Below are 59,329 nucleotides of genomic sequence, written 5' to 3'. Positions count from 1 at the left end.
GATTACAAATATTAGAGTGCCATCTTTTTTGTATCGGAATTCGATTAGGCTTTTAGTACGGAACAAATGCGTTTGTTTAGCTATAAGGTAATGGGGCAAAATTATCATCCCTGGAGATCCCTGAGTAATTCTCATCAGTTCTGGCATCGCCATTATATTGGAGACCGTACCGTATGCCGTAGGCGTATTTCGAATGCATTGTATAGGCCCGATATCGACACGCCTGACTTGTATTTTTAAGCTGTCCCTAAAATCCTGCTGCGGCCTGGCGTAAAGGAATGCTGATAAACAAGTATTGTTCGTGGCCGTCCGTGACCGTGTGTCGGGCGATTATACAGTAGTAGATTTGCGGAGTAAATGTTGCAAACCCTGTAACGTCTGACGCAACTCGCACTTTCTACCTTGCCTTATCCAGGGGCGTAGCTGGGGGGGGGGGGTTACGATTAAAGTGGCAGATTGTAGTGGAATGGAGATTTAAAAGCGACATTAAAACGCTGATAGAAGCAAATTGGGACGGTAGCAATGGGTTGAAATTGACGAAAATTCTATTTAACAACGGACAAACACGACCCTATGCGCCTGGCCCTGTCGTATTTCAGGTAGTATCTAACGGCAAGGATTTAATCAAATCGAAAGCTATCATCTAAATCAGACTGAGGCTGCACTTTACACAGGGTGAGTCAAAAAAGCAAAATGTCGGGACTATTGTTTAAGTAGAGTTCGGCATGTAGTAATTGAAAATATAGGATATGAAAACCCAATCATACGCAATTATTTTAGTACAAGAATCGTTCAAATCAGTCATGCACTTTTGAAGTTAAAGAATTTTAAACACAACCACCGTTTTAATGTTCTGTCCACGGATCACAAAAAAAAATGTATGCGTTCTTTAAGCAAAACGAAAACAAATCCCGTAGGGATGTGTGTGAGTTCTTTTGTTTTGCTGAAAGAACGCCACATTTTTGTGATCCGTGGACAGAACTATAAAACAGTGGTTGTGTTTAAAACTTGACACATACATAAGTAATTTGAATGATTTTTGTACTAAAAGAAAGCCTATGAATTGGGCTTTCGTATCCTAGTTTTTGTAAGGACTACATGCAGAACTTCACTACAACAATGTCCCGACATTTGGGTTTCGCTTTTTTGGACTCACCCTGTACATACTGCGAAACAGCATCGTCGGTTGTAAAACAGGTTCAGTCAAAAAAAAGTGACCCGCATTAATTATTTTTTTAATTCATAAAACGCAATTGAATTTAAAATACGGATGAGATGCATCGTACAGTAACATGTTCTCCATTAAATGAGCCTTACATACAAAGGTTTGTTAATATCGTAGCAGAACAAACGAATTATATATTTTAGGGATGCCTTTAGGTAAATACATACAGACACATCATACCCTAAATTTTGAAAATGCTACATGCAGAACTCCACTGAAAGATTCACTGAGATTTGCTTAATGGCATTTAGATAATATCAATATATAGAAACTGTAAATTTAATTCATTCATTTGATCACGAACTTTCTGAATTTTTTCTCCCCTTTTCTTAATTGAAGGAATTCGATAATAGATGATCCCTTTTATGAACGTATAGGATCTTACGATTTTTTTTTCATTACGCACGATGAAAAGAGCTTATGCTGCTATACAAGGACAGATTTTGAGGGATCTTTGAATTTCGAATAACTTTTGGAAAACACAGCAGGACATTTTAAAGAAAATACAACAAACATATGTACTATTCTTTGCTGGAGTAATGGATTTTTCCATTCATAATTGAGAAGGTAAAAGTACGATGTGGTTTTAAAAATGTAGCCTGTGCTTTCCGACTTGAAACAACGAATGCCATGAAAGAAAGCAGCCTTGCAACAATAATATTTACATGCGATGTCATGCGTAATGATACAATTCTTTTTTCCAGAATTAAATGGAACCAAAAAATGGAGATAAAAATACAGGGTTCGCCCACTTTTCAGTACAGTTAAACGCTTAAAGAGCAACAGTATATTTTACAAAAAATAATAAAATAAATTGTCTTTATAATCTCAAAAAACTTTTGCTAAAAAAGCCAAATGAAGGTGGCCAGGAATCGCCTCAGATTGCACCACCGAACATCCATATTCCAATTGAGCCACTACGTAAGGGCTTTGTCCGTCCTTTTTAAATTCCACTGACAAAAGTTTGTTCAGCCAGGCATTAGAAGTTCACGGTACACACGCAGTATTGTTTGTGACCACGATCGTAAAATGTAACTTTTTTCCGTTTCTAAAATGAGTGTTTTGAGATCTGGAATCCTGAGTTTTTACCATTAAAAGAGCCTTACATACAAAGGTTTGTTAATATCGTAGCAGAACAAACGAATGATATATTTTTAGGGATGCCTTCAAGTAAATACAAACAGACACATCTTATTTCCTTCATTGCTCTGGGTCCAAGTGGCCCCCAAAATACTTGCCAATATTTCTTGGATTTTTCATTTTCCTCAATTACACTCCTGTAAGGACATTAGTGTTAGGACACAATGTCCCAACTTCTACGCCGGCCCTGTTAAATTTCAAAAGAAGCCGCTGTTTTCAATGGCTGTAATTTCATATTGTTGAAATCAAATTGAGTAATGGTAGCATGCAGTGTTGTAGGACTCGAGTCCAGGACTCGGACTCGAGTCGGACTCGAGTCACATTTTTCGTGACTCAGACTCGACTCGAATCACATTGGAAAGTGACTCGGACTCGGACTCGACAATGATGACTCGGACTCGAGTCACGTATTTTCATCAACAGAAAAAAAAACATAATGTAGGGATGGGAAAGCATCATTGAGGAATACTGTTTGGATGATAAAACATGGAGGGAAGTGATGGAGGAGGGATTTTTAGGGATGGGAATTAAAAAGAAAACACATTTTGGTCTAAACAACAACGCACACACAAAGTATTAAAACAACCGGATATATACACTGAGATTTACTTAAAGACAGAATGGATGATTGAAAAATAATTTTAAAAAAATGTTGATTACTTTGGTGAACAACTAAGAACAAATCACTTGTAACTCGGACTCGGACCTGAGGCTTGTGACTCGAGACTCGGACTCGGACTCAAGGCTTGTGACTCGGGACTCGGACTCGGACTCGACGTTGGTGACTCGACTACAACACTGGTAGCATGTGACCTGGAAGTGCGATTCGGTTCAAGAGATCGAGATGAACTTGACCTCAAAATTGCTGTAGTGAAATTCCAAGATGGCTCACAATCAGGGACATTTGTTTATCTAAATCCTCATTTTACAAATGATCCCTTAGATGCATAAATCATTGCACCCAGTCATGGCTCTAAAGCTTAGTCTCGACATCACTAGTTATTATCAATATGAAGGAATTAATAATAGACAGACAAATATAGATAATTATAAGCTACTAAAACGTACCTGTGTTTAAATATCAATCGCCGTGTTGGATCCTTCACTGTTGCAGCTGACTTGAAATGAATTCCCGCTGAGTAGGCTAGGCGTGCATACAAATGTTCAAAAATGGCGGAGTGAAACACAGATGCGGCACCAGTGACATAGTTTACACATATGACATGGCTCGTGGGTTGGTATTAACTAAAATGCAATGGGGCTACTTCGAACAAGTGATTTGTGCTCTGTCAAAGGTATTGGGTGATTTTCAGAGTTCAATCGTTTTGCTTGGCTGCCATTTGTACGTTTGACAATACTGCACCCGATACACAAGGCCACTGCCACACAAGCATTCCATTTTTTTTTTGAAGAGTGAACCCGAACAAAAATAACTTGCCAATGCCGTCCACTATCAGGTTGCAATTTAGTGAACACATGGTGTTGCAAAAAAAAAAAATATTTCCTTGACCCTTTAGAGCGGAGACGGGATAGCCATGCAAACTGTGTTGTCTGGATTGGTTTACTTTGATTAGTTAATTAATGCATGTACATCATCTGGTATTTTTTTATGATAGGAAATTGGTCCTTTCTTAGTTTGGAACAACATAAAGTTGATTGCATTGCTATTTCACTCCACTGTTAATGGTTGATTTAAAAGTAGAACAAGAAGTGAGAATAGATCCTTGCGAGTCTACAATTTGTGTTCCTGTGATAATATATACCAATCAGTTGGCCTACATTCCCTGCAAAAGTGAGGGAGCTGTGCGACTGAATCCCCTTTAAGTAGTCGGTAATGGTAAAGAATTTGAAGTCACCGACGGTTTGGGCCAAGGCTATAATTAGTTTTTGATCATTAACACAAAGAAGGGCGCCAACACACAGAAACTCTGAACACGGGTAGACCTAGTCATGCAAAACCGGGGCACGTCAGTCATTCTTTACACCACACAGATCGGGGGGGGGGGGGACAGGTGTTGCTGTCTGGCATCAATATTAAAGGTACTACTCACTTGGGGGGGGGGGTGCGAGAAGTGGAGTCGGATTTCGCATCTCCAAAACGGTTCTTACAAAATGTGCATTGTTTTCACGTTTAAACTTTAGAAACAGCCTCATTACAGGAACATACGTTTTTACGATTGATTATTGAAAATGGTTGTCATTAACAACTTTAAATCAATAAAATATATACTGATTGGAATCTTCGCTTGATGGTTTGTAAAAACACTAATTTTCTTCAATCAGTTATTTAGTTGATTTTCTGAGAAGAAATGTTTTTAATACCAAGCGTTTGCCTTTCATAAGGTTTGTGATTGCCGCACAGTGTATTAAGTCAATGTAGCGCCCTCAACCGCCTAGTCTATTGCTCACTGTAGCGTACAGAACGGACAGAGGACCCTGTGGTTTTATTGGTTTTTCTCATATAAATACAGTGAAATTTAAAGAAATCCAGCTGGAAATGTGAGGTAGCCGTGGAACTGACTCCCCCCCCCCCCTTAAGTATTCGGCATTGGTAAAGACTTTGAAGTCATCGACTTTTTATGGCCAAGGATACATGTAGTTGGTTTTGAGCAATAACACAAAAAAGGTCACCGACACACAGAAACTGTGAACATGGGTAAATCTAGTCATGCAAAACCGGGGCACGTCACCGTACAGATTAGGGGAAAACCCCACAAATATGACACTGAGGCATTGGTCTCGTGTTCTGAAGGTGGTGCTGTCTTGTAGGTGGTAACAATATTAAAGGTACAGCACTGACTCCGTGTTTCACATTTAAGGAGTGGATTAGGATCCTTTTCACGAAAATTTGCAGCAGACGGGTTTTTACAAAACTTGCGAATTGAATATAAAACTTATTTTGAAATGTTCACGCTTTAACGTTTAGAACACCCTCTTTAAAGGAAAATACGATTGTGTGATTTGGAAATGGCTTATAAAAAAAACCTTGAAATCGATATCTTTTCTAGAGGGGGGTGCAAATTAGAGGAGGGCACAATTTGTTCACAAAATCTTTGTACTTTCTCCAGCATATTTTCAATTTATCAGTTTTTTGGAGGGTGGGCGGGGGACATTTCCCCACCCCACCCCACCACACCGCTGCGGACACTCATGGTGTGAAATAAATTAACAGCAAACAGACTATGCACCTTGTCTTCCTTTTTTTTCTTTCTTTCTTTTTTCTCCTATTTTTTTTTCTGTGGGGGAGGGGGGGGGGGGCTTGCCTTATCCAGGCGTCGCCCATGTGCATGCGTCGTTGAGCCGTTTATATCGCTTCACGAGTAGTACGTGCAATGGCGCACCTACTTGACATAACCGTCAGTGCCGGACTTTTCCAAACAAACCATTAATGCCCTATACTTAATTATAGCGCCAACTATTTGATAACTTAATTGTTATTCATGAAACCTTACAAAGAACCTTGCTAACTAGTTACATACTAAGGGATTTAGTTGCATACCTGAATAACTGAAATTGGGTGCTTTGGATGGAGCTGGCATGTATGGAATGTGATGAAAACAGATACAATAGTGTAACAGGTGTATTAAGCTAATCATGTCCAGCACTTGCGTGGATTAGCAAAACAAAAATAGGAAAAAGGGACCACGGTCTATATGTGGTAAAGTGTACTGCAAGTAAGTGAATCAACATCAAGTTCTCTAGCAATTGCATATAAAGTAAAAAGGGCAAGGAAGGCAAATTATTCTCAAGCAGAGCTCTAACTCTTTACGGCAAACAAGTATGAGGAATTAACATATATTATTGATGCTAAGTATAAGGATGCAAACACTAACAAGAAAAAAGAAAGATGCATGGGCACTATTTTCAGCCACTACCGTGCAAGATTTCCCACAGGTTGAAAGATCATTGAATGATTTGAAATTAGATTATCAAAATTACAATCCGAGTCAAGAGAATGCACTGGCTCTTGAACTTGAATGGTTCTTGAGTCTGGAGAAATGGTAGCACATAGCAACGGATGAAAACTGGTGTACAAGTGAGTGGATGTTTCACCGTATGACGTATAATCCCGCCTAGCCTGCGCCTATTGGATGATTTTCCGCTAAAAAGCCCAGAATTTTTGTTCACTTTATTCAGCGTGGGATGCATGTATTCTAGAGAGCGCTTTTCATATTCAGTTCTAGGTCCACCACACATTTCACCGTATACCACCGATTTTATTTCGTAATAATCCATAACCAAAGTTTCACAATTTTCAGTACATTGAAATATTTCAACCTGTTACTATAAAATCACGAGGCTAAGAAATAGTGCGAACAACTATTGTCTAAGTAAATTAATTCCTAACAACATTATACAAATTGGCTCCGTGCACAAGCGCCCCCTCATCGGCGAGAAAGGGCGAGTTGGTGGAGATCGCAAACATCGTGACATTCAAAACACATTTTCGACGACGCCCAACGCTCACCCGAAGACGCGCGTCTTTGTGCACATTCATAACACAATAGGTCGTGCATACTTCACGCTGTACACGCTCGAATCAGTACGCACACGCGTTAAGTCCTTTCCATGGGGCTTTCAAAGTGGAAAAAAGCGCCATCCTTTGTTGGTGCACTGAGCCCATAGAGTATCATAAAAGTACAATAATGTTCACCATGTTATCTTGAATTCACGTTGCCAAGCAATGAAGCTAACAAACGTTGTCTACGTTAATAATTAAATCAATATACATAAAGTATCATAAAAGTACCTTAATATTCACCATGTTATCTATGAATTCACGCGGTTAAGCAATGAGGCTAACAAGCATTGTCTACGTTAATGATTTAAAATAGTATACATAGAGAGTATCATAAAAGTACCTTAATATTCACCATGTTATCTATGAATTCACGCGGTCAAGCAATGAGGCTAACAAGCAATGTCTACGGTAATGATTTAAAATAGTATACATAGAGAGTATCATCAGAGTACATTAATATTCACCATGTTATCTATGAATACAAGCGGTCAATCAATTAGGCTAATAAGCATTGTCTAAGGTAATGATTTAAAATAGTTTACATAGAGAGTATCATAAAAAAGTACCTTAATATTCACCATGTTATCTATGAATACACGCGGTCAAGCAATGAGGCTAACAAACATTGTCTACGGTAATGATTTAAAATAGTATACATAGAGAGTATCATAAAAGTACCTTAATATTCACCATGTTATCTATGAATACACGCGGTCAATCAATGAGGCTAACAAGCATTGTCTACGGTAATGATTTAAAATAGTATAGAAGCATAAAAGTACCTTAATATTCACCATGTTATCTATGAATACACGCGGTCAAGCAATGAGGCTAACAAGCATTGTCTATGGTAATGATTTAAAATAGTATACATAGAGAGTATCATAAAAGTACATTAATATTCACCATGTTATCTATGAATTCACGCGGTCAAGCAATGAGGCTAACAAGCAATGTGTACGTTAATGATTTAAAATAGAATACATAGAGAGTATCATAAAAAGTTCATTAATATTCACCGTGTTATCTATGAATACACGCAATCAAGCAATGAGGCTATATCAGTATCGTCTACGTTAATAATTAGTTAAACTGTTTAACAACACTTTACATACTACAGTATCTTACAAATAAGTATGAATACAGAGACCCACACTTATGTTTACGTTATAACTGCCATGGAAATGCCTAATTATACGGCGCTGTTTAGGAACACGACATTTTGTTTGACTTCTAAACGTTCGTGTTTTTAAAATGTTTCTAAGTTGAGTGCCACACTTTAAAACAATAAACGCTGAACGCGTTTTTGAACCCAAAACACCAGCGTTTGTAAGTTAAACAAGATGTTGAGTGTTTCTAAACAGCACCATTAACAATGCGTTCATAACGTTGATGGAACATTTAATTTTGGTTTCCGACAGACAAATGTCAGTTGTAGAGGCTGTAAAACGTGAAGCGGATTTGTTACGGTTGTATTTCTGAAACATGAATAACTGAATCATGAATCTGAGAAATCTAACGTAGTATGCCTTTAACCGTATAGTAAATGGAGTCTCACCCATTAAACGTGTTCAAATGTTAATACATTGTTGCCAAAAAGTGCTGATAATGTGTTAAAACGTTAAACACCAGATTGTATAGTGTATATATTAAACGAATGCATGCGATTAAGCAATACGGCAAACAACGAATATCCTAGGCATTTAAACGTGTTAACAATAATATACAAATAACGTTTCCGATACAACCATGATTACAATTTATAAACACTTATGGATTAACTCATATCCACCATTTACCATTCAGTTAAGCAATAAGGCAAACAACTATTCTCCATAGTATTCGCAAGATTTTATGCATAAAGCATATTACAAATAAACTTTACAAATAAACTTTACAGATGTACTGCCATAATTAAGAAGCACAATAATAATTTGCTTGAAATAGTCTTTTTCAGTTACAAGCAGCTGCATAATTAAATCGGCTACTTCAGGCCCTCTTTGTGATGTATGGGTATCTGAGTAAAGAATCTGGCATATGTTCGTTAAAACATTTTAAAATGTTTATAACGTGTCTACACTATAAATTGTTGCTAAAGAGCGTTTATAATTTGTTCAAAAGCTGAACGCTAGGTGTTTTAGTTTTCAATTTAATTAAACGAATTCATGCGGTTAAGCAATGAGGCAAACTGTCTTAACATTATACGTGATTTTTTTTACGAACAAAATCAATCTTACCTATATACAACCATGATTACATTATTTATTACAAACTTTTGTGTTAATTTCAATATACCATTCATTTTGATTATAGTAAGCCAAAATTCAACTGTTCTTATAAAGCTCATTACACTACCTTTCGTAGGATTTGTACGTTTGCACGATAATGTCAGCGATCACAATAATTGTGCGACACAATGTAACAAAATATTGTAATTTATGTTGTAAGACTGAGAGATGTCAACTGTGGTGGGTAAGTTCTCCTACATAACTACCAACAACCGTTGAAATCCCTGTCTCCTGACGACAAGCAGAGCATTTTGTCCGAAACGTTGCGTTTCCCCCGGGTTTTTTTTCCAAACCACGCAAACTCACACAATAGTTTCTTCTCGCGTGGTGCCACCGCAAACTTACTCATTACATTTGAAACCTTCAATGTTATCATTATAAAAACCATCACGCTGCCAAGTAATAGAATAGTGTGCATACGTCTGTTACAATCACAGATATAATTACTTAAAACTTTCCTGAACAGCATCTTGTTGGTTCCTTAAAATGCAATATCTACCATGTAATTATACACAATCCCCTATCTAATCATGTGATTGCGAATTTCACTATATACGTTAAAACATAATGTAAATACACGATATTGAAATGGTTATAAAATATTATGTTATATTGTGAGATATGATAAAAAAAAAAGATGTTACAATCTCCATAGAACTGTATTGTGGCACTGTTACATTTGTAATATGTTTGACCAGTTAACAATTTTCGGCTCAAAATATCAATTTCTGATCGTAACCTAAGTTCGCTAAGCCGGTAGTACAAGGCGAGTATACTACAGCCACTAGAAGTCACAAGTCAACAAAAGTCATACAAAATAGTTTTCTTTGACAAAAATACTAAACAGAAAAAAAGAGCAAAAAATACAGAAAAAAAAGAGCTAAAATTCAAGCCAGCAAGCGCAAGGTTCCGGGCCTCACCGCAGCATTTATACATTTCATTTAGACTACTGAAGTTCTACTTGTCAAAGAAAAATCAAACGAGTCCTACTCTTGATTCTAAATAACTCTGTTGTTTACCAATGAAATAAAACAAAAGATTAAGATAATGTAACCAATGCATGGCAGATGTTACGGAGCGAGTTTCATTAGCTTTGTGCAAAGGGGTGAGATTTAAACGCCACAAAAAAAAAATACTCGCTTTCAGAATCTGCCACTTTTGACTTGGCGTCCTCCAGCGTCGATACACCGCTGGAGACGTTGGTGGAAGGCGCGTGCTGCGACGGAAGGCTTCTGAAGGAATGCGCGATAACCCATGATGTCATTGCACACCTCCTCGATCGTTTGGGGCAACACACGATCGAGGTGTGTAAAGACATCAGGGGTGATCCTGCATTCCACCAGAAGATTTCGACCGCAGCAGGCGCCATCCGCTACCGTCTACAGCACTGTATCGACATTCTGAAAGTGATTATTTTTGTTCGTATGGCGTTTACATATCACCCTCCTGCACAAAGCTGATCAAACTCACTCCATAAAATGTGTCATGCCTTGTTACATGATCTAAATCACAATGGTTGGATTCTGTTGGTAAACAACAGAGTTATTTATGATCAAAAAAGTAGGACATGTTTTTGGTTGACACGTAGTATTTAGTTGCATTATGGCTATATTCAGTATAAGAAATCGTCTCTCATCATTTCTTGATCCATTCTGCGCATCTGTTTGGAAAGAACAAAATATAAAGTCATTGCACTAAAAACTAAAGGTTTGGTTAGGCCCTATATACTCAGAACTGATGTAATATTGTTCGCAATGCCAAGAGGATTGTATGTACTACGTGTTGTAAAACAGTACACACGCATTTGGAAAGTTGGCACCGCGAGGTAAGCATTTGTAATAGAAAACAAAGTGTACTTACCAGTGCTGGGCCTGGTATCATGTATGGAGAGTAAGGCCCCGAGAAGCCGTCCTCTCTACGATAGTTAGTACTATAGTCATAGGCCCCATAGAATGCGCGTGCGTCGTCCATTGATCCATCGTCCATTGCCTGCATTGTCATGGCAAACAGCACACAAAGTGTTAGTACCACTTAGTAAGTGCCACTTAATAACAAAAATAGTGCTTAATTAAAAAAAAGTAAGTGTTCTTACTTCAAAGTTCAAAGTTTTGTGATCGGAAAAATACTCTGTGTACATAATTAAGTTCACCAAAGAAATGACTTTGAAAAGTACTACATAAATGAATTGGAGAGCACTCCCTTTAGAACATGAACAAAGGCCTTTGTGATTCGGCTTGTTGTGTGAATATTTAACATCATGCTTACCGAGATGGTGCGGGGCATGATAGCAGGACGAGTCCAATTCCTCACTCCGTAGCGATAACGCTGTCTGGCATGGTCCATATCCTATTTGGAATAAATGGTAGGGATTTACAAAAGTTGCACAGAATACAAATGTTGCAAAGGCTTTCGGTCGCAAAAGTAATAACTGAAAAAAAGTGAAACTACATTGGTCCCTTTTATCATTCAGCGTTTGCCAGACTTGAGAGCAAAGTACTAGAAAATTTGGCTGACTTGATACTTGTTTGCGCGTGATAATACAATAACCGAGTTGTATCATGACATGTTAAATAAAGATGGCACATTAATCCATGATTGATGTATTTAGTCCTTCAGGCTTTGCACATTTGTTACAACTGATCATATAGTAACCAACTGATAATGTATCACCTACCGATACTGTCTTGACCGCTAATGTAACAACAATCGACTGATAGTGTTAGTACATTTTTACTACACTTTCGGTCGATTTCTGTTATATTATCGGTTAGTGGTACAGTATCGGTCAATTTTTGTGACATTATCGGTTGGTGATACATTATCCGTTGGTTACTACATTATCAGTTGTAATACACATTCTTTCATAAGCTATTAATTGTTCCTCAATTACAGTCGATTGTGTAAACATTACTGTGCCAAATATTGTCAATGGAAGCTCCATATCCAGTTTACCTGTTGTGCAAAACGTCTACGTCGTTGAGAAGCAGAGCGACCTGCCTTGATAACGCAAGCGCATAGCATGACAACAATGCTGCATAACAGGAGTGCACCGGCTGTAGTGACAGTGGCAATGATTCCTCCGTTCCCAGGTTCATCTGGTTTATAAAATCAATCGGAATAAACATCCCTTACTATTCATTATGCAACCTAAATGCTACTGAATAAATACACCATGTCCTCGATTGAACGTATTTCACTCTAAAACGTCTCGTCCCTAGTTTCAATCAGTGGAAGTGAATTTTCTATTTTGGGAAATAAAAGATTGCATGGAGCAACGAAAAAAATTAATAATTTGAGACCTTGAATTGAAAAATCATCAGGATTGTATCAATGCTTTTCACAAGCCAGTCCGTGGGTCGTCAATTGTGTCGTTTAAACCTATTCACACCGAACTCGCTTATCGAGATGAACAAAACATTCCACAATTTAACCGTTGAACAAAAGGCCATTTGATTCATATTGGTATTTATTATTGGCAAACATTCAATATTGAAGCGAGTGTCTCTTGTTGCCATTCGCCATTTGCCCTATTGGGCACACATTTCGCACCTGTTTCCTCGCAGGAGGTTCCCGTGTAACCATCCGGGCACCTAAGAAATGATAACAATTTGAGTAAGTTAATGATTACAACTATTAATAAGCATCTTTTTTTTACTCGTTTAATTTGCCTTAACATTTTCAATTGTCCTCAACTCAGTGACTTTCTTACCTTAGTAAGATAATCTTTAATTAATCTTCGAAATTGAAGAGATGTTCAAATTACAGCTTAATTCACATCATATCAGAAGACTTGTGACAGCATAAGAATATATAATAACCAAGCCATTAGAGAAATTATCTAAGTTTCAAGTGCACGACGTGTTCATTTTTAAAAAAAAGATTTGCAGAACTTACTCGCACGTATACACATAATCTGGGAAACTTCCAGTTCGTGTACAATCGCCTCCATTTTGACAGCGATATGCCGGACAAGCTTCAGTCCGGGCTGTGTTATAAATACAAACATGAAAAGAGGAACTCAGAAGACACCATTTGACTTACAATTACATGTACTTTTAAACTAACAAACTATTGTTGTTTATATTTTGTTTATTGCGTCAGAGCAAACGGATTTGGAAGTTAGCATTTTGTACAGATCAAGTCCTAGACAATTCATTCATGCAATAGTTTTTGCATTACTATATTTTTATCTTGTAATGAAATGAATGATTCCGTACATGCACCATGTCATTTTGTCTCACAAACATAAAACAGACCTTTGAGGAAAGACATTTTAGATAAATATCTGGTGAAAACCTCTGAAATTAAACAGGGACAGAATTGCCCATACGTGGAGCGAATAGAACGCTGTTGTGATGCCACACTATGGGCTGAAAATAAACGAACATGAATCACAAGTCGGCTTATTTAAGGCACGTTTGCGCATGTTGCAATACTTATATATCAAAAACAAAATACTTTGAGGTATAATTCAAGTTGCATAACGGCTTCAATTAATATGACATTTACTTCTTGCACCCAAGAATTGCGTTGTTTTATCGCGCCCAAAGATGTGGCATATTTCCATTATATTCGCTCGGGAATGAATTGGACCTAGCTTAAAAAAAAAAAAAACATTTATGGGCAAGGTGCACTCTCAAATCGATTTAATACATACCTGTCACGACTAAGCCCGATGGATCAATGGTGAGTGAGTTGTCTATCTGTCCGTTATTGGCAATCGCGTCGTCGCGAAGCACTTCTCTGATAGTTGCACTCTCGATGACGGAGTTGAGAGGGAATCTTGCCACACCATTCACCAACAAACTCCCGTCACGAACCGAGATCACTACATAATCCACTACATTGGATGTCCTGGGTGACCTGCGAAGGGCTGCAATCACCTATCATGATGCGTCAAAAAGCACAGTAAATAAAAATTATAAACAAAAATGTTGCATTACTGAAACTAATTAAAAGTCTAAATGATATATAAGAGGAAACAAATTACTGCAAATAGTCCAAACTTGACCAACAGAATTTGGGACAATGAAGCGAAAAAGTAATCATATTAAAATGACAACAATATAGACAGAGATATTCACGGGACGATGCTTGGGGAAAAGACAATTGTACAAGTGAAAGCTACCAAAAAAATCAGCAAATGTTCACAACTTATACTTTATATATTTAAAGGAAGACCTTTGTGAAACAGCGCCATTTTGTGCTGGGACCTCTTTACCAAATGATGTCAACTGGAAAGATCGTTACATATCAGAATAAGAACGTTCACACAATTATAACTTAAAATGTGCTGCGTTTGCGTAATTACCACGCGAACGAAACTTCGAGGTGTAAGATGTTGGTTCTCAAAGGTAAAGATCCCATAGCCATTACTGGCCGTAGGGGCAGTGGGATGTTAGAGGTCCGCTGCGTCTTGGGCGCGGCATATGAGTGGCGGGGCCCAGTCCTCTCCTCTCGCCGTCTTACCTTCCCTGAACGAATCAGGTACGCATTTTACTGTTGGGTTATCAGAGAGTTTTTGGTCCGAATGGGATTTGAACCGCCAACCTTCCACTCCGTAGCTCCACGCTCTAACCGCTCGGCTACGTTTTTAAGCATTACTTAAACAACTGGAGATAAGTAATAGTGCGTACGGATCCCCTGCAGTTTGTATAATTCTCTGAAGTTCCCAAATGGACCTTAGTCACGAGGAAGCAATTTTTGGTCGTGTTCACTGAATGTATTTTATAAATTGTGAACTGTTGATTGGGATGGTGCCAGACTGTTTATGCATTCTAGCTCGACTTTCACTTTGTTTTAAATGTGGCTAAAAACATTAGGGTATTTTTCATCACAATTTTTTAATTATTAATCAGAGCAGACTGGTATTAATTTGAAATTAACTTTATGCCTTGCTTTCATTTCTCTCTTTAAGTTCCAAAAATGAAGATTTTACCTCGCTTTCACTTTAATATGGCCGACTCATGAATAACGCCAATAGCAGACAATCATATTTTATGTCACCCCTTGACTCTTTGGTTCAAAACGCGATGCTTGAAAATAAACAAAGGCCAAAAACTAGTGCAACGTCAAATGTTAATAGCATTTTTGGGCGTGCTATCAAATAAATGTTCAATAGACATTTGGCGGATCTCCTGTGGCAGAAACCTTTGAAATAAGATCAGTGAGGAATCTAAAAGAATATATTGTAACCAGACTATGTTCTGATCGACTTCACCGTGACACAAGCTGTTAGATTCAAAATTTAATATTTGGGCACTGTGTACTTACTGCCTGGCGAATAATGATCACTACATCACGAAACTCCTGCGAGTTGCTGTCTGCGAGTCGAGAATTGAAGACCGCAGGTGCACCGTTCAGTTCAAGAATCCGTAACTGACAGCTGAACTCCATCGTCGGTTGTTCGATTGGTGCTTCTGTTGTTGCAATCACTCCTCTCCCTCCATCCCCTCCGGTCCCTCCGGCTGAAAGAAAAGGCAAGATATAATGGTCGATTCAGGAAAATGTACATCAACAGGTCTTTTGGTTTGCCTGAATGTCTTTAGGTAACTACTGAATAAGAAAAAGATAACTCGGCAACAGAAAAGCTTAATGCTATTTTGAAAGTTTTAGCCAAACAAATAAATTTCATATAAAAAGGCGCACTTGAAATTGATTCCTACTCTGTTTACCACGTTTTTCGCACCAATAGACTACCTTGAATTGTATTAATTTTACATATAACTTTCATGAGGTACTGTTGTTATCGAAACCATCAATGCAGAAATATTGGTTTTGTCGCTTGTGACTGTAATGCAATAGTGATGGTCTTGTAATGGCTCGACAACCAGCTGGCATGCAACTGGATTTAATATCTTACCTTCAGTAACAGCCATTGATGGTGAAGTGGACGACTCCCCATCGTCCCCTCCATTCCCTCCGTCTGCAGTAGAGGTCTGGTCGTTCATTGCGTCTGTGGTTGCAATCCCTCCGTCTCCTCCATCCCCTCCGTTTGCTGCAGTAGATGTTTGGACGATCGAGTTATCCGTTGACATAACGCTAGTGACTCGCTCAACAGTTGATAGCTCCGAAGCTGCTTCTGTAACGGATGTCTGGTCGATCATTGTGTCTGTTGTTGCAATCCCACCGTCTACTCCATCCTCTCCGTTTGTTGTAGTTGGAGTTGATAGCCCAGGTGTTGCTTCTGTAGCGGCTGTTTCGTCGATACGGTCATCTGTTGTTGCCATCCCAGCGACATGGGTATTGGTAGATAGCTCGAGTGTTCCTCCTGTGGATGTTTGGTTGACTAAGGCACCTGTAGTTGCAATCCCACTTTCTTGGACAGTAGTGGATATCTGGGCCGCTGTTCCACCGGTGGACGTTAGTTCAAGTGTTGCTCCTGTGGACGTTTGCTGGACTAAGGCACTTGTTGTTGCAACGTCGGTCATTTGTTCACTAGTGGATAGCTCTTCCATTGCTTCAGTAGTGGTCATTTGGTCGGTCGTGGGGACAAGTGGTAAATCACCTGTTGTGAAGTTCGTTGATGGATTATTAGTGGTTTTAAAATCGAACTACGTTAGAGTTGTCACATTTCAGAGGATTCTACGAAATGAGTTTACATTTTTTTTCTCGTCCAGGAAACATGCATGATTTTTCTTAAATACCTACAAGGAACTAGATGATCAAACTCTAAGTTTGGTTGATGTCATTGAACGTTTTGAACAAACGTTAAATAGTCCTTTTAAATGTTTATGTTTATGGTCTTCTACAGTCTCGTTGTCATGTATGTCGTAGTGCTTGGTTTTTGTTTCAGGTTTTGTGTGTCGAAGATGACGAAATTACAAAGTATTGGCTGCACCGTTTATCATCACGTTAGTACTATCATCATTGTAATTAAATACATAATTGTGTAACACTGCGTCAATGTACGATTTCCTTTTGTGTTATAAGTAATTATATAATATTGAATGGCTTTGAGAGGGATACAATAATATATTGCACGAGTTATAACAAATGCCCGGATGACTACAATATCAATGCTATATCAATAAAGTACCCGGATGATTTTAATAATATTTGATATATCATCCGGGTACTCTTTACGAAAGCCTTCAATACGCTGATTTATTTTTACCACTAGAAGCCTGATAAATAATTGTCTTCATGCAAACTTGAATCCTCCATCCTGATTGGTCGATCCATGGCAACAGCAGTGTGATATTGTAACAAAATTTGATTTTATTATGGTCCCAATTGCACCTTTAAACTAAATAGAGAGCGCTTTGGCCACAGTAATCCATAGCAGTCATGTATTACATCTGTTCTCAAGTCAGATTAATGCCACAAAACTATTTCAGAGCTTACTTTGTTCAACTTAAGTCTTTACCTACTTTACACCACAATAGAATAGTATTTGGGTTGCAGTCAAACCACAGATGGAGCTCTCGTGGTAGTCTTTATTGTTTACCCTCACAATACTGGGATATAAGTTCCTTGCCCCCATACCTCTGTACTTAGTGTTAATGCAAATATCTCCCAGTACGAAAGACACACTGCATTAGTATGCCTAATCTTGAAATTCTTGTGCATATTTTTACCCAGCACTATAAAACCCCTTTGAAAGCCCAATAGGGCGTGGACTTGCGACTGGGGCATGGTGGTGGATGGTGGTGTGCATTTTAGTTCCTTATTTTCTAAGTTCCTGTACATTGTATGGCTGAAGGTGGAAGCCTGCTTTAATTTGGCCTTCGTTTTTGTGCAAGACGCTGTGTTCTTTAATTTGCATCACCACCACCACCATTACACCAAAGGGTTCAGTGGTCTGCATAGTCTTGTGAGTATGTTCCAATATTACCCCCCTTGCCCCCAGTAGTTTTTACATGGCCTGGTTGTAGACTACGGTGTAGTATCGTAGTGGTGCCAGTCTGAACTCTGCTCTGTCAGTAACTATTTAAATTCTATCATTTATATTTACATGCTCTCCCCTGGTTAATTATTTTGTAAGCGAAGAAGCGCTAATTAAATTCTCATTATTTCTATTTTCTGATATTGCATATACTTGTCCCTTTGTCGGTTATTTTGTGATCAGCATCCACGTATTTTTTTATTAATTAGTTAATCCCCCAACTGACGGTTGGCCTCTTTGGGTCGCCGTTACAATATGAGGCTGTATTGCACGGTTCAAATTGCACCCTGCGTATTGCGCTATTCCAAGATGCGAGCGACATTCCAGCTGCATGCGCTACACCGCTGAAATGTTCGTGTAAAGTGTGCTCGTTCCAACTGTACTGCGCGTCAACTTTGCTTGAAGATAAATTCCTTATCACGCTCGCGCTCGTGGAACACGGATAATGTAGTGGGACACAGACGCACTACATCATTCCGTCATCCACTCGCGCTCGCGGGATAACTAATATTATCTTCAAGTAAACTTGAATCCTCGATCCTGATTGGTCGATCCATGGCAACAACAGTGTGATATGAGGCTGTAGTGCACGGTCCATGTCACACCCTGCGTATTGCGCTATTCCAAGATGCGAGCGACACTCCAACCGCCTTCGTCCTCTTGGTATGAGGGACACAGGCGCACTTCATTATTCCGTGTTCCACTCGCGCTTGAGGGATAACTAATATAATAAATAATATTTTGTTTAAAGCCCGAGTCCATCATTGGCAGCTATCCAAAAAAGTAACCGGCGTAATTATTGTTGAAAAACATACTGGTTGAAAGATAGTAAGGGGACTAAACTCCCTGTGAAATTATCCTTTCTGGTAAGCTCTCATTTTGAAGAAATCAACAAAAGAAGGCATTTTAAGAAGCACCGTAGGACAATTTAAATTAGTTGTTCGTTTTGTTATTCGGCGCAGCGCGCACAAGCATTGGAACGACGCACAGGCGCGCGCGGTTGCTATAATTCGTTGGATCAGTGCGCAACATCGCGTAAAGCTGCAATTCAAAAAATTCGAAACATGATTTAGCAACTTTTGATTTGAAATTGAGATCCTAGAATGCTGTTTTTCTCGGAATACGAAACTGAAGCTGAGCTGAAACTTCATCAAGTAAGTTGTTCAGTATCCTTCATTAGATTTTAAACACTTTTGTTGCTTCAAACGAACAAAATGAATGACAACAACTAACCTGATGAAGTTTCAGCTCAGCTTCAGCTGTATATTCCGAGAAAAACAGCATTCTAGGATCTCAATTTCAAATCAAAAGTTGCTGAATCATGTTTTAGATTGGCCTGAATTCAGCGTCCGAGACACGTTCTCACTGAGCCGGTTGCAGCCATACGCGATGCCGCGCACTGATCCGACGAATTATAGAACCGCACGCGCGTGTGCGTCGTGCCAATGCTTGCGCGCGCTTCGCCGAATAACAAAACGAACTACTATTAAAATTTTCCTACGGTGCATCTTAAGACGTCTTAAGACGCACCGTTGGAAAGGCCTTCTTTCGTTGATTACTTCAAAATGACAGCTTGCCAGCAAGAAAAACTTCACAGGGAGTTTAGACCACTTACTATCTTTCAACCAAGTATGTTTTTTTTCAGCAAGAATTACGCCAGTTACTTTTCTGATGGCTGCAAATGATGGACTATAGCTTTAAATGTGTGTGAATATAAATTTCACATGCATTGAAGACGGCACACTTTGCTTGAGACGGACATAACCCAAATTAGCATATCTTAATGAATGGTGTTGTGACTGAATAGTAGCTGACGAACAATAAAAACGGTTTCAATAAATTAAGTCAAAATTACTAATGAAAGGGAGCTGATAGCTCTAGTGGAGCACAAACATTATAATAAGGATTTGTTAAGGATATTTATCACATATTGTAACGATTTTTCTTTTTTTTTCAAAACGATCAAATGTGACCTGGGGTTGATAACGTTAATAATGTCCTCTTCATTTCATGCTTGCTGATAACTTGATTGTTGATCATCAACAACTGGTGCCTGCCTGTTCGACACAAATATCGTTGAAACCCGAGCCGCAGCAATTGGAATCAAGACCACAACAAAAATGCAAATCTGTAATAACATTCAAAAACAAATATGTTTAAATTTAATACAGTCTCATGGCAAGGAAATTAAACAAACACAAACCTATGTTAGTAGTTATTGCCACGTCATCGATTGCGATATTCGATGCAACGTTACCACAGTGCGCCTGAATTCTTATTCCGAAGCTTGAAGTCTGGTTCATTAACAATACCTCTGCCTTAAGCCACATAGGACGATCTGTCTGCTGCCCAACCCAACCAACGATGATCTCATTACCGGGTAATTTTAAGACATTCAGTTCACCTAGAATTTCAGTGGGAAAAATGAGAGGCCAAATAATAGTAATTCTATATTACATTCAATAGAATATTGAATAATATAATATTTAACCCTATTATGACACATAATGTATTCTTTAGAGCGCTTTTACCAAACGGCAAAACAATACCATAACATTACTATGACTAAGATTTTAATGTGTTACCATAACCGCTTCTTTGGTATGTCGACGATTGCCATAGCAACCGATTCAAACATTGGTAGCAAAAAAAAAACAAAAAAAAAACATTGAAATAAAATAAAGGGTTTAGATAAGAAAAAAGTTCAACAAATTGTATTCTAGACAAACACTAGCTGTTTCGGCTGTTGGAAATGACTCTTTGACAAGTGATGACGACATGACGATGTCACTTTAAATTTCATCTATAACACATCTCAGTCTAAGTACCTACCGACTTTCCAAGTTACAACCATATCGGACGTAACGTCCATTTATTTAAGGCCTAGGCCTAGGCCTTAGAAAAAAACAATGCCCCTTTAATGTGACGTCACATGACATGTGATGACATCACTTGAATGTTCATCTACACATCCCGGCATAGGTACAAGTTACAACCAAATCGAACGTATAGATTTAGATATGGGCACTAGAAAAAATGCCATTTAATGTGACGTCATATGAAATGGAATGACTTCACTTGAATTGTCATGTATAACACTTCCCGATATAGGTACATATCAGGTTTACAACCAATTCGGACGTAGAAAAAAGTGTCCCTTTAAGGTGACGTCACAAAACATATGATGACGTCATAATGACGTCACTTAAATTTGTATCTATAACACATCTTAGTACAGGTATATATCAAGTTACAACTAAATGGAACCTATAGTTCTTTAAATATATGCCTTAGAAAATAGTCAAAGTGTACTAGTGGAAGGAAAACGTGTATAAACCCTATGGAGAAAAGTCGGGGAAAAAAGGAGAGAAAAACAAAATGTTAACCAAAAAAAGAGTTGTTTCGGCTAAGTAGCCGTAACAGCTAATGATGTAGATCCGTTAAAAAAATAGGTTCAGCGCCCTTTAACGGTATATATTTAGTGTCAAATGTTGATTAAATGTTAACTGAATAAATACACGTAGAATAACTGTACCAAATTAGTGTTTGAATATAAAACGATAAATTATGCCCTCAGCAAAATTTAAAAATAACGGGCCTTATAACTATCACATAAAGAAATCTAATTTGGATCATTCTGACGTTGAACGACGGTTCTCTAAAACTGAACCGACACTGTCGCTCCAAATTCTGAGAAAAATCTTCAGATACAATTATATGAAACAGTTCAAATCAGAAAATAAACCACGAAGTTGGGCTAAACAAAAATGACTGCCGACAACATTTGGCCCTATAAACCCCAAATACGACAGTGATAATATATAGACATGTAGTTGACAAAAGCATAAAGAGTTAAAAGCCTATTGATTATATCAGCGATGTTACTGATAACTTTTGGGTTTCATCCTCCAACAGTTAACTTTCAATTTCAATCTAAACCAAAATATGTAGGCAGTAGGCTATATTTTTAAGGCCGAATCGAGGCAATGCTGCGAAGCCAGTTTGTTTTTGTCTGTTTAGCAAGTCCGCCGAAACAGCTCTTGTTTTTGTTACTTCTTGTTTTCGTTACTTGTTTTTTTTTTTCTTACTTCAATTTTTTTTTTGTTCCACCTAAAATCCCATAGACTTTGAACCTGTTAAAGTGCCTGCCGGCACTTTAGACATATAAAGTCACATCACAACTAAACTTAATATAGAAGAGTGACGTCATCGTGACGTCATGGTGGGTCGTGTGGCGTCATCTTAAAGGCGCATTATTCAATGACCTGTATCTAGAGAACTATAAATCAGATTTGGTTGAATTTTTGTATACTATGAACATCTGATCCCTTCAATTTTCATTAAAAGTCCACTTCTCCATGAAAAGAATCTTTAAGAGATGTTTTACTGACTTTTACGTAGGGCCTATATAGGACTAATCCTGTAAGGGTATTTTCACGGATTTTTAATAACCCTGGCCAGTGGCCACTGAGGATTATCATTGGTTATACGTGACGGTACACTGGGTCTATCTCCATGGGTAAACAAAGGACTTTCTAAAGGTTTTTTTCACGGACTCCTAATCTTGCGCAGTATGTTGAAAAAAAAAACCGTGAAAATTTAGTTAACTGTAATTTCAAGGGAAAATGGCTCTTTAACGAATTCTTAAGGGGTGAAGATGTTCATAGTGATATTTAGACGTCTTATAGATAACAAAAAAGGCGGTGACGTTATGATGACGTCAGCGTGTTATTTATTATGGCTTTTTAAATTTTTGAACCTTCAAGCATACAGAACGAACAGAACATGCTCACGAACAGAACAAGCTAAAACTCAAAATTATTTTTATTAGGTTTGTTAGGCAAAAGATATAAGCACACAATTTGGGAAAATGTGTGACGCCATCATGACATCATCAATTTCTTTTATTTTTGTATTTATTTATTTTTTTTGGGGGGAGGGTTTGTTCTTTTTACACAAAAAGCGAAGGTCAAATTGTCATTTAACTGGTTGGGTAGGTAGACAATGTTATTAGTATGCAAATTACAAAATCACGTCACAATGAAATCGTCAGCCGATATTTTAGAATTTTTTAACTTTTAAAATGTTGTTTCACTTATAAAATTTGGCATTGTCTTTAATCAGATCAACTCCAAACTTATCAAACACAAAGACCGCATACCAAATGTGTGCATTGATAAGTGACGTCACAGTGACGTAATCATGGGTCAAGTGACGTCATCTTCAAGGTCCATTTGAAAGTACCAAATCTAGATAACTACAAGGCTGATCGGGTTGAAACTTAGTATGCGTAAATTCGCATGCTTGTGTTCTTGGTCACGATTGACGCTACGTCATGATGACGTCAGCCTACTATTTCATCTGGATTTTTGAATTGTTTAATATGTTCAGCAATGTATGTGCATTCTTTTCTGTATCTAACCAACAAATCATGCTAATATCTTAATTCGTTTTGTAACATGTTTGTTAGGTCATGATCATCAGCACAAAATTGTCAAAAAAAAGTGTGACGTCATTACGATGTCATAAATTTTTCATTTATGAAAGGACACAATGTCAATCTGTTATGGAACTTTGTTTGTTCTGATCATTTGTACATGAGTAGATTTCACATAAAAGTAAAAAAAAACCATAAAAATGGACAAACAAAAATACGGAAAAGCACTTTGTTCTGTTCATGGAACATACATGCTGTGGCCTGGACTAACAAACCGAAGTTGCTCATTGCAGTTTAGTCTGTTTATATCCCACAAACAAAAAGCGTCGTTATAGCACATCATTACCCCAAAATCCCTATTCCATCTCAATACCTGTATCGATCCCATACATGTTGTACCAGAAAGTGAGATTGAAATTCTCATTAACCAGCGGAGTAACCATAGGACTTTCCAATATGGCAATATCTCCTGTAGATAACCAACTCGCTTCTATATACAAGTAAGATCCCTCAATTGCTGCAATGAAAAGACCGGAAGTAAGCAAAACAAGTGCATGAATACAATTAATTTTCTTCCATTTGATGAAACCAACAAATCAAAAGTTATATTGCTAGTTGAACGGTTTAACACACGTCACTGTGTATTCACAAGACCAAATCAAAGGAAAGATTTCTCGCGGTTCATTTCAATATTTTTTGACTTAAATGAATGCTTTTGCCACAGTTCATTTTAAATAGCACTTGATTTAATGAATGGAAGGCTTGTGGTAACACCATGTGAATAATATCTCTGTTGAGTTGCGTGGTTCTGAGAAAATACAGTTTGTTAAATCTCGATCAGTGGCGCACCCAAGGGGGGCCTGGGGGGCCCAAGAGGTTGTCATTATTTGTTTTTATTTTTTAGGTAATTTCTTGTTTTGGTTCCACGCTTTAATTTTGGTGATATGTATGTGGCCTATTTTCAAGTAGTATAATAGGGATGTAAGTGGCGCCACCAATGTCAAAAAAATCCGTCCCCACCCAAAAAAACACACCCTTTTTTTTCTGCGGCCCAAAATTTTGGGCACAATTTTTGAAAAAAATTAACTTCTAAAAAAAAAATAAAAATGTGAGCCCCCCCCCCAAAAAAAACCCCAAATCCTGGGTGCGCCACTGATCTCCATGTTTCGAACAGTGTGCTCTGTTTGTCATCAGAAGACATTCTGGTGTAGTTGCTCAAGTAGTGCAAGCTGGATTTAGCATCAGGGGGATTAGTTCATCAGTGCAGTGTTAACGCGGATGCTGAATTGCCGGGTAGGATGCTGAAGTGGACTGCGTGTACTCACTTAAGTATTATGTCAGAAGGATCTTGGCACAGTTGGGAAGAACATCAAGGTATGCAGAGTACCAAGGGGGTCCTCATTCCTATGTAGGCAGAACTATTGAGAACCCACCGCCTAAACAGTCCACTGATCTAATCCCTGTAACGCTGAATTCAGTCTCCCCCTTACATGAAGCGAGCATGGAACTAATATTGGTCACATTTCTATGTTGTGTCCCAGCCACGTGGTAACCATGCCCGGGGTCATCTCACTAGATGATAGTATATGGACCATGGTACTTCCACCGGGCGGGGGGGGGGGGGGGGTTCAGTCTGGTGACCCTATGGAGGGGTTAAAAATAGGCGGGAAGACCGAGTGTGATCGATTGTGCACATTTACATAGGCTTGTATACAATTGTATACACATAGGATACCACTGCTGACCAAAATGGAACAGTCAAATGGCATTCACAGGGCAAGTCTGTGGTTTTAATAGATGCTTGGGGTCTGAAGAATGCCAGGGTGAATGGTCTGGGTTTGAGGGCCGGGTGGCTCAAAAAACATTGTGTCATTAAACAATTCCATGCAATACTATGATATTGGTAGATTAAAGGGGCAGCTCCGGGAATGGGTATATACACTACAACAGCAAGATACTGGCAGTCTCCTGATTGCGGACAGAGTACACTGTTCAAAACATTTGTATCGGGTGTTGCCGCATATCTTCCATTTATAGTTCATGTCCACCATGTAAATTATTTAAGTCTCATTTGGCTCTCGATTCGAAAACAAAACTGTTTCAAGTAAATTTTCCAGAATGAATGTATAGCATTGTGACAGTATATAGAACGTACGTACTCCCTGTGGTATGATCGACAATAGGACCGGTACTGGCTGTGTAAGTAGCTCCACGCTGCAATAACCAGTCGGTGTCATCGGAGCCCGTGGGCGGCTTCACCCATCCACAAAGTGATCCCTCCTCAAAATTGCAGTTGAAGCTTGTGTCCCCTGTGTACAATTGAAATAGTGTTATCCATAGACTCTCAACCAACATCGATCACTTAAGGGTTCATAGGGATTGTAAACCTGTTCCAGAATTGACCTTTTTTTCGTCATGCCGCGTTACTCCAACGGTTACAGCCCGATAGTTCGATAGTCCGAAGGTTCGATAGTCCGAAGGGCCCAGTAGTCCGAAAACAGAAGAAGGTTATATAGCCACGAAGGTTCGACAGTCCGAATAGACGATAGGGTTCGATAGTCCTAATCGACAATACGGTTCGATATTCCGAATCGACGATAAGGTTCGATAGTCCGAATGGACAATAAGGTTCAATAGTCGAATTGATAATAGGACCTTATTGGCGATTCGGACTATCGGACCCAATTGTCGATTCGGACTATCCGACCTTATTGTCCATTCGGACTATTAGACCTTATTTTCAATACGGAATAATAAACCTACGGACTAATGAGCCTTCGGACTAATGAGCCTTCGGACTAATGAACCTTCGGACTATTAATTCAAATGTTCGAATTAACGAACCTTATTTCATATTCGGACTAACGAACCCCCTCTTATGGAGATTTTGTGCATTCGGACTATCGAACCTTCGGGCTAAAAATCCTTCGGACTATCGAACCTTTTGACAATCTATCGGGCGGACCCCACTCTGTTAACTTTCAGTATACCAGCGATAATTCTTGTTTAAAATCTCCAATTTGGATAATACAACAAATAATATTCCAATACATGTACATTCAGTCTTGAAGAATGGTAATCATACGCGGCTGCAAACGACCAAAAGGTATATGGATACACATTTGAGGGCATAGAATGTCCACTACGCAAATTTGTTAATCTGACAACCGCAAAATAAAACAAACATTGATGAGGTGAAACTAGGCTCATGCACTTGGGGCATGTGATTTGCTGGAAACTATTGCTATGCTATTTTCTTCATTAACGTTGATCCTACGTGGTTTTTTTTTCAGTGGACATGGTTTCATACTAATTATGTTGCTGACAGAAGATCCTTTATCCCCTTTCCACAGATATATATATATTTTTTATATTTCAGTTTAATTCAGTTTAATTTATTTATTACAGCCACCCCGATTAAAACAATTCTGTTCTTGATGTGCAATTGGAGATCATTTTGTAATATAATGTTTCTCTAATATTGCAAAAGTACATAAAATACATGAATTAAAACAATATCTTCCACACCCGTCATATATTGTAATTCTGAAGAAACTACTTTAATATCAACGTATATAAGATAAATACTTACTTTCACACACGCCCGTCTGTAGATTTATATCATCGATCGCTACAATCGCGTGAACTGGATCATCTGTATATTCATCTAAATATTCACTGCTAATCCCTTGGAAGTAAAGTCTCATATCAGAGGTGACATCTCTGATGTCGACCAGCCCATGAAGCCATCCCCTCGATCCTGTCTGCGGCCCTCTCGCGCTGAAAACTTTCACGGTGCCGTTAGTGGCGTTATAAGTGTACCCTTCCAGTCCGCCTTCAAAACAATTAGTACAAATAATTGATGTTCATTTTGTTTTTGTAGTTAATGTAGGTTTTCTAGGTTCCATGAAAAGACACTTTCGTTTCGTTCCAGAAAACGTGTTGGGTTCCATTGTCAATTCTGATTTCGTATTTACATTAATAAATTTGATATTTGGTGCAGTGGAATTCACGAATGTAGCTTCCTAATTCATCCTCTTTTTGAGAAACTCGTCCCATCTGGAGACTCGCGTTGGATTGAAAAAAAACCTTATCCTGAAGGCCTGACTCCCCTTTGTGCGTCGAAGGTAAAGAATTTGGCTATTGCAAAAAAAAAAGGCATTCTATTTGAAACAGTGACCAGACATGTGGTGCCCCAACAAAATGGAATCAACGAAGATGATTTGTATAATACCTATGTATCGCCCGTACATGCTGTACCAGAAACTAAGGCAAAGGTCCACACCATCCTCTTCGTTAACTTCCACCACAGGACTGTCAATTATGGGCGTGTCGTCCCCAGGGTATGTAGCAAAGTAAAGGAACATTCCAGTTGCGTCTATAGCAGAATGAAAAGTAATTAAACCTCCCAAAATATAAGTTCGTTTGAATAAACGAACATGATAACGAGTACACGTTTTGTCCGCACATGTTACACCAGAACTAAAGCAAAAGTCTTCGCCATCCTCCTCCTTAACGTCCAACACATGACTGTCAATTATGGGCATGTCCTCGCGGCTCGAGGGCTTACAGTAAACATACCTCCCAGTGCCGTAAGTATTAACAGGATGAAAACAAAACACTCGAACATTTCAGATCGTTAGAAGAAGAGGAAACACAAGTTCTGATTAAGTATTGTCAAATTCCATGTGAGGCTCACACAATGCTAGCCATCAGCAATACACGCTCACGTCCTTTTGCCGGGGAAAAAAAATGAAAAACCTACTTCCGTCTTTCTCATACTGTTAATTACGTCAGAATGACGTAACCCTGAGACAAAATGTATATCAAATTGAAGATATGTCCATGCTCTATTGAATACCTGAAAATTCCGAATTTGACCTTTTGACCCATGTTTTGCCCTAACGACCTTCTTCCACGCACCCGACTATTTATAGCATTTCGCTCAAAATGCAAACAAGCAATGTTTTTGTTACAGGAAAAGAATTTTCACTGAATCTGCTCTCATTGTACGGAAGAAAATACAATTCCTTTGGTGTCTTGATACAAGTTATTTTGATGATACATATTGTGGATGTGATAATGACATTCACTTCTAAGATTACTGTCGTGTATGTAGCGTGGGTTACAAGGGAAATAATAATAATAATAATAATAATACCGGAGTCTAATAAAGCACATATATCTACCAACAATTAAGTACTCAAGGCGCTGGAAATTATGTCTATTGTTAAAGAAAAGTGAATGGAGTACATGAGAAATATGAGACCCATTTTGTTACACCTTTAAAAGGGTTTGCAAGGTGCTGCGGTGCATTAAGCAGCCACTGCCTATAAACACCGGGGCAAACCCCTTCTCTATTAGTGATAAGTGTTACTGGGTTCTTTAAACGCGCATTACACAATACACGGGACCTACGGCTTAACATCCCATCCGAAGGACAAATTTAAAACAATAATGATAAAGTGCCTTGCTCAAGAGCACAAGTGCTATGTTCTCACGGTCAGGATTCGAACCCATGTACCACGGCAGACGAGTCGAACACCGTAACCATTGGACCACAGCACCCCAAATATGATGTTGAATGTCAAACTGGGAGATTCCATCTTGAAATGGTCATTTATTGCATTCACTTGGAATTGCGTCATCCCACACTGCAATATCAATCCGCATACATGTTATTGAGTCCCCAAATTAGACATTAATCTGGTACACTAGATAACACATACTTCCAAAACGATCAGCACCAGGCCCCGTCACGCGTGACCCAGCAGTGCTGCCTGCTCCCAGTAGCCAGTTAGGTCCGTCACCCTCACGCTGGGTCCAGCTGCAAAAACCGTCCTCAAAGGAACAGTTAAATCCTTGGTTGCCTTGAAAGAAATTGGCAGGTAATGAAAAAAAAAATGTTTACTACAAGTTTTCTCGGCCAATTTCCTCAAATGTTCATTCTCTTCTGGAAATCGGTCATTCATTTTCGTGTGAATTTGAGAACCGCTCTGATGAACACGCGTTTCATTTTTGCTACCAGAGCATGCGATTCGATTCAGTTCGATCAATTAAGTGATTGAGCAGCACCTTTCGTTTATGTTCACTCAGACTTGTTTACGCTTTTTCGCTTTAAAAGGGCGATTTTAAACAATGACCATTCTATTTCACTTTTAGTCTTATGCCATCGGCACCACATACAATTAATGGTTTCTTTAAACCGTCAATCAAATTACCAGTACCTGAAATCAATTGAGACAAGGTATGCTCGCATACAAAATATTGACCAATCATTTCAGAAAAAAAACACATATTTATAGCCTAAACACGCACGTTTGTTTAAGTTGTAAATCAAGGATGTTCTATTGTTTCTCTTTTTCGGTTCTTTGTTTATCCTCTATTTACACCATAAACATACGTCCATTATCTCTTTTTTCTTTGTGGAATAGTGGGGGTATCAAATATGTTCCTACCATGTGACGTCGTCGACTGAGTGTAACGTACATAAAGTAGAAGTAGCAAAATCAACCGGATCCAATCCATGGTTCAATCACTTGCAACCTGTAATGTCTTTATATGTTTATCTGTGCGAGGAATTGAAATGATAAATATTATTACAAATATATTTATAAATAAATGTACCATTATAGGCAGACATCTTATCGTAATTTCTTCGATAATAGGGAGACACCGGTCATTAGGGAGACACATAACTGTCTCCCTAATGGCACATCCCCCTTCAAAGGCAACAGTTTGTTTTTCTGTCTCAATCAAGTTATATTTGTTGCGCGTGGTCCAATTATTAAAAAAACACCCGAAATTCGTGGGAAAAGGACAAAGGAATATTGGGTTAGGTTACATTTAAGTTGAAAAAAAAAGATTGCACTATAAGTCTGTGGAAAGTTTCCCTAATGACCCATTCCCATAATTAGCATGAATCCACAATAGGGCGACAAGTTGTGGGGGACTGCCCCTACATTAGGGCAACACATCGCACTAGGGCGACGATTTTGGTGTCGCCCTATTGAGGTAACTACCCTTTAGCGAAGGAATTTTACCGTCGCAAATGAGCTACATCGATTGCTCGTGGTCCAAAACGTACACACACCAAACTTGGTTGGGATCGGATAAGATAAAATTGGGTAAGGTCACATTAAAGTTTGGAAAACTTTGTGCACGTTTCTTTGGAAGTGTCGCACTACCATGCAATCCAGATAATAATTATTATTATTATACGTGTAAGGGTACCACTAAGGAGACACGTTCTCGTAATTTCTTCGCACAATGGGAGACATCGGTCATTAAGGAGACAGAGGCACAATTTTACTGCCGCAATTAGGTTATATTTGCACATCTTAGTTTCAAAGTTTTGTGCACAAGTCTATGGGGATGAATTTGAGGGCATGCAAATTGTGATTTGGCCAGCGTAGGCAGTTTCGTAACGATTTATTGGCCTGCACACCTATGAAGCTTTCTGCTCAATTCTTGCGAACCCAAAAATTTGCTAATTCACTTGTAAATAAATGTTAATGTCGTATATTGAAACAACGACGGCTCACCGAAAACGGAAATTTTACCACAGCAAAATATCCGAAATTCTGGCAACTTTTGGATATAGCTTATAGACACTAAATTCTGAAGAGGTTAATGATCAACAGGCTTTTTAGCCACTCTGGAAATCAGGGAAAACCTTGAAAATGAGTTTCCATTTTTCAGTCGGGAAACTCGGGGGAAACTCAGGGAATTTGGGCAATTCACAATGCAGTACGCCACCAAGAGTTTGCCATGGAGAGTCCATTTTTCAAGTTTACGGTCTACAAAACATGACCTATAATGAGTGTGAGTGGAGATCTTGAGTTAAACTCCACCCGTGACGTCACCCTATTGTCCTAGCGCTCCATTATTTTGCACGAATGGAGCGTTGGAGGCGATACCTCTCCATTCTTTTGGAAGGTAATAAAGCCTCCATCACTCCATTCCTACAAAATAATGGAGCGGGAAATAAAGAAACACCAAAAATGACACAGTTATATTTTTACACAGTTGCAACTTTACTACACCGTTTCTCAATGATGATTGTATGTATTTTCTTATACATTTCGTACAATGCTTACGTAAGTCGAGAACCATTTTTTTTTCTCATACAGAATTTTTTCGTAGGCCCTACACCGTTTCTTAAATGGAATTTTAGGCATCATTCGTACCTTTACGTGAAAGTCAATATAACCATATTTTTTATACAGTATGCTACACCGTTTTTCAAATAGAATTTTATGCATTCTCGTATACAATTTCTTAGTGTTGAGGCGAAAGTCAAGAACCATTTTTTTCTTGTACATAATGTTTGCACAAAGTAATGTTACATGTAACAATATAAACGTTTCAATGATAATGTTTCACATTTAAAGCAAATGTTTTGACAAGGTTCGCAGTGCAATTTATTTCTCAATCTTTTTCCTGGGTTTCAATGCCTAGCATGCAGTCCTAGAAATTCTTGATCGGCAAGAACTCAACATCCTGAAGAAATGTGTAGGTCTTTTCCATGGTGTCCAAGAAAAGTTGAAGGAAAATCACAAGTTCGTGCAATGTGAATCCGGCCTGGAACACTTGCAGCCGTTTTGCACAAAAAAAACCACCAAAATCTTAGTCTTGCAATTTTGAGTGGTTTTAGCTCGTCCTTCCTTGTCCAATGATGAGTAGTTTTACTAGTCTCGAGTTACGTTGGTAATGCCGTCGACGAAGTAGTCCGACTGGAGACTGCCCGCTAGTTTTGACCTTCTTCGTTACACTATCCACAGGCAGAACTAGGAGAAAACAAAATCAGAAAATTAGTTTTTGGGGTCAAACAATAAGACGGAAGCATAAGTTCATATTCCTGTAAATCTACTTAAGTCTCACAAAGCCGTAAAAAGCACAGGGTACCTTTTACAATTACAAAGTGACGACACAGAAAGCTTCGAATTAGAACAGTTTTAGTGCAAACACGATGTCTGAATAAACTTTATCAGATAGCAAATTAAAGAATAAAGCTTATTGTATCTGACATTATCGTGCTCAAAATACAACATTTAAATTTTTCTGATTTATTAGCTGTTATTTCTACTTAACAAAAATGGTACTTCTTACCTTTATACTCATTCATGCAATCTTCATATTCATTTGGAGTGTCGAAATGGTCTTTTATATCTTCCAGGCAAAATTTGAAGCGGCCGGCAAATTATTATCCGATATATCCATGGAGCTAGTATCAGCACCGTATCAAAGACAGTTCCGTGGCACGCTTTAATTCCACTGTATCTCACGTATTTTTATCATAACAGTCCTAACGTCTTGAGATTGAAAACTGCGTGTCAGACACGCTAGTCAAGAACGAATGCATGGTGCCTTGGTGGGGTTTAGCATTTATACCAAGCGCGCCTAGAATCCAGTATTGTATTGGTTACGTAAGAACATATTATGCTAACGTACTATTCGCAGTCCGATTCTGTACAATTCCTTTAAATGCATTTTACAGTTACGCAATAAGACAAAGCGTGTGTCTTTGTATGAAACAAAGTCGCTCCATTCGTGCAAAATAATGGAGCGCTAGGACAATAGGGTGACGTCACGGGTGGAGTTTAAGTCGGATAATACCGCTCGGTACCGCGCCATTCGTGGGTAAGAATGGCCCTCGGGCTTCGATCTCAGACCATTCTTACCCACGAATGTCGCGTACCTCGGGCATTATCCTTTACTTTTAATATAGATTGGGGCAAAGCGTTCTGCCGGCTTACAAAAAAAAAACCTACCATGTTGATGAAAACAAAAGAAAGGACAAACAGACACTCGAATCATACGCTTACGTAACTATTGACCGGAAAAACGAACAATTTCCAATGTCTGGCGGTGGACCATCTCCCACAATGCACTGGGAAAAATGAACTCTCCGTGGCTATAACTCTTGGTGGCGCACTGAATTTTAAATTGCCCGAATTGAAAGTTTGGAGTGTGTGCGTCTTGTGCCACGTATCCAAGTTGACATTTTAATGAAACTGTGCACCGACTAATACCCAGTACTTAACTCGTGCATATTGCTTAGACGTCATGATAACGTCATTGGAGGTCACGTGACGCCATCTTGCAGGTTAATTTTTCAACGGCCATAAGGCCGATTGAGTTTTCACTTTGTATGTACACATACCAGGAAGTGATATAGATTTGGAAAAAAAATGTGTTACGTCGTCATGAAGTCATGACTTTTTTATATATATATTTTGTAACACATACAGGTTGAGTCAAAAACAACAGACAACCCGAATGGCGCCCCTTACTTTATGAAGAAGTTCTGCGTGTAAAAGGATGTAAAAGCCCAATTATTAAGCTTTTATTTTGGTAAAATAATCATTCAAATTGCTCAAGTACTTTTCCAGTTATGGACTTTTAAACACAAACATAGTTTTATAATTTTGTCCACGGATCACAAAAAAGGTAAGTGATATTTCAGCAAAACAAATACACTGCACACATACAAAAAAAACACACATCAAAACACTCTTATAAGCATGATAACTGGCACTTATCATAACCAGTATTCAAACACCTTCTGATTCCAATGTTAAAACATAATGCTTTATGATGTCCAGAGTTTATAGTCTTGCCCTGCCTTCTACTTAGCCTCCCCAAAGACTTATGGGATTATTCTGATATCGTTTTTATGATACGACATGGTTTAATTTTACTGAAACATCTCGTACCTTAAATGTGATCGTGGACAAAGTTTAAAACTGTGTTGTGTTAACAATTCCATAAATGAAAAAGTAAATATGTGACTTGGAAGTTTATATATACTTTATATGGCTTTATACACGTTTTTCCTCATAAATATGATTGACTTGCATGAATCTGATCAACTTCAGACGTGGGAAACACTTAGACCAACTCCTATAGTGCAGATTAATGATGTGCATTGGGTCGGGTTGACCAGGCCAAACCGACTCGAAACATTAGAGATATAAACCAAAGCCGAACCGAAACCGATCTTAACTCCCTCAAACCGACCCGATCCGACCCGACAAAAAATAAGGTAAAACCCGACCCGAACCGACCCGACTGAATAAAAACCGTAAAAAACGAATACCTTGCTTTGACAAAGTGATCACTTTTTTGTATGCCTGCCCTTACCCACGTGGCATGAATTCTTTTGCAAAACCATCGTCTCTTTATGTCATACTCAGTGGGTTGATCGAGAGTAACTCTGCTTACTGAACAAACGCATGGTATCATCACGCGGTATCATGAAAACTGTTACAATGTATCTATTTCACTGTCAGTCCCATTGGACTAAGAAATTGATACCGTGAGAACTTGATAGTGCGCTCGGTGGCCACACCACACTACTAGGGCTGCGGTCACAGTGACTGTCAATAATAATGCATCACCTAAATTTCTGAACTGTTTCGGTTTATTTCGGTTTATTTCGGGTTTTTCAAAAGATGGCTACAACGACCCGACTCGATCCATAAATGAAAATGCAAAGCCGAAACCGACCCGACTCGACTGAAAAGATGAACAAACCGACCCGACCCGACCCGATGTCGGTTTCAATTTCAACTTTCCATAAAAACAACTTCCCGGAAAAGTTGCATTGTCAACTGTCGAAGTTCTAGTTTAAATTATTTGTTTGTTACGGTTTTAACCATTTATGAAGCAACGTCACCGAAAGAGGGCGGCAAAACATCAAGTTTACCAGCAGGCATCCTTACTAAAGTCAATCTGGATGATTGATATTTTCCGAACGATGCCGTTTCCGGCGGAATAATTTCACAGGGCATCTTTTACCATTTCCACCTCATTAACTTTGTGCACGTTTTCTTCCAGCGAATTTCCACCGAAAACAATTTAGGCTACATGCACCTTTCAGTATACTTATGACTCATAGCGAACTGTCAACGTCTAGTAATTTCACCATTTTGCATCCCGCACTTGTAAACGCCGACTTCATGCGTGATTGGTAATGCCTGTGGGGCCATTTGCCATGGACCAGCGGAATGGAAAGGGTTTAATAGAAATTGTCGGTACAAGTTAGTGGTTATCAAACCATGACATGGGAGAATACTCGTGACAAAAACTTGTTTTTTTGCAACTGTATTCCTCGTGTCGCTGGCCTGTAGTGAATTTTCATTGGAAAAGAGTGTTTGTTCTCTCTTTGGAATTATGAGAGTATAGATCTGACATTTTGAGTTTATATTCAGTATGTTATATATTAAGCTCAAAATAACAAATTGAACAGGTTTGGAGCTCCAAATTTGAGGTATGCTATTAGCTTCGGCCCAAAAATTACGGTTTCAAATGATCAAAAAGAGCATTGCTCATAGCGTTTTTTTGCAAGGTATGCACGTCTAAAGTTGGAAAATGTGTAATAGCTTTGCAGTGTGAGCGGTTGCAGTTTTTTTGGGTGTTTTCACTTTATTTATTTTTTTTCAAAAACGGCCGCTAATGTGCTTGTTACCGGATTCATTACATGTGGTAACAAGCAAGTTTAGATCGCCATTTTAAAGAAAAAATGTGATAGCACTCAAAAGCTGCCACCGCTTCAATGCTATCACATATGTTCCAACTACAGGGGTGCATATTTGTAGTGTACGCAGACTACAGTGATCTAAGTAAAGGATAATGCCCGAGGTACGCGACATTCGTGGGTAAGAATGGTCTGAGATCGAAGCCCGAGGGCCATTCTTACCCACGAATGGCGCGGTACCGAGCGGCATTATCCGACTTAAACTCCACCCGCGACGTCACCCTATTGTCCTAGCGCTCCATTATTTTGCACGAATGGAGCGACTTTGTTTCATACAAAGACACACGCTTTGTCTTATTGCGTAACTGTAAAATGCATTTAAAGGAATTGTACAGAATTGGACTGCGAAAAGTATGTTAGCATAATGTTCTTACGTAACCAATACAATACTGGATTCTAGGCGCGCTTGGTATAAATGCTAAACTTCACCAAGGCACCATGCATTCGTTCTTGACTGCATTCGTGTCTGACACGCAGTTTTCAATCTCAAGACGTTAGGACTGTTATGATAAAAATACGTGAGATACAGTGGAATTAAAGCGTGCCAGGGAACTGTCTTTGATACGGTGCTGATACTAGCTCCATGGATATATCGGATAATAATTTGCCGGCCGCTTCAAATTTTGCCTGGAAGATATAAAAGACCATTTCGACACTCCAAATGAATATGAAGATTGCATGAATGAGTATAAAGGTAAGAAGTACCCTTTTTGTTAAGTAGAAATAACAGCTAATAAAATCAGAAAAAAATTAAATGTTGTATTTTGAGCACGATAATGTCACATACATTAAGCTTTATTCTTTAATTTGCTATCTGATAAAGTTTATTCAGACATCGTGTTTGCACTAAAACTGTTCTAATTCGAAGCTTTCTGTGTCGTCACTTTGTAATTGTAAAAGGTACCTGTGCTTTTTACGGCTTTGTGAGACTAAAGTAGATTTACAGGAATATGAACTTATGCTTCCGTCTTATTGTTTGACCCCAAAAACTAATTTTCTGATTTTGTTTTCTCCTAGTTCTGCCTGGGGATAGTGTAACGAAGAAGGTCAAAACTAGCGGGCAGTCTCCAGTCGGACTACTTCGTCGACGGCATTACCAACGTAACTCGAGACTAGTAAAACTACTCATCATTGGACAAGGAAGGACGAGCTAAAACCACTCAAAATTGCAAGACTAAGATTTTGTTGGGTTTTTTTGTGCAAAATGGCTACAAGTGTTCCAGGCCGGATTTACATTGCACGAACTTGTGATTTTCCTTCAACTTTTCTTGGACACCATGGCAAAGACCTACACATTTCTTCAGGATGTTGAGTTCTTGCCGATCAAGAATTTCTAGGACTGCATGCTAGGCATTGAAACCCAGGAACAAGATTGAGAAATAAATTGCACTGCGAACCTTGTCAAAACATTTGCTTTCAATGTGAAACATTATCATTGAAACGTTTATATTGTTACATGTAACATTACTTTGTGCAAACATTATGTACAAGAAAAAAATGGTTCTTGACTTTCGCCTCAACACTAAGAAATTGTATACGAGAATGCATAAAATTCTATTTGAAAAACGGTGTAGCATACTGTATAAAAAAAATATGGTTATATTGACTTTCACGTAAAGGTACGAATGATGCCTAAAATTCCATTTAAGAATTGGTGTAGGGCCTACGAAAAAATTCTGTATGAGAAAAAAAATGGTTCTCGACTAACGTAAGCATTGTACGAAATGTATAAGAAAATGCATAAAATCATCATTGAGAAACGGTGTAGTAAAAGTTGCAACTGTGTAAAAATATAACTGTGTCATTTTTGGTGTTTCTTTATTTCCCGCTCCATTATTTTGTAGGAATGGAGTGATGGAGGCTTTATTACCTTCCAAAAGAATGGAGAGGTATCGCCTCCAACGCTCCATTCGTGCAAAATAATGGAGCGCTAGGACAATAGGGTGACGTCACGGGTGGAGTTTAATTATAGCGCAACCAGTGTATGACCTCATTTGTTGATTGGATGTACATTCTCTAGTGTGTTATTGCATGGCATGGAACGTGAATACAATACGAAGCAACCAAAAACAAGTATTCCTTATCTCTGTCTCTCCTTAATTGGGTAATTATTGACGTACGACCACAACACATACCTTGCCAAAAATCACAATGAGCATCTTTCTCCTCATTATTTGGATACCGACCAAACCCCCAGGCTGATGGCCTAAGGGAAAATTCACTGTAACCCAGCGACACCACAACAATATTGCAGAAACAATATGAATGGCCATAGGTATTCTTTTTACAACTGATAATGTAGTAACCAACTGATAATGTATCACCAACCGATAATGCCACACAAATTGACCAATGCTGTATCACTAACCGATAATGTAACAGAAATTGAGTCATTAATTGACCGAAAGTTTAGTAAATGTTACTACACTATTGGTCAATATTTGTTACATTATCGGTTAAGACCGATATGTTACAACAATCGAATTTGTTGAATTATCGGTTGGTGATACATTATCCGTTGGGTCCTACATTATCAGTTGTAACAATTCTCCCATACAATGGATTGATCACCACTATAACCTGTAAACAAATATGTGTTCATCCACGGATCCTCTACACAGTAGTCTCGGGTTCGAAACGCTCCTTGTGTTTTTATTCACGAACCATCGCTGATATAGAAGGTGCTGATAGCGGTTCTTCGCTCGCTCGTACCCCCTGCCCTGCAAACAGGACGCTGGGATACTCTGATGAGCTTAACAGAATATTTTTAAGGAAGTGGCCTATGACCTATGTATAAAGCATCTGGCTGAAGCTGTTCAAGACCGCAGTTAGACAATGTGCGCAAATGCTATCCAAAAACTTCCCATAGAATTGCGCGCATTCCATACCAGATGTGATTTCTGTTTCAGTGCGGGCCTTGTGGACAACATTTTGAGCGTCGCACAATGTAATCCCACCGTTCGTGATTCGAAATGGAGCCTGAGCGAGTGAGGGGAATTGTAAATTGACAACACAGATAAGTTTTACAGAATTTCCTACATTTTTACACTTTTGAACGAGAAAAAAAAACATGTCTAAGAGTGGAAGAGTAATGAATCAGTCTTAAGAGCCGTTTGAAACCTTGCACAGTAATGACCTTGATGATGCGCAAAATCCAACCAATCAGAGCGTGAATTTATCAGAGTATCCCAGCGTCCTGTTTGCAGGGCGAGGGGTACGAGCGAATAGTGGTTCGTGTGTGTTTGCGTTCGTCAGGCGCCCTTTATATCAGCGATGGTGCGTGATAATGGTTTTAGGTTGATTGTGCGCTCGTTGAATAAAAACACAAGGAGCGTCTCGGACCCGAGACTACTACACGAGGATAAACGACCTATCTGAGCTTGTGTAAAAGTGCATGGAACGGATTGTCTACATGCGTGATGTGCACTTTGCACTTTCTTTATTTCCAAAATATGTTTATATCCGAAAGGTTCTATTGCCGCTGCACCCACCGAGAGCTCCCCAAATCCCACATTTGACCAAAAAAGCAGAGAGCTTTGAGAAAAACAAGTTTTAAGTGGTTAATATTTGAGAGCGAGGATAGTCATTAACCCTGTGCACCATTCGCCATCAATCATGGATACTTGTGACACTGAAGAGATTTTTTTTTCAGAGTTAGTGAAATTTAAAATTTGGATGAGATCTTATTATAATCACACCTGAATGGCAAGCTGCTTTGCACCTGTGAGCCCATGCAATCACTGTCAAACGCGAGAACATGTGACACGTTTAAAAAATAAAGGCAGTGTTTTAGATTTAAACACTATGTGGCAAAATTAAACACATCGTGTGTTTTTAAACAAAACAGTTAGCGTTTAATATCAACAGCACTATAGGGTGTTTATTATGAGATCAGTTTTAGAAACTGTTTTAACTGTTCAATTTCACTAGTCAGCATTTTGTTTATTCCCAAAGAATAACACTTTGTTTGAAAAAGGCTTATTAACTAATTAGGACACTAATAATAACTCAAGTTATTAATTTAGCCGTTTGTGTTCAACACCTAATAAACACGGTACACGTCACGATGTTTAAATATGACCACGTGATGTTAGGTCTTAACCAATAGGATTAAATCTGATTGCGTGCTGGCATAATCAGGCCATTACGCGGCACAAAGACAACCGCCATTTTTCTGACAATAATCTGGGCACGCTAATAGAATAATGTAATAGCGAGAATTAGTATCGTCTTCGTGGTAACAAAATGTGCATCGGGTAATGAAACAATATACATGTATGATGTAGTTTCACAGAAAGTACTAACAGTTGGTCATGACCTAGGCTAGAGGTCAAGTTTGGTACATGCATATTGCCAAGTCAGCAACAGTACTCAGATGCAACGTATTCTGTGCATGCAGTAGGACGGTTGTAGTTTGAACCAGTTCTGGAAGCTTCCACACAGGTGGTAAGTTTTGTCTTTTGTGTTGTTTGATTTAATTAATCCCGATATACAATATGATAGATTTAGAAATATGAGATGAGGTGAATTAGTGGGAGCAATTATTGGCCAAAGGATCGTGTGATAAAACATGAATATGAAGGGGAAAAAACAACCCTGATTTTGATTTCCTCATATTATTTTTCTTGGATGACGATGCTGTTATACAGTACAAGCTGATTTACCCGATCATAGATCGGGTAGGGCGTAGTGTTGGTGATGAAAATGTGGGGGGTTAAATGTAAATGGGGATATAGTTAAGGAGACATGCAGTTATAGAAAAGCAATTTCTGTGGTGTGATCTGAGGCAATTTCTGACCACTAAAACCAATTTTAGCAAAAGATCATCTTTTAAAGTTTTGAGTTTGGAGTAATTGAATCAGCTACATGTACTCTGAGCAATAGAATCATTGTTGTAGGCTACAATTTTTATTCGGGGAAGAAAAAGTGGGGGGGGGGGAACCAAACAATGTCCCCGCTTTAAAATGGGGAGGGGGGGGGGGGTTCCCCTGTCCCCCGTCGATTTACGCACATGATAATTATGTACCATGGCAACTGTCTGTAAATGTTCCCGTTGGTCTGTTAAATTGGCATTTTGTGAGGCAGTCGCATTTGGAAAACGCAGTGAAAAGGTTACCGTAGTACATAGGCAGAGGCTGATTGTACAGTTTCGACAATAAATCATAATGCAATAAAACGTAAAGGTGTCATTTGAAATGAAAATGTTGAGTGTTACCATAAAATTACAAACGGTCTGAATCATGGACGAAGGTCATAATTAAGTTTCAGTATTGGACTCTTCAACAAACGTAAACTTGAACTTCTTACAATTTGCGAGACCGTCTGCGAGGAAAAAGTCGATTTAACTTTTATTGAAGTTGGTTCAACCATCTATATAAGAGCAAGTTTTACTCGGCCTCCGAGAAATGTTTGCTCCTGAAGGTATCCGAGACCGCGGTCTCCCTCGACACCAAAATGGCTCCACGTCCGTGGAAAAATGTGGGTGTCTTCCGCCGGGTCGGATACTTTTTCGTCGATTTTTTTGTGAATGCATCGATCCTTCGTTGACCCCAAACAGGCCCCCGAAATTATAACACGACACTGAATTATACGTGGCGGGCAGCGAACTCACAACGCTCAGCCTTGGTGGTGGAAGCATGGAGCTGTAAACACATTATGGAAGCAACAGCACTCTATCACGCGACGTCACATGCTTGCGCTTCAAATAGCGAGCACCGTAGACTCAACCTCGATTCCAGGGTGTGGAGCCGGCTGCAGTACGCGTTGCCAGTGACGGTTTTACGCATAGCCGGGAAGTAGGCCTACCACGCAGTGTGGACTTTCGATTGGTCAGACCGCGCTAGGCATACTAATGTTAGTCCTTCTGAGTATTCGTTGCACTCGGCACAGGGGCGGCAAGCGAAGCATATGAAAGAATAGGGACACTTGGTGGCCACGCACCATGGACAAAAAATATTTTACCAAGGTCACCCCATACTAACGTTTGGTGAACTCTTTTGCAAAACGGCCGAGTAGAACACGTAAACGCAACCCCTACATTGACCTCGCTGACCTCGCACAGTCTAGACACGCAGAAAAAACCAGCACAGGGGGCGGCCAGGCAGTCAACGTGAAAGCGCACACGACGGCAAATTCCTGCGCAAAACGCAGTCACGAAAAATCGACTAAACGGATCGCCGGTCCGTACGGGAAAATCAGGACGACCCGAAGCGTCCGACCCGGCGGAAGACACCCTCCGCATTTTTCCACGGACGTGAAGCGATTTTGGCGCCGCGGGAGCCCGCGGTCTCGGATCCTTTCATGAGCAAACATCGTTTCGGAGGCCGAGTTAAACTCTCTCTTATATATATAGATAACTGCTGTGCAGCTCACAATATTATGAAGGAAGTTCTGTATTTGAGCCACATTATGGGGTGGTCTATTTGAGTGTATACTTAATATGAGGCTATAAGCCTATGGGGCGAATTACAATTGCAAACACGCAGTGTCAATTTTTTTGTAATCTTGGAAAATTCAGTGAAGTGGATTTTTTTTTTGAAATCGTGATTTAACTATTCAATAAAATCATGCTAGTGTTATCACCACTGCCTAAGTTATGTAAGCTGAAAGGGACCAGCATGAATGATTTTGAAAAGAAAATTCTAGTATTTGTAAGATCAGGTACAAATTGTTTAACCATGATTTCCATTTCACATGATGTTATGGGCGTATATTGTTTTAATATTTTCTTTCTGTATATTTTCAGGGTTTGTCTAATCCCTTGCAGATGAAAGAAGCTATTGACTTTTAAAATAAGGTACGTGTCTTTTGGCATTGATCGTCATTTGGCAGTGCAGTGTGTGACTGTAAAGATCAGCTGCGTATAAAACTTTTGAAAAACCCGCAGTGCGTGTACATAAAAGATGATCCCCCAATTTTTGGTACAATGCAGTATTTCACAGGGATTCAAAACCATTCGTTTTACAGAACATGTGTTATGTTTTGAATATAGGGTCCTCTGTAGACGCTCGATGTAATTCAGCAGAACACCAAGTTTGAACGGGGCGAGGGTACGAAGACGAGGAGAATGCTAACTATTCATGAGGTAATTTTGTATTGTAAAATATATTATTCAAATCTTCAATTTCATTGAATGATGATGTTTGGTTGAGATTCCATCTTGCATAAGGACCTTTCAACTTCCACTGTAAATTTACTCTTGCGGTAAAACATCATGAAATGAAAAAGTTTAACATTCTAGGTGAATACAATTTAAAAATACAATTTTAAATACAAAGTCTCCGTAAATACCTACATGACTGCAAAGTTATTGGTACGAAACTGTGAAAAGCTTGCCTTTTTTCTTCAGATTTTATTTGTAATATTTGATCCATGATCAAGCTCAAGCTGTAACTTTACAGTCTTTGTGCACATTATCTCTGGTAACAAAGGTTAATATTGACGTGAGTCCCAAAAAGGCCGACAATTGTGCAATTTACTTTTGAACCCAATTTTGTAATCAGTTTTCATATTCTTCCTGGAGTAAACTTTATTACTGACTTGTCATTTTAGGGTCTCCATTATTCTTTTTACTGTGAGCATGGTTTCACTTTCAAAGTCGATCAGGTTTTGTATGGCTCACTCAGAAATCTCGTTTATGTCCACAGAATGGTGCTGAACCAGACAGAGTATCTGCATCAAAACTACAGTTTACACAACATGTGGAGACACCATCAAGAAAGTCTCAAACTACAACACGTACAATGATGCGCTTCTTCAGCCTTCGGGGTACTATGCCTTTGATTTGGATTATCCAAAGTACTTTCACGTGCTTTGAGTTCTTTTCAAAAAATCATAATCAGAGAAAAGTTTTCCTGGCAGATTCCAGCAAATTCATGCAGTTCACTACAAGGTATTTGTGTATAAATAGTTGGATGGATTGTTGAAATCTCAGCTAAAGATCAATACTTATTTTACCACCTCAAACTATAACGCAAACCTTCATAGGTTTAAAAAAAACAAGTATGATTCATTTGAAGTTTTACTTCTAACTCTCATTGAATTGGAAAATAATTGTTTTTAGCCCTATTTACAGATATATTCATTTACTTCAAATTCACCCTTTTGTGTTTGTTTATGTTTTTGTTTCTTTGTTTTGATACTTGTAAAAATTGGCCTTAATGTTGGGGTCTTAAAAAAAGTATTGTTGGAAACATACTGATAGGCATGGTAGTATATTCACATCAATGTCACATTATTTTTGCTGTCGTGATGTAAAATATTCTCCAAGGGTGACCATAAATATACATTTGTATTTTATTGTGACCATTTTCATGATTCGATAGAACTCAAAAGGCTTTTCACCACAATCCTATAGCTGAAAACGAAGACAGCTTTGTGAAGTGCCCTAAATGCGTTTATTTCAATGTTGTTAATATTGTGACTGAAGTTTTACTTCCAATTTTGAATACTGTTCGAAAACTAAACACACTGTGAATATAAACACTTGAAAAATAATAATAAATGGCGTCACATGTTTAAAATCTGTCACAGGCAATAAACGTGTCACATGTTTAAAATTACAACAGATTGACTTGTTTTCTTTTTGACTGTGTGTTTACTTTTTAAACGTCAGTAGTATTAAAATGTTAAACGCCTTTGATGTATATATTTTAAACACTGTTCCGTTTAAAGATTAAACACCGTCAGTGTGCTGATTTTAAACACCAAATATGTTTTCAAATTAAACATGTTCATTGGATAAACTGCGTCACATGTTTAAAAACTGTCACAGTTCAGTGTTTATTTAGCTGTTCTAAACCTAAACACATGGTCCACAGTGATGTAATTGTTTTAATGCAATCCTTGAAAACACACCTTTGTGTCCCATTTAACCTTATGTTCAATTTTCGTTTTTCCCATTTTCAACGGTATTTTGGTGACTTTTGGTTTTTATGCTAATGCGAATGTTCATATTAATGTGCAAAACTGTGATGCCATTCCGGGCAGAAACCCCAAGATAACAGCTATTTCAGCACACACAAAAATACTATAGAATTTGGTATATTTTGCTGTTCTCAATGTTCTTTTTTTTTGGGGGGGGGGTGATTCGTTGTAGTGTCAGTACATATGGCAGTAGGCAAATAAGTTAGTAACCCTTTCCCACAAATATTTTCAATAAGCAACATTTTGGTTCACAATTTGAACAGAAAACCCTTAAACTGAACAATGCCCTCCTGAAATGATATCACAGCAACGGCGCCCAAAATTGTCTTAAAAAACATGGAAAATTGAAAATGCTTAAAGGGTGCACTTTTCAATAAAACTAACCGCAAAAAGATGTAAAACAGTTTTCATGCGTTTAAGAAAAGGAGAAAGTTGCACAAATTGTTTACCTATGAGAAAAATACATCCGTGAAACTTTTAAGCATTTAAAGGTCTGTGAAACCAAGTCACCGAGAAAATTACAAAATGTCTTGAGACTTTTATACCAAATTTTGGACGACACGAATTATAAAGAAAACTAGAAATGTGTTCGTGGACAAACACAAGCTGTTTCGGATATTTGACATACTCTGTGCACGTGATGAACAATCAGTGACGTCACTATAAATGTTATCTATAACAGCACATTATAATACGTACATGTACATGTTACAACCTAATCGAACATTATAGTTCTGTAGATATAGGCCTACAGAGAATAAAATGCCCCTTTAAGGGGCATCACTAGCTACTGGTCTTACTAGTGTCTGACAAATGTAAAGTCAATAAGACATATAGAAGTGCAAAAGTGTATGGTTTGAAGAAAAACGTGTAGAAAATCAATGGGGAAAAATGCATCTTTAATGTGACGTAACCTGACACCTCATGACGTCATGATCACGAATTTCTTCTAAGACCATTTGTGGGTGGTAGTCTAAGTGTGTACCGAGTCTAACATTGATCAGATTTACAAAAGTACCAAAGTATTGTGCTATAAAACGTGTACAAAGCCTATGGGACAAAATGCATCTTTAATGTGACGCTGACACCTGATAATGTCATGATCACGATTTTTTTCTAGGACCATCTGTGGGTGGTGGTCTAAGTTTGTTTCAAGTCTAAGTCGATCGGATTTACGAAGGTGCCAAAGTTGAGTGTTTTAAAACGTGTACAAAACATATGGGGGAAAATGCATCTTTAATGTGACGTAACCCGACACCTGATGACGTCACAATCACGAATTTCTTCTAGGACCATCTGTGGGTGCTGGTCTAAGTATGTACCAAGTCTGAAATTGATCGGATTTTAAAAAGTGCCAAAGTGGACTGGTAGAAGAAACGTGTTCAAAACCTATGGAGAAAAAGTCTTAAAAAGGAGAAAAATAAAAACTAGAAATGTGTTTGTGGACAAACACAAGCTGTTTTGGATATTTGAAATACTCTGAGCAAGGGATGAACAATCAGTGACGTCACTATAAATGTCATCTAAAACAGCACATTATAATACAATGTATGTACATGTCAAGTTACAAATCGCACATTTTAGTTCTGTAGATATAGACCTATAAAAGAATAAAATGCCCCTTTAAGGGACTTCACATGACATTTGATGATGATGTCACTTTAATTTCCATCTATAACACTTCCATGTGTATATGCATACCGAGTTTTAACCCAATCAGACGTGTACAAAACGTGTACAAAAAAATCAGACGTGTACAAAACGTGTACAAAACCAATGGGGAAACAATGCATCTTTAATGTGATGTAACCTGACAACCTCATGACGCCACGATGATGAATTTCTTGTAGGACCATCTATGGGTAGTGGTCTAAGTGTGTACCAAGTATAAAGTCGATCAAATTTACAAAAGTGCCAAAGTGGAGCGTTTTAAAACGTGTACAAAACCTAAGGGGAAAATGTGCATCTTTATTGTGAAGTAACGTGACGCCTGATGACGTCACGATCACGAATTTCTTCAAGGACCATCTGTGGGTAATTGGCTAGGTGTGTACCAACTGTAACGTCGATTGGATTTACGAAAGAGCCGAAATGGAGCGTTTTAAAACATATACAAACTATATGGGGAAAAATGCATCTTTAATGTGACGTAACCTGACACTTGATGACGTCACGATCACGAATTTCGTCTAGTACCATCTGTGGGTGGTGGTCTAAGTATGAATTAAGTTTAAAGTCGATCGGATTTACGAAGATGCCAAACTGGAGTGTTTTAAAACGTGTACAAAACATATGGGGAAAAATGCATCTTTAATGTGACGTAACCTGACACCTGATGACGTCACGATCACAAATTTCTTCTAGGACCATCTGTGGGTGGTGGTTTAAGTATGTACCAAGTCTGAAATCAATCGGATTTAAAAAAAGTGGCAAAGTGGACTGGTGGAAGAAACGTGTGTTAAACCTATGGAGAAAAAGTCTGAAAAAGGAGAAGAAAAAAAAAAAAAAAAAAGAAAAAAAAAAAATCTTAACGAAAACAAGAGCTGTTTCGGTGTGTACACCGAAACAGCTAAAAATCCTTTTCTTTCATTACTAACGCCTTGTCGTAAAAGTTGGTATCTGAAAATTTCTATGCAAAACTCCTTCCACCGAGGGTTTATGTAGAAAAAAATCAGACGGTTATTTATTACTCCCCATCACATTCAATTAACTTCGGCAGCGACCGCAAGCCCCGTTTGAAAGAAACAGTTCAGACCGGATCAAGGTACCAACTTTGACGACAACGTGCTGGTAATGTTCAGAGGGGGTGTAGAGGGTCGAACCCAGTGATGTAGTGCCTTGATGCTGGGCCTTGGCCTTAAGGCTGCCTTAAGGCTGGATTTTAGGGCCTTGGCCTTGGCCTTGAGGCTTGAGGGCAAAAGCATTGGCCTTGGCCTTGGCCTTGAGGGTTCAGGGCCTTGCAATTTTGAGTCAAGGCTCTTCAAGGCTTATAGATTTTTGCATTTTCCAGATAAATCTGTTCGAAGTTTTGCTGTTACCATTTTAATCGTATTTCCATTGAGGAGGGAAGCACCCTACAGATTTGTGTGTTGGGCACACTTCCACTTTTGTAGCATCACATTTTGTTACCATTGTAGTAGATTTGCTGCAAAAATATTCCGTACACTTGTGGGGCTAATGAGATGATCACTTTAATTGCATATAACTATGGAATGGATCTGATTGGTTGTATAAGTCTCCCTGATAAGTGCTAAAGATTTGCATGTATCTGTTTGAGATAGTGCTGATATTTCTGACCATGTTGGGCCAGCAAATAAAAATTTCCAAAATCAGTTTCTTGGATCCCCCTTTTGGTACACTTGGGAGAATTGTGTGTCAATATAGAAGTAAATCATTATTTTGTTTAGTTGAACCATATTGAAGTCCTGAACTTATACTTTAATAGATACAGTGCAGTCATAAAACGGTGTAGGCCTATGCGAGCATGTTGATTGCAATTAAAGAAATGTTGTTCTTCGTAAAGAGCGATTCGTGATGATAAGGGCGGATCCAGGGGGGCCAAAAGGGGCCATGCCCCCCCCCCCCAAAAAAGAAACAATTTTTTTTATGTGACGTCGTAATAAAGGCAGGCAATGAGTACACCACCATCTTTTCCTCAAAAAACATCGGTTAAAATGGTGAGAAATTGCCTCAAATCGCACCACAGAGCATCTCGAATCAAACATTTTTTCGGGGCCCTTAAGCGGGCCCCGAAGCCCAAGCCGTAATTTTTTGACCCACTTTTTTTTTGGGGGGGGGGACCAAAATTTCTTCCCCCCCCCCCAAATTGTGTTCTGGATCCGCCCTTGCGTGATGATGTGTCACTCATGTGACTATAATTAGTTCTATATCAGTGGTCATTTCATAAAACAGAGCCTTGGCCTTGGCCTTGGCCTTGAGGGTTAAGCCTTGGCCTTGGCCTCGAGGCTTGAGGGTCAAAGCCTTGGCCTTGGCCTTGGCCTTGAGGGTCAAAGCCTTGGCCTTGGCCTTGGCCTTGAGGGTTAAAGCCTTTGCTCCAACACTGCTATGATTTAACACCCCTATGTTTTGCCAGGCAAACTGTTTTCAATTTGCAAATTACTAATCAACTGCAGAATTTGAATATGATAACAAATATTAGAGTGCCATCTTTTTTGTATCGGAATTCGATTAGGCTTGTAGTAAGGAACAAATGCGTTTGTTTAGCCCTATACGGTAATGGGGCAAAATTATCATCCCTGAAGATCCCTGAGTAATTCACATCAGTTCTGGCATCGCCATTATATTGGAGACCATACCGTATGCCGTAGGCGTATTTCGAATGCATTGCATAGGCCCGATATCGACACGCCTGACTTGTATTTTTAAGCTGTCCCTAAAATCCTGCTGCGGCCTGGCGTAAAGGAATGCTGATAAACAAGTATTGTTCGTGGCCGTCCGTGACCGTGTGTCGGGCGATTATACAGTAGTAGATTTGCGGAGTAAATGTTGCAAACCCTGTAACGTCTGACGCAACTCGCACTTTCTACCTTGCCTTATCCAGGGGCGTAGCTGGGGGGGGGGGGTTACGATTAAAGTGGCAGATTGTAGTGGAATGGAGATTTAAAAGCGACATTAAAACGCTGATAGAAGCAAATCGGGACGGTAGCAATGGGTTGAAATTGACGAAAATTCGATTTAACAACGGACAAACACGACCCTATGCGCCTGGCCCTGTCGTATTTCAGGTAGTATCTAACGGCAAGGATTTAATCAAATCGAAAGCTATCATCTAAATCAGACTGAGGCTGCACTTTTACAGGGTGAGTCAAAAAAGCGAAACCAAAATGTCGGGACTATTGTTTAAGTAGAGTTCTGCATGTAGTATTTTGAAAATATAGGATATGAAAACCCAATTCATACGCAATTATTTTAGTACAAGAATCGTTCAAATCAGTCATGCACTTTTGAAGTTAAAGAATTTTAAACACAACCACCGTTTTAAAGTTCTGTCCACGGATCACAAAACAAATGTATGCGTTCTTTAAGCAAAACGAAAACAAATCCCATATAGGGATGTGTGTGAGTTCTTTGTGTTTTGCTGAAAGAACGCACACTTTTTTAATTTTTTGTGATCCGTGGACAGAACTATAAAACAGTGGTTGTGTTTAAAACTTGACACATACATAAGTAATTTGAATGATTTTTGTACTAAAAGAAAGCCTATGAATTAAGCTTTCGTATCCTAGTTTTTGTAAGGACTACATGCAGAACTTCACTACAACAATGTCCCGACATTTGGGTTTCGCTTTTTTGGACTCACCCTGTACATACTGCGAAACAGCATCGTCGGTTGTAAAACAGGTTCAGTCAAAAAAAAGTGACCCGCATTAATTATTTTTTTATTCATAAAACGCAATTGAATTTAAAACACGGATGAGATGCATCGTACAGTAACATGTTCTCCATTAAATGAGCCTTACATACAAAGGTTTGTTAATATCGTAGCAGAACAAACGAATTATATATTTTAGGGATGCCTTTAGGTAAATACATACAGACACATCATACCCTAAATTTTGAAAATGCTACATGCAGAACTCCACTGAAAGATTCACTGAGATTTGCTTAATGGCATTTAGATAATATCAGTATATAGAAACTGTAAATTTAATTCATTCATTTTTATAACGAACTTTCTGAACTTTTTTCTCCCCTTTTCTTAATTGAAGGAATTCGATAATAGATGATCCCTTTTATGAACGTATAGGATCTTACTTTTTTTTTTCATTACGCACGATGAAAAGAGCTTATGCTGCTATACAAGGACAGATTTTGAGGGATCTTTGAATTTCGAATAACTTTTAGAAAAACACAGCAGGACATTTTAAAGAAAATACAACAAACATATGTACTATTCTTTGCTGGAGTAATGGATTTTTCCATTCATAATTGAGAAGGTAAAAGTACGATGTGGTTTTAAAAATGTAGCCTGTGCTTTCCGACTTGAAACAACGAATGCCATGTAAGAAAGCAGCCTTGCAACAATAATATTTACATGCGATGTCATGCGTAATGATACAATTCTTTTTTCCAGAATTAAATGGAACCAAAAAATGGAGATAAAAATACAGGGTTCGCCCACTTTTTAGTACAGTAAAACGCTTAAAGAGCAACAGTATATTTTAAACAAAATAATAAAATAAATTGTCTTTATAATCTCAAAAAACTTTTGCTAAAAAAGCCAAATGAAGGTGGCCAGGAATCGCCTCAGATTGCACCACCGAACATCCATATTCCAAATTGAGCCACTAGGTAAGGGCTTTGTCCGTCCTTTTTAAATTCCACTGACAAAAGTTTGTTCCCGGTACACGTGCAGTTATTGTTTGTGACCACGATCGTAAAATGTTACTTTTTTCTGTTTCTAAAATGAGTGTTTTGAGATCTGGAATCCTGAGTTTTTACCGTTAAAGGAGCCTTACATACAAAGGTTTGTTAATATCGTAGCAGAACAAACGAAATATATATGTTTAGGGATGCCTTCAAGTAAATACAAACAGACACATCTTATTTCCTTCATTGCTCTGGGTCCTAGTGGCCCCCAAAATACTTGCCAATATTTCTTGGATTTTTCATTTTCCTCCAATTACGCTCCTGTAAGGACATTATAGTGTTAGGACACAATGTCCCAACTTCTACACCGGCCCTGTTAAATTTCAAAAGAAGCCGCTGTTTTCAATGGCTGTAATTTCATATGGTTGAAATCAAATTGAGTAATGGTAGCATGCAGTGTTGTAGGACTCGAGTCCAGGACTCGGACTCGAGTCGGACTCGAGTCACATTTTTCGTGACTCAGACTCGACTCGAATCACATTGGAAAGTGACTCGGACTCGGACTCGACAATGATGACTCGGACTCGAGTCACGTATTTTCATCAACAGAAAAAAAACCATAATGTAGGGATGGGAAAGCATCATTGAGGAATACTGTTTGGATGATAAAACATGGAGGGAAGTGATGGAGGAGGGATTTTTAGGGATGGGAATTAAAAAGAAAACACATTTTGGTCTAAACAACAACGCACACACAAAGTATTAAAACAACCGGATATATACACTGAGATTTACTTAATAGACAGAATGGATGATTGAAAAATAATTTTAAAAAAATGTTGATTACTTTGGTGAACAACTAAGAACGAATCACTTGTAACTCGGACTCGGACCTGAGGCTTGTGACTCGAGACTCTGACTCGGACTCAAGGCTTGTGACTCGGGACTCGGACTCGGACTCGACGTTGGTGACTCGACTACAACACTGGTAGCATGTGACCTGAAAGTGCGATTCGGTTCAAGAGATCGAGATGAACTTGACCTCAAAATTGCTGTAGTGAAATTCCAAGATGGCTCACAATTAGGGACATTTATTTTATCTAAATCCATTTACAAATGATTCCTTAGATGCATAAATCATTATACCCAGTCATGGCTCTAAAGCTTAGTCTCGACATCACTAGTTATTATCAATATGAAGGAATTAATAATAGACAGACAAATATATATATAATTATAAGCTATTAAAACGTACCTGTGTTTGAATATCAATCGCCGTGTTGGATCCTTGTTGCAGCTGACTTGAAATGAATTCCCGCTGAGTAGGCTAGGCGTGCATACAAATGTTCAAAAATGGCGGAGTGAAACACAGATGCGGCACCAGTGACATAGTTTACACATATGACATGGCTCGTGGGTTGGTATATATATTTATATATACGTATCACTGAAATGCAATGGGGCTACTTCGAACAAGTGATTTGTGCTCTGCCAAAGGTATTGGGTGATTTTGACAGTTCAATCGTTTTGGTTGGCTGCCATTTGTACGTTTGACAATACTGCACCCGATACACAAGGCCACTGCCACACAAGCATTCCATTTTTTTTTTTTAAGAGTGAACCCGAACAAAAATAACTTGCCAATGCCATCCACTTCAGGTTGCAATTTAGTGAACACATGGTGTTGCAAAAAAAATTATTTCCTTGACCCTTTAGAGCGGAGACGGGATAGCCATGCAAACTGTGTTGTCTGGATTGGTTTACTTTGATTAGTTTAATTAATGCATGTACATCATCTGGTATTTTTTTATGATAGGAAATTGGTCCTTTCTTAGTTTGGAACAACATAAAGTTGATTGCATTGCTATTTCACTCCACTGTTAATGGTTGATTTAAAAGTAGAACAAGAAGTGAGAATAGATCCTTGCGAGTCTACAATTTGTGTTCCTGTGATAATATATAATCAGTTGGCCTACATTCCCTGCAAAAGTGAGGGAGCTGTGCGACTGAATCCCCTTTAAGTAGTCGGTAATGGTAAAGAATTTGAAGTCACCGACGGTTTGGGCCAAGGCTATAATTAGTTTTTGATCATTAACACAAAGAAGGGCGCCAACACACAGAAACTCTGAACACGGGTAGACCTAGTCATGCAAAACCGGGGCACGTCAGTCATTCTTTACACCACACAGATCGGGGGGGGGGGGACAGGTGTTGCTGTCTGGCATCAATATTAAAGGTACTACTCACTTGGGGGGGGGGTGCGAGAAGTGGAGTCGGATTTCGCATCTCCAAAACGGTTCTTACAAAATGTGCATTGTTTTCACGTTTAAACTTTAGAAACAGCCTCATTACAGGAACATACGTTTTTACGATTGATTATTGAAAATGGTTGTCATTAACAACTTTAAATCAATAAAATATATACTGATTGGAATCTTCGCTTGATGGTTTGTAAAAACACTAATTTTCTTCAATCAGTTATTTAGTTTAATTTCTGAGAAGAAATGTTTTTAATACCAAGCGTTTGCCTTTCATAAGGTTTGTGATTGCCGCACAGTGTATTAAGTCAATGTAGCGCCCTCAACCGCCTAGTCTATTGCTCACTGTAGCGTACAGAACGGACAGAGGACCCTGTGGTTTTATTGGTTTTTCTCATATAAATACAGTGAAATTTAAAGAAATCCAGCTGGAAATGTGAGGTAGCCGTGGAACTGACTCCCCCCCCCCCCCTTAAGTATTCGGCATTGGTAAAGACTTTGAAGTCATCGACTTTTTATGGCCAAGGATACATGTAGTTGGTTTTGAGCAATAACACAAAAAAGGTCACCGACACACAGAAACTGTGAACATGGGTAAATCTAGTCATGCAAAACCGGGGCACGTCACCGTACAGATTAGGGGAAAACCCCACAAATATGACACTGAGGCATTGGTCTCGTGTTCTGAAGGTGGTGCTGTCTTGTAGGTGGTAACAATATTAAAGGTACAGCACTGACTCCGTGTTTCACATTTAAGGAGTGGATTAGGATCCTTTTCACGAAAATTTGCAGCAGACGGGTTTTTACAAAACTTGCGAATTGAATATAAAACTTATTTTGAAATGTTCACGCTTTAACGTTTAGAACACCCTCTTTAAAGGAAAATACGATGGTGTGATTTGGAAATGGCTTATAAAAAAAACCTTGAAATCGATATCTTTTCTAGAGGGGGGTGCAAATTAGAGGAGGGCACAATTTGTTCACAAAATCTTTGTACTTTCTCCAGCATATTTTCAATTTATCAGTTTTTTGGAGGGTGGGCGGGGGACATTTCCCCACCCCACCCCACCACACCGCTGCGGACACTCATGGTGTGAAATAAATTAACAGCAAACAGACTATGCACCTTGTCTTCCTTTTTTTTTTCTTTCTTTCTTTTTTCTCCTATTTTTTTTCTGTGGGGGAGGGGGGGGGGGCTTGCCTTATCCAGGCGTCGCCCATGTGCATGCGTCGTTGAGCCGTTTATATCGCTTCACGAGTAGTACGTGCAATGGCGCACCTACTTGACATAACCGTCAGTGCCGGACTTTTCCAAACAAACCATTAATGCCCTATACTTAATTATAGCGCCAACTATTTGATAACTTAATTGTTATTCATGAAACCTTACAAAGAACCTTGCTAACTAGTTACATACTAAGGGATTTAGTTGCATACCTGAATAACTGAAATTGGGTGCTTTGGATGGAGCTGGCATGTATGGAATGTGATGAAAACAGATACAATAGTGTAACAGGTGTATTAAGCTAATCATGTCCAGCACTTGCGTGGATTAGCAAAACAAAAATAGGAAAAAGGGACCACGGTCTATATGTGGTAAAGTGTACTGCAAGTAAGTGAATCAACATCAAGTTCTCTAGCAATTGCATATAAAGTAAAAAGGGCAAGGAAGGCAAATTATTCTCAAGCAGAGCTCTAACTCTTTACGGCAAACAAGTATGAGGAATTAACATATATTATTGATGCTAAGTATAAGGATGCAAACACTAACAAGAAAAAAGAAAGATGCATGGGCACTATTTTCAGCCACTACCGTGCAAGATTTCCCACAGGTTGAAAGATCATTGAATGATTTGAAATTAGATTATCAAAATTACAATCCGAGTCAAGAGAATGCACTGGCTCTTGAACTTGAATTGTTCTTGAGTCTGGAGAAATGGTAGCACATAGCAACGGATGAAAACTGGTGTACAAGTGAGTGGATGTTTCACCGTATGACGTATAATCCCGCCTAGCCTGCGCCTATTGGATGATTTTCCGCTAAAAAGCCCAGAATTTTTGTTCACTTTATTCAGCGTGGGATGCATGTATTCTAGAGAGCGCTTTTCATATTCAGTTCTAGGTCCACCACACATTTCACCGTATACCACCGATTTTATTTCGTAATAATCCATAACCAAAGTTTCACAATTTTCAGTACATTGAAATATTTCAACCTGTTACTATAAAATCACGAGGCTAAGAAATAGTGCGAACAACTATTGTCTAAGTAAATTAATTCCTAACAACATTATACAAATTGGCTCCGTGCACAAGCGCCCCCTCATCGGCGAGAAAGGGCGAGTTGGTGGAGATCGCAAACATCGTGACATTCAAAACACATTTTCGACGACGCCCAACGCTCACCCGAAGACGCGCGTCTTTGTGCACATTCATAACACAATAGGTCGTGCATACTTCACGCTGTACACGCTCGAATCAGTACGCACACGCGTTAAGTCCTTTCCATGGGGCTTTCAAAGTGGAAAAAAGCGCCATCCTTTGTTGGTGCACTGAGCCCATAGAGTATCATAAAAGTACAATAATGTTCACCATGTTATCTTGAATTCACGTTGCCAAGCAATGAAGCTAACAAACGTTGTCTACGTTAATAATTAAATCAATATACATAAAGTATCATAAAAGTACCTTAATATTCACCATGTTATCTATGAATTCACGCGGTTAAGCAATGAGGCTAACAAGCATTGTCTACGTTAATGATTTAAAATAGTATACATAGAGAGTATCATAAAAGTACCTTAATATTCACCATGTTATCTATGAATTCACGCGGTCAAGCAATGAGGCTAACAAGCAATGTCTACGGTAATGATTTAAAATAGTATACATAGAGAGTATCATCAGAGTACATTAATATTCACCATGTTATCTATGAATACAAGCGGTCAATCAATTAGGCTAATAAGCATTGTCTAAGGTAATGATTTAAAATAGTTTACATAGAGAGTATCATAAAAAAGTACCTTAATATTCACCATGTTATCTATGAATACACGCGGTCAAGCAATGAGGCTAACAAACATTGTCTACGGTAATGATTTAAAATAGTTTACATAGAGAGTATCATAAAAGTACATTAATATTCACCATGTTATCTATGAATACACGCGGTCAATCAATTAGGCTAATAAGCATTGTCTACGGTAATGATTTAAAATAGTATACATAGAGAGTATCATAAAAGTACCTTAATATTCACCATGTTATCTATGAATACACGCGGTCAATCAATGAGGCTAACAAGCATTGTCTACGGTAATGATTTAAAATAGTATAGAAGCATAAAAGTACCTTAATATTCACCATGTTATCTATGAATACACGCGGTCAAGCAATGAGGCTAACAAGCATTGTCTATGGTAATGATTTAAAATAGTATACATAGAGAGTATCATAAAAGTACATTAATATTCACCATGTTATCTATGAATTCACGCGGTCAAGCAATGAGGCTAACAAGCAATGTGTACGTTAATGATTTAAAATAGAATACATAGAGAGTATCATAAAAAGTTCATTAATATTCACCGTGTTATCTATGAATACACGCAATCAAGCAATGAGGCTATATCAGTATCGTCTACGTTAATAATTAGTTAAACTGTTTAACAACACTTTACATACTACAGTATCTTACAAATAAGTATGAATACAGAGACCCACACTTATGTTTACGTTATAACTGCCATGGAAATGCCTAATTATACGGCGCTGTTTAGGAACACGACATTTTGTTTGACTTCTAAACGTTCGTGTTTTTAAAATGTTTCTAAGTTGAGTGCCACACTTTAAAACAATAAACGCTGAACGCGTTTTTGAACCCAAAACACCAGCGTTTGTAAGTTAAACAAGATGTTGAGTGTTTCTAAACAGCACCATTAACAATGCGTTCATAACGTTGATGGAACATTTAATTTTGGTTTCCGACAGACAAATGTCAGTTGTAGAGGCTGTAAAACGTGAAGCGGATTTGTTACGGTTGTATTTCTGAAACATGAATAACTGAATCATGAATCTGAGAAATCTAACGTAGTATGCCTTTAACCGTATAGTAAATTGAGTCTCACCCATTAAACGTGTTCAAATGTTAATACATTGTTGCCAAAAAGTGCTGATAATGTGTTAAAACGTTAAACACCAGATTGTATAGTGTATATATTAAACGAATGCATGCGATTAAGCAATACGGCAAACAACGAATATCCTAGGCATTTAAACGTGTTAACAATAATATACAAATAACGTTTCCGATACAACCATGATTACAATTTATAAACACTTATGGATTAACTCATATCCACCATTTACCATTCAGTTAAGCAATAAGGCAAACAACTATTCTCCATAGTATTCGCAAGATTTTATGCATAAAGCATATTACAAATAAACTTTACAAATAAACTTTACAGATGTACTGCCATAATTAAGAAGCACAATAATAATTTGCTTGAAATAGTCTTTTTCAGTTACAAGCAGCTGCATAATTAAATCGGCTACTTCAGGCCCTCTTTGTGATGTATGGGTATCTGAGTAAAGAATCTGGCATATGTTCGTTAAAACATTTTAAAATGTTTATAACGTGTCTACACTATAAATTGTTGCTAAAGAGCGTTTATAATTTGTTCAAAAGCTGAACGCTAGGTGTTTTAGTTTTCAATTTAATTAAACGAATTCATGCGGTTAAGCAATGAGGCAAACTGTCTTAACATTATACGTGATTTTTTTTACGAACAAAATCAATCTTACCTATATACAACCATGATTACATTATTTATTACAAACTTTTGTGTTAATTTCAATATACCATTCATTTTGATTATAGTAAGCCAAAATTCAACTGTTCTTATAAAGCTCATTACACTACCTTTCGTAGGATTTGTACGTTTGCACGATAATGTCAGCGATCACAATAATTGTGCGACACAATGTAACAAAATATTGTAATTTATGTTGTAAGACTGAGAGATGTCAACTGTGGTGGGTAAGTTCTCCTACATAACTACCAACAACCGTTGAAATCCCTGTCTCCTGACGACAAGCAGAGCATTTTGTCCGAAACGTTGCGTTTCCCCCGGGTTTTTTTTCCAAACCACGCAAACTCACACAATAGTTTCTTCTCGCGTGGTGCCACCGCAAACTTACTCATTACATTTGAAACCTTCAATGTTATCATTATAAAAACCATCACGCTGCCAAGTAATAGAATAGTGTGCATACGTCTGTTACAATCACAGATATAATTACTTAAAACTTTCCTGAACAGCATCTTGTTGGTTCCTTAAAATGCAATATCTACCATGTAATTATACACAATCCCCTATCTAATCATGTGATTGCGAATTTCACTATATACGTTAAAACATAATGTAAATACACGATATTGAAATGGTTATAAAATATTATGTTATATTGTGAGATATGATAAAAAAAAAAGATGTTACAATCTCCATAGAACTGTATTGTGGCACTGTTACATTTGTAATATGTTTGACCAGTTAACAATTTTCGGCTCAAAATATCAATTTCTGATCGTAACCTAAGTTCGCTAAGCCGGTAGTACAAGGCGAGTATACTACAGCCACTAGAAGTCACAAGTCAACAAAAGTCATACAAAATAGTTTTCTTTGACAAAAATACTAAACAGAAAAAAAGAGCAAAAAATACAGAAAAAAAAGAGCTAAAATTCAAGCCAGCAAGCGCAAGGTTCCGGGCC

The 59,329-nt window shown here is 38.4% G+C and overlaps 2 protein-coding genes and 1 long non-coding RNA gene across 3 annotated transcripts; all 3 read right to left on the bottom strand.

Moving 5' to 3' along the window:
• Positions 1–10,629: 10,629 nt before the first annotated feature.
• On the bottom strand, positions 10,630–15,632 carry LOC119726082. Its single transcript, XM_038197697.1, has 8 exons — positions 15,449–15,632; positions 13,833–14,058; positions 13,070–13,160; positions 12,725–12,765; positions 12,128–12,270; positions 11,441–11,521; positions 11,036–11,164; positions 10,630–10,835 (listed from the first exon to the last, which is right to left on the bottom strand). Exons 1-8 carry the CDS (start codon positions 15,569–15,571, stop codon positions 10,788–10,790), a joined length of 882 nt encoding a protein of 293 aa, XP_038053625.1. The 5' UTR covers positions 15,572–15,632; the 3' UTR covers positions 10,630–10,787.
• Positions 15,633–15,719: 87 nt separating this feature from the next.
• Positions 15,720–27,866, bottom strand: LOC119725429 (MAM and LDL-receptor class A domain-containing protein 2-like). The gene is made up of 7 exons (XM_038196835.1): positions 27,734–27,866; positions 27,092–27,334; positions 25,659–25,808; positions 23,873–24,016; positions 20,266–20,466; positions 16,038–16,682; positions 15,720–15,730 (listed from the first exon to the last, which is right to left on the bottom strand). The coding sequence occupies exons 1-7, from the start codon at positions 27,864–27,866 to the stop codon at positions 15,720–15,722; spliced, it is 1,527 nt and encodes a 508-aa protein (XP_038052763.1).
• Positions 27,867–31,516: 3,650 nt separating this feature from the next.
• LOC119725818 lies at positions 31,517–32,906 on the bottom strand. The gene is made up of 2 exons (XR_005270737.1): positions 32,611–32,906; positions 31,517–32,288 (listed from the first exon to the last, which is right to left on the bottom strand). It is a non-coding gene; the product is annotated as an uncharacterized LOC119725818 (long non-coding RNA).
• Between the last annotated feature and the right edge of the window lie 26,423 nt (positions 32,907–59,329).

The sequence above is a fragment of the Patiria miniata genome, unplaced genomic scaffold (genome assembly GCF_015706575.1).
Source record: "Patiria miniata isolate m_02_andy unplaced genomic scaffold, ASM1570657v1 HiC_scaffold_19, whole genome shotgun sequence".
Lineage (NCBI taxonomy): Eukaryota > Metazoa > Echinodermata > Asteroidea > Valvatida > Asterinidae > Patiria > Patiria miniata.
Note: the sequence above shows the minus strand (reverse complement) of the source record. Positions and strands in the feature narration are given on the sequence as shown.

Coding starts and splice junctions, on each gene's coding strand:
- LOC119726082 (XM_038197697.1), bottom strand. CDS start 15,571: ATGGAGTTCAGCTGTCAGTTACGGATTCTTGAACTGAACGGTGCACCT. Junction 14,059..15,448: donor TGATCATTATTCGCCAGGCA/GTAAGTACACAG, acceptor GCATCATGATAG/GTGATTGCAGCCCTTCGCAG. Junction 12,271..12,724: donor AACCTCCTGCGAGGAAACAG/GTGCGAAATGTG, acceptor TTTATAAACCAG/ATGAACCTGGGAACGGAGGA.
- LOC119725429 (XM_038196835.1), bottom strand. CDS start 27,866: ATGTTCCTTTACTTTGCTACATACCCTGGGGACGACACGCCCATAATT. Junction 27,335..27,733: donor CATGTACGGGCGATACATAG/GTATTATACAAA, acceptor ATTGTTTTGAAG/GCGGACTGGAAGGGTACACT. Junction 24,017..25,658: donor TGTCGATCATACCACAGGGA/GTACGTACGTTC, acceptor TTTTCATTGCAG/CAATTGAGGGATCTTACTTG.